Source organism: Pseudopodoces humilis, chromosome 3 (assembly GCF_049639895.1).
Source record: "Pseudopodoces humilis isolate 2021_Gansu_Grassland_sample_001 chromosome 3, ASM4963989v1, whole genome shotgun sequence".
NCBI classification, from domain to species: Eukaryota; Metazoa; Chordata; class Aves; order Passeriformes; family Paridae; genus Pseudopodoces; species Pseudopodoces humilis.
Window position 1 is genome coordinate 23,903,258 of NC_142202.1, and position 72,089 is coordinate 23,975,346.

Genomic DNA, 72,089 nt, shown 5'->3' on the forward strand with positions numbered 1-72,089 from the left:
CTGGGATGCTGTGAAAAGCCTGGGTTATGTGGAGCATTTAGTGAGACTGGCTTCCAGTGAAGCCAAGGATAGTGCTTCCCTCTTGTCTGATCTGCTTTTTCTGTCCTCCAGCAGTATGTATGGAGTGGATCCAACCCACAGAGAGCACAGATGTAGCTGCTCCATAAAAGCTTCTGAAACATCCTGTGTCTGACATAAACAAAAATGACCTTTCGTATCGCTCTCTCTGACTGCCAGTAATGGGCTAGTCGTGTTACAAACCTCCAAGCACACACAGTATGCTTGGCACAAACTTCACCAGTATGGGCAAGATACAACTAATTAGGACACAAAAATACTCAGAAGACAGATATATATGTGTGTGTGTGTTTGTGTACAATGTGTGTGTATATGCAGTATATAAATTATGCAACTATGCAGTGGCATTTGGGGTGATGCAGTATGCAGCGAGGCAACATTTGCACTATTGTAGTGTAGCTGCCTGATTAACACATTGGCATAAATCAGGGCAGCTGCATCTATAATGGCAAAGATGGAAGTAGTGACAAATTGCTTTCAGTGAAGAACTGCCTCTTTTATATCCAAAAAATGGAAGAAATGGTTTTAGACAGCTGAACATTGTCATCCATATTGGAAACAGAAGCCAGACTTGGTTCATTTTCGTTTTAAACTCAAATTCTGATGGCATATGGCAATCTCATTACAGTGCTCAAATACATTTTTCTATCTTGTTTTAAAAGTAATCTGAGCTAGTATGTTTTGGTAGATAAATAATTTAAAAAATTCTCATCCTTTTTTTTGTGAAGGCTCTACTTGGTTTTATTCAGTATTTGCCATTTTCCTCTTGGAGAGAATCATGTCTGACAAGTGGATCTGCCCACCGAATGTTGATTTGCCACTCAATAAAAAAGCACACAAGGTCTGAATCGTGTGCCTTGTTAGTCACCAGTATCAGGAAACAATCAGGAACTGTCAACAATTTTCTCAGGTTGTCATAAATAAAGCTGGTCTATTTATGTTTCAACAATTTGGTGATGACTTTTTCTCTAGTCAAAACGTTGTGTTCGCATTCTTTTTGTAATGTATGCTAAGATGCTGTAGACAGCTCGGGTCACAAATGTGTTCAGGCAAATAATTGCCACTGGAACAATGGCTTTGTAATGACATGTTCTTTTTGCCAGTACTCCTGTTTCATAGAGTAGTATCATCTGTAACTGCATTTGGGGAGTAGGAATTATTGCAGGAACACTGTGGTGCTTCCTGCATGGCTCAGTTGAGCTGTATCAAGTGGGGATGGAAATGCCTCTCACAGCAGACCCTGTGACTGGGGTGTTCCTGCAGGACAGCAAAGATTTGGGTTTGACTTCCTTCTCCTGTGCAGAGGTGGGAGCAGTTCCTGGGGCTTCTGCTGCTTGTGGAACTGTGCTTTTGGGTCCACAAGGTTAGAGATCTCCAGCAGCAATTTGCATGAAGAGGATGAGCTTTGCTTGGCTCTTGGAAAAAGAGCCTTGTGGCTCCTCAGTTAAGGTGGCTTTTTGAGCACCCTGAGAGTAGAGTGTGTATCGGAGTGGCATGTAAACAACCCCCCAGGAATTTCCTTGTGGTTCAGCTGTGGGCAGCTGCATTGTCAGTGCAGTTCTCTGCTCAGCCCAGCAGTTACTGTGGAACCTATTTGGAGGTGCCCAAGTTTCCTTTCTGCATGGAATCCAGATGCTGCCCTGGGGTCTCCTTGGAGGAAGAAGCAGTTAACAAAAAGCTAGGTAAGATGCAATGGCTGCATTTCCATATCAAACCCCTGTGGTATTTGGGAATTGCATATGGAAGCTTTCAAGCTTCAGTTCTACAAACTGGCATGCGTTTAGGTGCTTTACACAACTGAATTGTCAAATTTATTTTCAGACTATAAAGTGTATGGTTTGAAGGTATGGGCAACTTATCATCTAGAAAAGTTTTTCTGCACTGACAGTTTGTAAAGTAGAAACTTTAAAACTCTGTGTGCTTTGGTTTTGCACTCTAAGCAAGATAAGGTTTTTTTTCTTCAAGAAGAAAAGTGTTAAAACATGTTTAAATAATATTTTTACTATAGTTGTACCTATTTTTCTTTGATGTAATAAAGATGCACCCAAATTCCTCACTGACTCTCCAAATGTGCTTATGCTTAGTTTACTTTGTCATAGTCATGACATCTTTCTCTGGGGCTTATGAGATTGTATAATGAAGTGTTTTTAGAACCTAAATAATTATGCTTCAATTTCAGTGTAATTTATATCCAAAACCAGGGACAGAATTTTTTATATAGCACTGTAATGGTCATGTACATGTGCCTATTTAGCAACTCTCAAAATACAAAACAGTATTCAAATCTTTCAGTATGTGGTTCTCAAGCAACTTCTACTGAATTACCAGGCCAAAGATCTTGGAGATATATTTAATCTAGAGCAACAGCAATTTAGAAAGAATTGTTCTATCATTTGTAGGCCTTAAAAAGGGGAGACACCTGCAGAAGGGAATTTCATGTGTGCATTGGGAATGATTTTCCTAACTATTTCACAATTTAATTTAATTTAGGGTCTATTTTGGAATACAAACTGTCTGTGTGTGTAAACACCACCCTAGCTGTCAAGCATCCATCAAAATTCCAGTGACATTAAAAGGAAGAATTTTTATTCACTTCCACGATTTTTGGAAAATCACTGAAAATACTACTGACTGGATCCAGCATAAGATCTTTCTGTACCAGACAGTGCTAAGATCCGTAGGTGAGATAATTACTGCGAGCTGAGGGCTAGATATTAAATTTTTCTTCTTCATTATTACTTTAAAAATTAACAATTTTATTTTGGGTCCAATTAAGTGTTATTCTACATCTTTTGATACTGAAGAGTAGCTCTACAAGTACTTGTGTATTGAATCAGAAACACACCAGGAGGTGATGACCTTCATGAGCCTGAAATGTTCATTCAGGTGCATCTAGGCTATTAACTGAAATTAAACTAAATAAAAACACTCCAAAGCCTTGAAATGTCTCCGTTATGAACACAAGCTGGTTATGTAGGAATTTGTTAAATAGGTTAAGTAATTTTTTTCCTTTACTTATATGCAATGATGGTGGGAGGGTTGCTTTCTCTGCATCTGTTCTATTAGATGTGACTGGAGAGCTGAAATCAGTGAAATTAATGTATTTAACAACAGAATGAAAACATTTGTTATCTTCATGCAGTAAGATAAGATTGGTTTGCAGGTATAAGTGAATACTCTATGGGTCTGAAAAAAAACTTTATTACAACATTCCTGATTTTACCCATTTCCTGATCCACCTAGTCAGCTTTATGCCTCTGGTAGGGTTTGCTACTTCAAATAAACAAGCAAGATCTAAAAGTAGAGCAAGCACAGAGGACGAAAGGTTCCTCTATTGACTTTTAGAAGCTGTTAGTTTATGTATTGCAAGCTCAGATGTAGATAGCATTAGATCATTATCTTGTCCTAATTCTTCTGTGGGGTGTTTTTGGTTTTGTGGTTTTTAATTGGACAATCTTGTGCTCTTCTGTTATCTCAGATGTGTTTACTACATCATGTATGTCACTCTTTTCTCTTGTAGTTCCCTCATAACCATCAACATACATGTTTTGCATGAACTTGCATTTTGTAGGACTTTTTCAAGATTATAGAAAGTATCACTAATCATGCAACATTGTTAATCAACTATTTTTAAGTTTTGGAATATGCGACAAAAATAAGGAGGAATACAGTGAGACATACAAATTTATTTCCATCATTCCTGTAAGTCAGCATAGCTCAAAATACAAACAATAAGTACCCCATGAGGTCAAGCATGTAGCAATAGCCTAGCCTAGTAGCAATAGGAGACATAATTACTTCAAATATTTTGATCTATATTGCTAATTTACTTGAAAGACTGACTGTAAGTTGCTTGCTTAATGTGAAGTACTATAATAATGCTTATATCACTCTATATATTAACTGCTTAAAAATCAGAAATATAATATATCTATAGCTAAAAAGGACTGGTTTAGTTGGTTTTTTTTGGTTTTTTTTTTTACAAAGCTTACCAGTGATCTAATTGTCAAAAGGTACTGTGACTGCTTTATTGCTGCTTTAATCAACAGCTGGCAGGATTGGGGTGCATCACCTTTTCTCACTCAAAGTGAAAGGGGAACTCCTGCTGACTTCTAGGCTAGGTGAGATTCTGCCTTGGAATAACTCTGTGGATGCTTGCAGGTGGGCTCAAACTTCTCTGCGTATGTTTCTTAGCTTTTAGGTCAGCTCAAGCCTATGAATCTGGACAGTGTTGCATGTGTTTAAAGGTAATAATTTACCAAGAATGGTGCAGATATAGCTTTGTATCTGTGTAGGTTTTATTGTAATACTGCTTAGAATATTTATTTGTATGAAGGTTTTACTCTTGAGTCTTGCAGAAGCATCAAACAGCAGATGGTCTGTCTGCGCAATACTGTGCTAATAAGGTTAGCACAATCCTGCCAAAATGTACCAAGTTTACTAAGTATCAGGTGTCCCAATATCTGTCTGATTCAGATAAAAATGAATATCCAAATCAGGTGTACCAGGTATAAAAAGAGCTGTAAAGAAAGGCAGTCATGTATACGTGTAAATCATATAAAGTGCATTGTGTCTAAGGCACATGAGTGCCTGGAGGAAAGAAGGTCTCAGGGAGAACTTATTGTGCTCCCCAAGTGCCTGGAAGGAGGTTGTAGTGAGATGGGGGTCACTCTCTTCTCTCAGACAACCAGTATGAGAGGAAATGGCCTCAAGGTGTTCTAGGGGAGAAGCAGGATGGACATAAGGAAGAATTTCTTCACAGAAAGCCTTGTTAAGCATTGGAATGGATTGTCCAGCGAGGTGGTGGAGCCACCATCGCTAGTGGTGTTAAAGAAATGACTGAATGTGGCACTTAGTGCCATGGTCTAGCTGACAAGCTTCCATCAAAGGTTGGATCTGATGATCTTGGAGGTCTTTCTGAACCTCAGTGATTTTGTAGGACATGGTTTTTCCAGGTGCATTTCATGGAGGTCTTTCTGAACCTCAGTGATTTTGTAGGACATGGTTTTTCCAGGTGCATTTCATGGACATGAATGAACTAGCACAACGTCAAGAGGGGTGCATTGGGGCACTCCGCAAACAACATGCCTAACTAAGCCTTGGCCACTGACCTTTGCCTGAAATCCTTGTTGGAGGCAAGGCTAGCACTGGTCTCCAAACCTTGATCCCAACATCTTTGGTGCTGAAGTATCTGCTGAGCTGACTGCACATACACAGAAAGAACACTTAAGAGCTGAGAGGGTTCCAGGAGCCAGACTTGCATGTGGCCGACTTCCTTGTGAGCAGAGTAGCATGGGTGCATCTAATTATAAATGTACCATTGTTGGGGCAGTTTAGAACAGATACAATACGAAGAGTAAAGCACCTGAAAAAGATTCACTGCTTGTCCAGAAGCCCTCTGTAACTATTTGAAAACCTGGGAAAAGAGAAGTTGCAGGTTTCTTAATCACAGTGGTTAGTCACCTTGGAAGGAATAAATGACAAGTACTCTGTTCTCATTTGTGCTCTGGCCACAAATAATTATTGAACTGATAGAGAGGGGGTAGGAGGGGAAGGGAACTAGACATCAAAACAACAGAAATAATTCTCAAAAGAAAAAAAAAAACTTTTCCCTTGGTACTTGGTATTTAACTGTTTTTATAAATCTCCTGCTGTTTTGATCCTGATTCTTTTCCAAAATTTATGGGCCTTAACACCTCTTACCTAGTAGTTAGAAGACAGAAGCTCATCAACAGAAATGAATTGATGACTTACTAGGTCCTGGTTTCAGATTGTGGGCTGTGGAAAAACTGAGGATGATGGAGCTCTGGTTTAGGGCTCTTGGTCTGGCACCTAGTATGTGACATGGATAGGATTTAGGTGTTCAAGAACAAGTTGTTATAAAAGGCATCACAAGTATAGTTTGAGTGGAGCCTTAATACTATATCACAGGAGGTATCTGATCTGGAGGTTCCTTAATTTTTTTTCTGGAAGTTCCATAGTTTTCAGTGTCTCTGGGTGGATGAAGAGCTACTGGTTATTCTGGATGTTGTTCTACATGTTGCTGTGTTTTACTCACTTATCATTCAGTGTGAAATATGGAAATATTTCTGTAATTACTCTGTAACTGCTGGACTGAAAATAAAACACTTTGTTACCTTAAATCCCTTAATCATAGATGTTCACTTGAGCAGTCAAGTCTGAAGACACATAAACATACCTGGTAATCAGAAAAAATTACTCCCTTGTTCAAAAGGAATGATACAGCTCCTTTTTGTGTGTCACAGCTCACACCTATAACAGCCTTAAGGACTGGGTTCAATTTTTTGAATTGTTATTATTTGAATTGTCCCCCTGTTATTAGGAGGATGTAGCAGAGTTTTGCTCTATGCTTGCCTAGAAAAGCTACTGATGTTAAATATAAGTTATATAGTAAAGCCAAGCCATCTGTCTTTCTCATGAGAAGAATGAACACTTCAATAAAACACATATGACGTCCCAGTTTAATGAGCTTTGTAGGTGATAGATTAAACAATTATTTTTCTGAACTTAATTAGAATTAAAAAAATAAAATCAGGAAATGGTAACTTTTGGTTTCTCAAATATTTAATTGATAATACCTGCAGGTACCTAAGCAACCTGTTTTCTGATGTTGACAATGTGAAGAATAATTAAATAAAAAAAAATCAAAAACTTTTCAGCAGAGTTCTTGGAATAAAAGCAGGAAAACGTAATTTGACATTTATTATTTCTGCAACAAACTATTGTTTGAAAAGAAACAGCAGTTAATAGAAACTGATTATAATATTTTATCTGCTCTCTTATCCCCTAACATACCTCTTAAGGCTAATTTGACTTGAGAGTTCTGCTACACAGGAGCACATCCATGACCCAGGTGCTCCTGTTTAGTCCCATTGCAGTGGTATGTTCAGTGTACTATGCACACAGCATCCAGCATGGCATGTGTGGGGTACTGCTGACCACTGTGATTGGTACTGCTGTGCTGGATCTGGGAAACTGGGAATAACTTGTACCTGTAGCAAGTGGTCTAAGTGATGCCTGGTGTTGTTGCAGGTACAGCTTCCCCCTTTTACTGATACGCCTTCCTCTCTTTCACAAAGCACTGAGATTCTCAAGCAGTGAAGCAGATAAGGCCTTTTAAAAACTGAGCAAACTTTTAGCCAAAGATCTCAGAGGACCTCTGAACTACTGCCAATTAAAGCTTCCCTGCTGGAAGCTGGGCTGGGTAGCTAGGGTCCTACTGGCTTATTACAAATGACAAATCTGATACAAAGAAATAAAAACTGTTACCAAAGTAGTATCATAGTACCTGCTTTTCTACCTCTTCTCCTTTTCTACCTCTTGTGGCCAAGACTTACATTTCAAAAGCCTCTAATTTATTGTAGATAGTATCATGTGTTATTAGATAAGTAATCCTGCTACTTGGATATGTTGTCATTTCCTTTAGATAAAATCAAACAAACCACTACATCTTAAAAAAAAATACTGATTATAAATTTTGCTAAAACTTAACTACTTGGGGGAAAAGCTTTAATTTGGCACAGCACTTGACTGCATTTAATCATTGTGTTAGAGTATACAAATTTCCAGGAATTTTGAGTAAAAGATAATTAAGACTGGTAGGTTAAAACTTGGTTATCCTCAAAGCCAACTGACACAGAAGTTATTTATAAGGCTGCTTGCGTTTTGGATCCTGAGCGATGCAGAGAGCAACACATTCCTCTTCTCTATTCCAGCAGTACCTGGAAGAATGGAAAGAGATGATGCAATGTGTATAGAGGGGAATTGCACACTCAAACCAACAAATGAAACATTGATGATATTGAAAAGGAGGAGTGGGCACTTTATCAGCTTTAGCCATGCTATATCTTCCTTTCCATTCTCTCTAGAGGCTATTTTCCTTTATTTGTATCACATGTGTCAAGGTTATGAAACAGCTGTATGCATCCTACTCCAGGAAGAGAGCTGTGTTCTTAGCCTGAACCCCAAATCTTGCACTGATGTTGATTAAACCTGGTCGGATGCTTCAATCATCTGCTGTGAGTGCCAGTGGGTGGTTTCAGGCCATATTTTTTTTGTCTTTTGCATGTTGTGTTTTCCTGTTAGTGCTTCTCTCCTTCTTTTTTGTTTTTCTTTCTTTTATCATAAGAGGTGAGCTAGAATGAATGTCTGACTTTTTCTCCTGAAAACACTTTTGCCCCAAGAAATAACAGAGGCTATTGCAAATCCTGCATTCACAGATGCTGTGTTTCTGCACCAGTGATGCCCAACATGGTGTGGATTCAATACATAGAATTTATGTTGCTGGAAGCTGGGAAATCAGGCACTGAACCACTGTTCATCTCTACTCACGTAGACTGGGCACGGACAAGCAGGCTGTCACCAGCAGAGAGAGTCAGGGTTTTGCCATCCATGGCAACAGTCGATTTGCCCTCCTGAAGGGAAAGAAGGCTTTTAATTTTTCATGTCCTGTCCCCAGCAGAAAGAAAATGCTGCACATAGGGAAATCTTTCCTACAGAAAGAACACCTCAAACCTGTTCTGTTTCACGAGGTCTAGCTACATATTCAGTTGATCTTGTCTGCTGTTAGCATCAATAAAAATATATTTCATTGTTCATTGTTTCCCATCATAAAGCAGCAACCCATTGCCTGATTCTTGGGCTATACTGCCACCAGCCTAACCTAGCAGCCTACAAGTTGGTACAGCTCCAGAAATTAGAGAGAATCTTCTGGAGTAGTTCAAGCTCCTCTTCTACTTTTCTGCTTCCTCATAGCTCTCTAAGTCTTGTAGAGCAGTTCACAAGTCAGCAGCGGGCTGACTGAAGTTGCTGAGTCCCCCCACATTGGAATAGAGTAGTTATTATCTGGTCAAGCAGGGGAGCCAGGTTCTTGCCAGCCACAAGGTCTTGATTCTACAGGCGATGTAAGCTGCAGTGTAAACAAATGTCTTTCAAGGTTATGAAATCTTTAATTAGTATTCGGTAGTGCCTGTGAATTTCAACAGAAGGGGAACTAATAGCAATATCTGCTTCCCAACTAGCCTGACTCGTGTAAGCAAAAATTAGCTTTTCTTTTTCTTTGGGTGTCAAACATATTCTAGAAGCAAGTTGAATGAAGGACATCTGGATCACCTACAATTCTGATTTAGTATAAACAAGTTTTCAGACTTTTTTATTAGCTTATTCTACTTGATTCCAGTTTGAGTTCAGGATGAGGACAAATGTTTCAAAGCAGAACTAAGAGGTGATTTGCTTTTTCACTTGGAGGCACTCTGATATATTTACAGGATATAGCCTAGGTAGAGTGCATTAAAATTCAAACAAGGATGGATGCCAGTATCACTGTCATCAACATACATGATGAGGAAAATGGGTCTATTTTTACTGTGGCAGCACTTTACAGTTATTTTTCATTACAGTTTAAAGCTGAAAGGTGGTGCCTATTGGTGATCTCTTCTATGAGAAGGAAGGGAATCATTCCAGTTTCTGTTGCTAGAAGGCTTTACTACTGTTCAGTCTGAACTTAAACATGAACTCATCAGTTAACAAGTGTGAATTGCCACATACCAGCTGCCATATCCAGATATCCGAATTCTTTTTACTTTTCTCAGTTGTTCCTGGTCCGTACGCTATAACCTAAGGAAAAAAAAAAAAATAAGAAAAGTAATGGTTTCATCCAAGTGGCCAAAGTGTCCATATTCATCTTCCAACAGCATTTAAAACATTCTATTTTTACAGGAGAATATTCATAGAAGATGACGTTATTTTTACAGACATTAAAATTCACACTATGTTTGGTATTCTCATATTGATTCCTACTGATAAAAAGGGAACTGGTCACACCTGCCACTCCTTATGCTCCTCTGCATCCTCGCTTATCTACTCCTTCTGCCTCCTCCCACTCTCAGTTTTGCATCTATATGCTTCCTGCTTCTGTTCTTGGAACAGGCACTTCCTCCTCATGAACTCTGGGCCCTGTCAAGAGCCTGTTGAAGTAGAAAAGTTTCTTCAATTAACATTAAAAACGCTGCAGACAGGACTTCATCTTTCTCATTTTCTGCCCCCTCTGTGTTCCTCCTGACATTCCCACACTGTCACTTCGCTGTCAACTGTATTGGATTCTTTGGAGTGCGACTCCAAGTAATTCTGGGGAAGAATATGTTTTGTAAACATCACGCGTACAGCACAGATATCAAATGTTGACAGCTTCATTTACACCCAAACTAGACTGTGTTTGACTAAACAGTGAAGTGGAATGTTTTAGGGCAGCCCAGGCTCTCTGGTTGTTGTCCAGTTTTCCTTGTTTCCACTTTATGTAGATGGAGGGGGAGGGAAAAAAAAGTGTGTTTACACACTGAGATTAGACTTGGACCACAAATGCTGCTCAAAGACATAAAGAAGCTGAACATACTTGAGGAGTATTTGGATCATGCTGGTGCTTCTGATTTGGGAAATATGGGGAGAGGGACAGGGGAATGAAGGACCTGTTTTAATCCCAAAGTAAACGAACAGAAATAAAGTTCAGGTTGATTCTGTAAATAGAAGTAATGAGCTAGAAAGTCCCTGCCCCAAGCTAATCCAATCAATGGACCAAAGATAGGTACTTCTGTAAGGGTGCATAACCTGGTCCGCTGACTATATATTGCTCCAAAATTCACTCATTCTGAACAGCAGGCAACAATTATTCATACCTTTAAAAATATATTTTATAAGAAATTATACCCCGTTACCTCTGTTTCAAAGTTATCTCCAAACATACTCAAGGATTTCTTTTGTTTTATTTCACCACGATGATCATTTAACCAGCTTGAGAAGGAAAATGGCTCCATAACAGAAGTGGAATTCAGTGGGAAAGGTGTTTCTTTCAGGAGTTCATCTGTAAGCAAGGCAGAGGGTTATCAGTGGTACTTGCTCCCCTTTGTTTTTGCAAACATTTTAATTGAGGGATCAATTTACAGACATTGTCTAGTCAATAGTCAGTTGTAACAGTAAGAAGTAGTGCTATGGTCATTATCAGGACTTTCTGAGATTTCAAGATGCATGTTATTTATGTGTCTTTATGGAGTGACTTCAAAGATGTTGTCAGAACTGTGTATTCAAACAGTATGCAATACACTACCTAGTTCTTCCTGGCATAGTCCTCATTCTCTTTCAGACTAGCTTTTGCACTGGTAAAATATAATGTATCATCTCTGAGCCTTTGCTCATATCATACCCCTCTAAAAGTGGACTTGGGCATTTAGAATAAGCTTATTCTACATTTTAGAAAAAAAAAAAGCTTTATGTTTTATAGAAAGCTTTTATGCTTCTTCTCCCCTATATGTCCCCTGATTTTAAATACAATAGCCACAGTAAACCAAACAGATTAGTACAGCCTAAAATTTAAGACAATGTAAATTTTGTAGTGTTCTTGGAGCTGTAGTGGGATTTAATTTCCAGTTATTTGTCTTCCTAAATGATTTGATATAAAATAGCTGGAGGACTAATTGCAGTATCAGTATAGCTGGCAAAATTCAAGCTTCATGCTGCATGTTGCTGGTATATGAAATGAGCTTTAGTTACTTACCAGCTCACAGTGAAGTGCAGAGACAGAGCAATTGCCTTGGTGATTCTAAGTTTTTTCTGAGATGCCATGGGGTAACACCCATTGGGTAATTTCAAGCAGTAAGGCCAACCAGTTGCTGGAAAAACTCCCTGGATGGTTTGCTCCCAAATGTATTGTGGTAATAAACTCACAGCCAAATCTTAGTCTTGGTGCTAGTAATAGAACAGCTCCTTTTTAAGTATTAGTATCAGTGTATTCATTATGGAATATTCTTTTGGTTCTGTTCCAATGCTGAATTTCACTGCTCTGCAGTGTTTTGAATGTATCATTTCAGTTTTTCATTAAAGATCATTTTGCACACAGACTTTGAACAATATCTGAGAGGGTCAGTGCATGCAAGGGATAGCATGTACTAAAGATGCTGTTGTCATTCGTGGGATCCCAGTAAGCACTTACACCCATCTCCACATAATCTGAGTGTGATCCTACCCCTTCTGTTGTGGACACAAAATTTTGCTATTCAAATTTCTTCTCCATTGTATTGGGAGGTTTGACCTGATAACCCACTGTGGTCCCTTCCAACCTCACCCATGCTGTGATTTTGAGATATTAAAATAATTATTTTTTTAAAAAGAATTTCTTTTGGCAATGCCTCTTTCAGGAAATTCTGAAAGTAATCTGAAGAAATCTGCAGCAAAACAATATTTTTTTTGTTTGAAAGCTTTTTTCTTCAGCTTTCTTTTTAAAAAAAAACAACTTCCCACTTTTACATTATTTAACTCAAATATTTAAAACCACTTTTACTTAAAAGCAAACTCCTCCAGAGAAACTAAGCAGCACCAAAGGAAAAAAAAAAAAAAAAGTCTTTACATTAGATTTATTTTGTTCTGAACTTGTAAGCATTAACAAGATCTAGTCTGGAACATTCTACATTTTATTGTCTGGTAACACTAAAATGCAGTGTTAAGGTATTTGGTGATTTAGTTTTGATGCTTCATTTTTCTCACTGCAATATGACTTGTTGGGGTTTTTTTCCTTAATTTTCACAGGTTCATCAAACATCCCTTGGAGGTAATTAGAAACACATACACACTTTGTCCTTAAATTATGGATATGTGCAAATGAGGTTGCAGCAGAAAATTGCTTTCTTGACTAGGGACTGATATAAAACAAAGGCCTAAAATACTATTATATGTGTTCACACAAAGCAGAGGAGGAAAAAAAGGAAAATTTATCAGAAATTTTATGAGAAGGTACTCAGTGCAACAGGTGTTCCAAAAGATGTTAAAATATTTTTTTTCTATTAATAGCTGAAATCTTTACCAGTTGTTTTTATGTTTTTTTTCAGAATAAAACTCATCATTTGAAATCAGAAAAGTTTCTTGTAGCTTTAAAACACAAGAAAGTTACCCATTGATAGAGCTTTCTACTAAAATACATGTCCTAGCTGAGAGAGAGATATGGGTTTTTGGTGGTGGGCTGTTTGTTTGTTTGCTTTTAAAAAAACAAAGGCGTATGGAACCTGGTAGGATAAGAGACAAATATTGAGATATCAATACATACTGAAATTCTGTGAGTATTCTGCTCAACTTGGGGAATATTTCTTCTCCACAGTTTAAGAATTCCAGCATCAAGCTGACAAGTTCAGATTTTATATGCTGGAGAATGAATAGAAAAAATCCAAGTCTCAAGGATGGGCACTGTGGTGTTTTAGGCAAGGAGAACTATGAATGTTCCCCATGAGCTGCAAGGAATTTGGGGTAAAAAAGAAAGCCCGAGTACTTGTTTGTATTTTGATCAAGGAGCAACACAAATCTGACAATAAGAGGTCTAAGTTTGTAGTTTAACATCTGTCTCTTATTCTCCCTAATTTTGCTTTTTTCCTCTTTCTGCTGATTTCTGACTCCAGTTGCCCTGATCAACTGGGACAGCACACATGGGACAAAAGCATAGAGTGGCCTGTGCCTACTCAGCCCCAGTGTAAAGTGCAATACATCCTGTATTATAATATTGTAATGCAGTGCATTCACTGTGGTGCACTGTCCCTTCCTGCTTTGATAAACAGCCACTATCTAACAGTTTAATTTACTTTCAAGTAAAGGTGGACTTTTCTTTATTTAGACTTTAAGTTCCTCAGTGTAAGAGTTGTTTTTTTTTTTTTGACACTTGTCTTATCAGCAGGCCTTAGCCTGTGGTGAGGTTTTGGCTTAATATTGCTTTTGATGTTAATGGCACAAGTGCCATTAACATCAGTGGCAGCATAATGGCCTTTGAAAACTGTGCCTGCATGGAATTAACCTTTTAGTGTGACCCAGAATGGCGATTTGATTATCTGTTACTGCAGAATAAATGAGAGAGCACTGTGGTGATGAGGTACATGACAGATGTGTGACATTATCAGTAGACTACTTGACTGAGTCCTTATTTAACCCTGGTGCTGATCCCTTGCATAATGCTAAAAGCTGTAGGTGTCCTAATGCTTGTGAGCTTGAACTAACGAGCTACAATGAAGAGGATCCAATCTCTTGCAGTTCCACACATATTGGCGTTGAAGCCTGGTGCTTCTAAAGGAACAGAGTATTTCTAATCAGGCTAATGGCTTATATTTAGATATTGTTGCATATATTTCTGTTTAATATGTACATTTGCTTTCAACAGTATCTGAGGAAGTGCAAGCCTGTGTTTCTGGAGCTCTGTTCTAGCAATACTGTGAGACAAGGAGACGACATGTTTAATGATGGAAAAGGTAAAAATATGCCAGCAAAATGCAAGAAAATGGCACTTCTAAGCTAGTCAGCTAATAGTCTTGTTTAGGTTTTTCCAAGTAATATAACACTAAGTGGAACATCAAATCTAATATTTTCTTACATTTTCAGACATCCGTTTAAAGGTTCAATACTAATATCCAGTTCTGCAGATCATTACTATTAAAAATTTATATCACAGCAATGTGTTCTTTATGGAATTATAGCTTTTTTCAAGTTTTAATTACAATGTGATGATATCATGTTAAGCTGAAAAATACGGTGTGTTTACTGAATGAGTTTGTAAATATTTAAAAAAGGAAATTACAGGTTTTAGAGGAAGTTGACTTCAGTTAAAAAATACTGAACTGTACTGAGGCTGAGAATATTAAACTGGAGAGAACAGCTTGTGAGAAAAGAGCAAGTTGAATGTACAGATGTTGTTACAGCCTCAACAGAGACCATGTAAAGAAGAATTTGAGCTTGCTGGGAGTACTGTGCTTCTGATGCAATAAAGACAACAGGCAAAGAAGATTGACACTGACCTACCAGGTATATGTGGCTGTATTTGCTTAATCCACATGTTACATGGAAGGCCCACCTTCCCTTCCCTGGTGATGCCCCTAAGCTTTTTTGCCAAGAAATCAAACCATCTCATTCTCTTGAGCCCTACTATCCCCAAGCTATTCCCATAGCTCTTGTTTCTTCAAGATTTGTTCAAAGAAAAAGAGCAATAAAGCACTTGAAATATACCAAAATAAGGTCAACTGATTGCATGTTTGCTTTATGAAAAAGGATGTCTTTCAGTGATGTGTCACCCTTCACTTGGAGACAGCACATTCAAGATGGAACAAGGTTCAAATCTTTAAATCCCCATATACTCTTACTTACTATCCCATCATCCTGAGCTGCTGTGCTGCTTCAGAAACAGTCTGTCCTACATGCTGTGGCCCCATCTCCATGCAAGGATATGACACAGTCCATTACAAATGGTGTCTCCCTCTATAACAGCAGATGACATCATTCAAAGTGGAGTGATTCAATCCTCTTTTTTTTTTTTTTTCATCCTTTAACTGATTGTAAAATGGTCCAGACAAGGGATAAAGAGCTCCTGAATTATTTTTAAATTATTTATTAATTTATTTCTGTACACTTTCTAATCATAATTTCCATGTCTTCAATACTATATCATAATTAATAATTCCAATGATAGAGTTTTGCAGCATTTCAAATTTAATTGCCAATGCTAGCAATAAAACATTCCCTAGGATGTTCTTCCCATATGCGCCTACCTAATTTCAAAGAAAAAGTCTGTTTTATTCTTCAAGTGAACAGAAATAACAGTCAATGAGACTAGTGGGATTTTAATACCTCTGCAAATAAAACTGATAAAATGAAGGATATAATTTCAGGCATCTGTGTTTGAAAGAACAAGTAGTTAGCCCAGTCCATATAAAAATCCAGAGTGAAAGCACTGAGAATGAGCGATTACTTTGAGGGCTGTTGTTTCATTTCCTTATTTTGGAATATAGATGCAAAAGCATTTAGTTGAAAATACAGCACTTACTTTGTGCAATCATTTTTTTTTTTTTTGTAGCATGCCCTGAGAATTGGCATGACTGTTAATTTATGACTTGTCCGTGTAATTATTTCTATGCACATTTTTCTTTGTGTCATTAAATCTCTGCTCGAAACTGAACAACCATTTTTTTTTTCCTAATTGAAACCAAGAAGTTTGATGAGGAAAACTTTGAAAAATATTTTTGCAATTAAATACAGCTTTTTCAAAAGGAGATATCATCAGCCAGAAGGAAAGGGATAAATTAAACCAAAAAAGTCACTATTTAGGGCATAATTATTTTTAAAGGTTTTTCAACACCTAGCTAGCTTATTTTAATTAATAATGAAAAACTGTATTGAGAAATGCAGTGCACTTCTCCAATCCCAAAATAAAGAATCTTAATTCTGTTTCTGAATCTGCCTTTTATAACTTGGGACATTTAATTAATCCTCTTTGTATGTAGCTTCAATTTCCACAGAATAAGAATAGGATATTTCATTATAACAGAAGTTGAGACCCTGCTCTATTGGTGAGACAAGGATTTTTAGAGCATATGTGAGTTACTACCACTAAATAGCCTTAGAAACACTAGTGAAAATGTCAGATGAACTCCATTAGTGAGTTTTCTGTTTCAGATGTTGCTGTCTGGGGAGCATTTAAGAGTGTAAGGAATAAAGAAGCTACTTTATTAGAGAGGACATACCTGCTGTGAAACTGCTGAGCTTTATAACTCTTAAATATTTATTTTTTTTCACAGAAGTCTGAACAGAAAGGAAAACAACTCTATAGGGTATTTCTTCCTAATTCCCTGATAGGTTTATTATGTACATTATGCACTAGGTATATATAGGTCAGTAGTGGCTTGGTTCATATGGTGAAGCATTAGGAGAGCTCCCAGAGCCTACAGTTTGTGTTTTGCCTCTCTATGAGGAGACTCACTTGAGAATACTGTGGGAGAAGCAGATTTCTCCCTGAAGACTTATTGGGAGGTTTTTTTGTGTTGTCTTCAGGAGCTCTGGGAGCCTGAAGAACCTTTTGGCTCCAGAGAATGTGCAGCCTGCAGTCCTGGGTCTTGGATGATACATTGTAGTTTGGAATCAAAAAAACTCTGTGGAAGTTTGCATATGGAAAATTATAGCAGCTCTACTCCAGACGTTGTAATCCTACTTTATTTCTGCATTAAATATTGCTGACTTATGTTGGTCTGCCTGAGTAATTAATTTTCATTATGAGCTCTTTACTCATTAGGGCTTGGTGTAAAGTAGAAAGCATTTAAACATGAGAGGAGGGGAAATGAAACCAGTGAGAGGTAACATGTTTATAAGAACTGAAGGATTATATTATATGGCTCTATCCCTTTCTTCCACCTACATATCCTTTGCAGTTTAGGTGCTGTTTCAGGAGAGATATAAACATGACTTGGAAGTTACTTAAAGGTCCTACATATGACAGGCTAAAGTGGAGTTTATATGGTCATTGTCAGAAGAGAGCAATGAGGATGATACAGAAGATTCATGTTGTTGATAAAAGTTACAGAGATGATGTTGTGGGGAGCTGTACCATTTTGATGGGTCTAGAGAGTTTAAAATTATTAAGTCTCTGTATTGGTTAGTCCTTAATTGGGTAGTCCTTAACAGCTGAATGCTCATATACTGTTGTGGTTTTTTTAAATACAAGTACTCAGAGCAGAAAGAAGTGCCATGTTATAGAAGAGAAGGAATAATCCATTTAGGTGTGTTGGAAGTCCTTCAAGATGAGAGTAAGGAGAATCAAAAAGTCAATTTTCTAAACAGATACATAGCAAATAGAACTTACGTTCAAAATTAGCATTCTTATTTGAAAAGAAACCCACAGAGACAGTATCTTCAGAATTATTTCAATGTCCTTAAAACAGAAAGGCACAAATATTTATAGTTATTTTAAGTTCAAAAGCATGGCCTTGTATTTGCCCTAATGCAAATGCAGACAGAAGATTTTCCTCCATGTTTCTAGTTTTCTGAAGTAGTTTTACTTGAATTAACATTGCTCACTAGCCAGTTAACTGAAAAGAAGAAAAAAATAGAAGAATAAAGATCTGCTTGTTTTTATATATCAGTGAAACAAGACTGAGCAGCAAATACTGTCTATGGAAGTTCACTGGATTAGCTATAGAGGATGACCATACAGAAGCTGATTTTTATAGTGCTGAGCTTATCCTTATAACTTCTTTAATAGCACTGCTGAGACCACAAAACATTTACAAAGCATGCCCTAGGCTCTATGGTAGCCCCTACACCACTGACAGAAGAAATTACCTAATTTTTTGTGCTCATTCAATTCCTTAGGTTTTGTTTGCTCTGAATCACAAACATAAAATTGCACTGTATTCTAACTATGCTAACTATATTCTTAATCTAGACTGTAAATCATCCTAGATACACTGAAAAATCAATGAAAATTTTCCTAGTGAAAGCACTATGGGACTGGATTTTCTATTAAATATCTGTATGTTCACTCACAATAAACCTTGTTTGGGAAATTAAATTTCATTGATAATAAGAAGTAGATTAGTTTGGATAAACAAAAACCTGACATTCTACATACAACATTAATGTTCATGAGGTTCATTTCAAACACACCTAACTAAGGAAAAAACTATTGCAGTTTTTTCCCATCAAATTACTCTTAAAAAAAATCTGGATTATTTCAGGCATGGCAGGAAAAGCTTTTGACCTTCTGGTTACTTCTGCAAAGAATATTTAGCCATCACTGTTTATCAGAACTGAGACTTCTCTGTCTGAACTGTCGCTTGTACTCTTGACTAGAGAAGTGGGATGAAATAGATACACTGGGATAATCTTGCTCTCAGGCTGATTCAGCTGAAGTAGAAAGTGTTGTTTTGATAACTATGATTCCTCGTGTCAAAAAATATGAAAAGTAACCCAAACCAACCCATCTTGAGAGTTTCCTGCATAGCCTGTATTCTAAATACACTTTTTTTGATAAAAAACGAGAGAGTATTCTCAGACTTTATTTCTGCACATGGAAACAAAAGAATCTAGTAATAAAATACAAAACATTTCCAGAAAGGATGCCTCAAGTAAGGATTGTATACAATATGTATTTGTGATTATGCTTTTCCTGGTGGTATTTGAGTCCCTCTTCTGCTGTGTCTTCATATATTCTGATTGCCCTACTTTCAGAGGGACTTTCCCTGCTATTGGCTAAGCCAGAAACCACAAATAAATCAATAAAAGGTCTGGATTTAAGGGTTTTTTTTGTTTGTTTATTTGTAGTTTTGTTGTTGTTGTTGTTTGTTTATTTATGGGGGTTTTTTTGTTTCTTTGGTGGTTTTTTTATGTGGTGTTTTTTCTAAAACCATCGGCACTTGATTGATTCCATTTACAGCCTTCCTCTATGAGTGAGCTGCAATCAAGGATTTCTTTGAAGATGTTTTTCCTCAATTTTATTTCATTTCTCTCTAGGAAGGTAGGGTACTAGTTCAGGCTTATGTAGAGAGGAACCTGAGAGTGCTTCAGCTGGCACTTTTAAATTGAGGTTATTCTGGATTTTCAGAAGTGAAACTGAAAAAAAAAAAGGCTGAAACTCCATCCTCTGCATAAGCCAGCTCAAACAGTGCTGAGGTATGTATTGAGAGAAACATCATGGCAACTGGTGGTAGCTTGTTGTATGTTATAAATGTCATGCTGGTTGTGGAACTCTACTTCTTAAAAGAAAAAAAAAAATAAAAGAAAGAAAAGAGAGCTGCTGAGGGAATAAATCTGAAGCATTATTTTTATATCAGCTGGGTATGCCTTCAGAGTAAACATATTACCAGCTTACTTCTATCTCAGTTAAACTGTTAGGGTTTTTTTTTATCACTGTCAGTCTCACTGACAATTACAGGAGCTATAAACTAAAACTTCTTTAACTAAAAATATGGGGTATCTTCCTCATACATAAGCTATCACTGAGACTTTGGGCTAGCTCCTGTGCACAAAACCTGAAAATTGGAAAAAGGGAGCTGTTCCCCAGGCTGAAAACTTGCCAGGCAAATTACAAGAAAAGAGCTTCTGTACTGGATTTATCAATAACAGTTTCTCAGAATTACTTGTTTAAAAAAAAGGTGTCAGGATATATTGTAGCTTCTGATTGATTGTCAGGTTTGTTCTTTAGCTCTAATTTTCTGCAAAATATTAACAATATAAATTTTTTATGTTATTTTGTTTCTGCCCTGATATTATTAATTTGTTACTGACATTAAAACTCTTAGCCTGGTGAGGGATGCTTATTGGAAACCACTGTACTGAACAAGGATTCTATGTGTGATACGGTATTTTTTTTATTACAGCAACATCTAGAGGCTTCATCTGAAATTTTATTTCCTCTGCTAAACACTGTATGAACACACAGTAAGGCAGTGCCTGTGCTACCTAGCCCTCACACATTCCATGCAAAAAACCCAAACAAACCAAACCACCAACACCCAAACAGGTGACATGCTCAGACTAAAATAGATTTTGATAGTACACAGAAATCAAAGTAAGATCTTGGAGACCACGCCATTTTATTTATAAGAAACATGGAGCCTTTCCCTGAGAATCACATTCCCCAGTCAGACAAAGAACCAATAACTCAAGCTGGTTCAGCAGCATTTTTCAGGCAGAGTTTCTGACTGCTTTACCATTTTCTAATTGCAAGGGCTTTAAGGTTGCTATCCCATACAGAAGACTTTTCTCTTAACTTCACATTGGTGACAATGTTTTAGTTAACTATTTTTAAGAACTTTGATGTTCATGCAAAAAAAAAGTTTAACCCAATTTTAGGATTTGCGTAAGAGCTTTGTTCTGTTATTGACTGAGATGTCAGACAGTGACTTTTTTTTATGGTGACTATCAAAGTGAGAAATGGGATAGATGTAGAAATAATGTTCCACTGGAACTTATGTATCTCTTAGAGTAATTCATAACAATCATCTTAAGATATTTAGGAATAGATGTGGAGATTAAGGACAGCTGGTTCCAAAAACCTTTTAGAGAGGGGAAACTAAAATTTCTCTTGTGGCAAGATCTATGGAATTCAGGTTTTGAGTGTAACTGGGGCATGACATTCAGTTGGTCATAAGGTCAAGAGTAGCAGAGCTGGGTGCAGTGCATCTGAGCCATACATACATTTCTTGGTTGGTGCAGGAAGTCTCTCAGTTGCCAGCACAGATGAGACAGCAGAGAGATTTGAAAGAACAAACCTAGCTGAGCAGTGGGATTGACTGAAAAGGTTGGTGTTTGGCTAACTGGTGTAGGAACTTTCCAGAAAGGAATCTCAGGCTGTCCTGGAGATCACACAGGAAGCTTCTGCTCTTATGATGATTTTCCATGTGTCATTTAAGAACTTGGTAATGTCATGGAGACTTTCCAGGTAGTTCTTGCAGCAGGACTGAACAGGTTGTACCTAAATAAAGCACTTCCAAATAGTCCATGGAGCCTGTTCCTGCAGGTGCAGAAACGGTTGTATAGTGTGGTCTTTTGTACATCATTAAGATGTAAGGGTGGTATTTTGGGCATAGTTTATGTTAATTAATAGTAATGGATCATGCACATGCTGGGTGCTCATGTAAAGCTGTGGGCCAGCAGGACTGTAAGATTTCAGCAAAACAATTTCCCACTGCAGGTGCTGTTGCAATATCCTTGCAATTGAGGCTTTTGTTGCCATGCAGAAGGCAAGCATCATGTTTGAGAGATCTGGATCCTAAAGCAAAAACTAATAATTTTTCTTTCTAGAAGTCACTTTCTCTATTCTATGTCTCTTTACAATAAATTTAAATGGAGTTACTAATGGAGTATCTGTTCCAGTGTGGAATTTGCAATCACCATCCACAACAGAGACAAAATAAAAAATAAGGCAAGACAGCATGGAGATAAAATGTTAAACAGACTCTACAGGAACCAAAATCATCTGGCTTAATCTAGCTTTCCCAAAAGTAGATCACAGAATATAGTTATAAGTAAAGGAGTACAAGTAGGTATAAAATGTATTAATTTTAATTGCAAAAATCTCATTATGGGCTGTCAGAAGTGAAATTTTGTTAGTATAAGACTTGAAAGGCACGGAAGGATAGAGATACTAGTGTTTCAAACCAGTATAGTTACCTGATAGGTGGTTATGATGGCATCACATGACCAAACAAGATGCTGTTGGTAATCAAATATATGGAATTTCCTTGCAGTAATGGAAGGAATTACTTCCCAAAGTAACTTTAATTTACACAACCAGAAGGAAAAACAAATATATATTTTATGTGGTGAGAATCATTGCTCTTCAATCAGAAATTTTTCTAATTCTGAAATTAATTTGCATTACCTGGGTTTGGTTTTCCAGTTTTATATTGCCTTGAATTGAAAAACCTGGAATAATGAACATTTAAACAGAAGTAAAAAAGTTATGTTCTGTAGGTTAACAAAGACTAGGCAGCAATACTGGCCAGTAAGTTTTGTGCTGATAATGGATATGCCAAATCCTCAGCTACTATCACATTTATGCAAGACTATAACTATTTTACGGACAGAGGATTTGTCTGAAAGTCCTACAAGATGAATGTGACTAAACAGTTCCCTTGTTCAACTGCAGTAACCATTTAATAAACTGATTGATTAATGACATTCACATGTTTCCTAGAAAGTAGCTCTCTACCAAATTTGCCACAATCCTAATCATGCATAAATAATATCAATTAAAAGTACTTACATTAAAGCAGGAGTGAAAGAAGCCTTAAAGCAGTTTAGTGCTTTACTTTGATAACCTAATGTTAATCAGTGTTAATTTTCACTTAATTCTTTTTGCACTTAGAAGCAGTGTGCTGCAAAGTTTACTGGTTCGAAGAAGTGTGCTCCAGATGGATGTGTGAAATACTTGATTTCTCATTTTTTTAAAATCTTATTTGATAAATTTGGGGCATGCAAGACATGATTAAAAATTTATAGAGCAGCAATTAACTTTTTAGAAGTCTATGCAAATGCAGCATAATTAGCAAATTAATGACATAAGACACAGATTGACAAAGATCTACAATATGATTTCAATTTTTTTAAAATTTACAAAGGAAAAAGCTTACTCTTGAATTATTGGTATAAGTTGAGTGCCAAGATCTTCACAGTGAAACCATTTTTCAAAGAGGACACTAGTTGATTCTCCAACATAATATCTGATAAAGTAAACACATTAGTCAATCCTTTTATTAACTAACTGATCAGGCAGTTTCAGTCTTTTGAAGAAAACAGCTACTAGATTTGTGTAAGAGCAACTTATTGTCAAGCCTGGTGTACTTCATTCTGAGGAATGGTTATTTGGGTAAGCTCTCTGTTTCCCTGGTTAGGTGACTTGGTGGGTGAGACGTTCAAATTTCTGTGGCGTGACTTGTAGTTCTGTTGATCAACCACAAATAAATCACCAAATTCCTTCAGCAACCTTTCCCAATTTCATCCTGGAAGTGATTGCTGCCATAATCTCTTGGGACCAGTAACTTTCACCTTGAATGTAGTTACTGCAAAAAGACTGGACCCAAATTACCATTTCCAGTAACTGCTTCCCTCCATCTATGATATAAATACCCATATTTGATAGAATCAGCTTGCTTAATGCCCATGCATGGGCTGATAAGAAAACAAGGTGGCTTATGGACTTGTTTGTGAAAAATAGGTGGTTTTCAGCTACACAGATGTGGGAAGTGTTTGAGTCACTCCTCTGAAAAGGAATTTAGTGCTTCACTTGTGTTAATTTTTTGTCTTAATAAATAAATAAACTTTGGTGAGGTCAAGGTTGCTGTATGGAATTAATCTACGGAATGGCAAATACAGAATTTACGCTCAGATTTTTGAAAGACTGCATGGACTGAAAAGGAATGATGCTCCAGTCCTGTCACTCATATTGTCAATGTTTTTAAAAAGGTCCCACATGCCTTTAAGGTTAAAGTTACTGGAAGGTGTACCTGAAGAGGAAAGCAAAACTTATGTAATTATCCTGTGCATATCTGTGTGTTCATGTCTGTCTCATGTATCTATACACATATTTTTCAGAAATTTTCTAAGAGCTCCTCAAGCTTTGCAAAAAGAGGATACATTGAAGAGAGTAACAGTATCTATATCTCCAATATAGGAAAAGTTGGGATGCCAGCACAAATTCTGAACACAGAAAATCTACAGAGAAGGGAGATGCTAAAAATGTATCTTGTTTGGTACAAATAAAGTATCCAACAATATGACTAACATCAAAATTATTTGGTTTCATACTTATTTGCCATAGAATTAAGATTAGCTAGATCATTTTTCTCACAGCACAAGACATGTAATCATTACTTAGACTGGAACACTGGGGCAGGCTACTTATTCTTTGCTTGCGCAGTAATCAGCACACTCGGGGCTCTGATTTATCACTAAGGTTTGTAGACATGATAAATAATGGAACAGTAACACAGTATTAGACCCTGAGTCAGCATACTTCAAAGTGCATTATGATTTCCTCTTGTGAGTCTTTGCTGCAGGTGGCTGGTATTGAAAAAAGTATGAGAACATTAGAGGTTCTAGTTGTAAATTCCTCTCTCTCCCAGGAGCACATAGAGGGAATGTAGGTTCAAAAGCATGACAAGATTGTTCACTTCCAAAACTTCAAGTGTCTTTATTCACCACATCAGTGTGAAAACAAGGTCAATAAAAACCTCTGATTTATTTTCAGGCATCTGATTAGATATTTTGAATTGAGGACGTGCTAATTTCCACTCACAAGCTATAAGGTAGCTTTTAGTTTAGCTTCTCCACATGAGCATGCCTATATTGGAGTGCAAATCTCTAGATCAGCCTGGATCCCCAAAAAAGCATTCAACATTTCCCTCTCATACCATTCACAGACTTCACATGGTAGGTTGTTTTATTTTACTTAAAGTTGACTTTACTTTACTATTTAAGTTTTTTTTTTTGCATTAATAAGAAATATTTTAATCTAAATCACAGGCCAATTTTTTCTAGTTCAAAGTATCTTTTAAATAATTTAAGTCCACACAATCTACAGATCTGCAATGAAAGGATAAAAAGAGACAAGTGCATAGGTAAATAATACTTTAAATGAACTGGACTTGTTTTTAGCTTGGAATTTAATCATGTGGATTTCTTTTCTTGAATGGTCCCTTTCTTAGTTTCTTTCTGTAGCCTTTTTTCTTAGAATGAAAAATTATGTCTTTCTAGCTCTGCATACTTGCAGTCTTCTTGCTGTGACACTACCCATGCAATGGATTATATGAACAACTATAAATTCTGCTTGGTCTGTCACCTCTGGTAAATACCAAGGCAGCGTTTCTAGCTTGGCTAATGTTATACTGGTGTGACTGTTCCTCTTAGACTTGTGAATTCTGTATGGACACAAGACAAAGATAAGTCCTGCTTCCTCTAGAATGCAAAGCAAACTACTCACTTACATGAAGATGTTTTTCTCAGAAGGCAACAAAACCTAGATAGAGGTGTGTACAATGCAGAAGGACTAATGGTGAGAAAATTGACTTTTGTTTCCAGCTTCCCACACACTTGACAAGAAAGCAGCTCTTGATATTTTTGCTTTCAGTGCTTACAGAGGAATTAATAATCTGCCTGCCAGAACTAATAAAAAAAACCTTTCTTCTTTGGGTTGTTAGAGAGCTCTGGGTTCTTTTTTAAAACTTAAGGCAATAACAGTAGGTAGTACATAAGTAGATTGCTGTAACCATAACATGTATTTAATAAATTTCAATATTGTTTAACTAAAGAAAATGCTAAATGACATCTCTGTTTATGTGTGTATAGATAAATAGATGTGTGGATAGAATTAGCACAAAATTGCCAGGATGAATCTGATAAATTATCAGGAAATTAAAACACAGCATTGATATGAGAAATTAGTTTATATTTTGAATTCTAACAGATTAGTCAATAGTTTATACTTCACCTTAGCCCATCAATTTCTGTTTTTAATCTTTCCCTCTCAACCACAAGACCCACAGTGTTTTCATATCGCTGAGGAGAATGAGGTATCCTGGCAGGTAGAAGGAACATCTGTTAAAAAAAATCAGAAAGCATCAGTGTCAGGAAGTCTTTGTTTTTTGCATTATTTTCCTGCCCCTCAATCGGCAAAATCTTCTCCTTGCCCAACTTCTCCCCTACTTTTTGTTGATCCCATGTTGCTCCTCTGCAGCTGCACCCACTGTGGTAGTCGCAGCCTGCAAAGAGTTTCCTGCTTTCTCTGTGGATGATGACATAGTGACTGCAATCAGCACTGCCTTGATGGCAGTCAAGTTCTCTCCTCCTGGTTTGATCATCATTGCTAGACACAACTGAAATGAAAATCTAACCAATTACTCCTCTGAAATTTATAAACTTACTGCAATTTCCGAGTAACTGAAATGGAAATAAAAAACCATTTTTTTGTCAGCTCAATAAAATGCCTGAACTAATCAGCCACATGTATCCTCCCAACACAGTGAGTACTTTTGATTGCACGATGACGAATGCTATTCTCTCCGGAAATAATTAACAAATATGAGGGGCTATTTACTCATGCAAGTGACAAAGTGAAAAGGCAACATCTGCTTAATTGAAGTCTATTTCTGAAGCCTGAGAATAAACCCTTTCCAAGCAGCTACCTGTGTAGCAAGTTGGTAAGCCTATATTCTACACCAGTACAGATGTTTTTGCTAAGGTTGGGTAGTCATTACAGTTTCTCTGTCTACAAAACACAGCTAATGACAGTGCTTCAGCAGTACTAGTGTCAGTCTTTCCACCAAGTACTGTGTGCTGCTTTTCATTAGTGCTTCTCTTACATGCCGAGATCTCAGGTGGGTGTGCTCCTTCAGTATGAAGTGTAATACCAGAACCTCATAGCTAGAAAACGTTGTTGTTTCGTCATTGAAAAAGCTGCAATGCTTTCAAGGACATTAAGCTACTGGGTTTAAGACATCTTCCATTTTAAAGGCTGCCTCCACTAGACCTAATAATCCTTTCAAAGACTCAAGTGCAGCCCAAACTTGTGTCAATAACCACGAGTGGCAGTTGTACATCTTACTCGTACTAACAGCCAGAATCTATTCATGCTCTCAGTAAAAGCACTACAATCTATGCTTTAGCAAGTGTACTACTACAAAGAAAAATTGGATACATTTTATTCATGAACAGCTCTCTTAAAGCTGTCCTACTGTGATAGTTGGAAAGACAAGCTGTGAGGACTAAAGAAGGCTGAATATATATGAATAATTTAAATTCCTCAGTTTAGGCAGTTTACTTTATGGAGTGTGTGTGTGGGAGAGTGGTGTGTACCTGGCAAGGTGTAAATAAAAGACTCATCCAATGGAATTCACATGGCAGATCCCATGCAAGGCACGAGAACAAGAACTCTCTGTAAGGTCTTGACTATCTGAGTAAGTACCCCAGATGTTCTGAGACATTTTTATCTATTATTGAAACAGTCAAATGTTGAACACAGTTTATTGTAGTTTCCTATTATTTACTTGAAATTTTCTATACTCCATTCAAGCTTTTTTTTTAATCAGTCCTGATGCCACCTCTTGCACAAAAGGGATAAATTGGTTTCTAAATAACACATAAAGCATTCATTTAACATACTTATGTACAACTATAACAGAAAAACAATCTTGTTTTACCTCCCCTTCTCGGATGGCAACATCTCTTTGTTTCCCATTTTCAATTATCTTCAAACACATATCCCCTTGAACCTGGTAAAAAAGCTGAAGAAATAAGAAAATAGCATTAAGTCAGGTACTCCAAAACATGCTGTACTTTATATCCTCTATATGAAGAATACATGTATAAATACGTTCAATTTGCTGTTGCAAGTATTTTCAGATTTTTTCTGACAATAACAGGCTTCTAAAATCTGTTGATTTAAAAAGTGTTACAGAATATGTATTATTTCTATTATCTTACTAAGAATTAAAAATCTATCCAAGAGGCCTGTAACTGCATATAGATCTATCCCCTGGACCTCCTGGAATTCCATTGTCCTGGTTTTACCATTGAAATTACTTTTTGGAGGCCTAAACATTACTGTTCAAGCATACATTAATTTCACGATATAGAAAGCTTCATTTCAGATGCAGCAGGGTCTTTAATCAATCAAATTAAATGTCATTTTTCCAAATAAGCTCCAAATATGCACACACAATTTTTCTCCTGTACTTTTTCAATTTTTTAATGGCACTTTCTCATTTGGGAATAATTGCTCATTTGGAAGCTGTTCTGCTTTACTTTTGTGAATACCCTCAAATCCAGCAACAGCTGCTGTTCTTCCCGCTGTGTATGTAAAAGGTTTACATTCAAAGTGTGTGTAAGGACAGAACCACTGAACCCAAAATTCGTCTTTGGTGACCTTTCCATGTCTGTTTTCAGATTCAGATTCAGAAACCAGTTCTGCTTTGTGGGGGCTCTGAGGTGCTCAGGTCTTCATGTTTCATGACAGAACTGTGTTACAATCCGTAAGCAGATCTGTATCTTTGACCTGAAATAATGGGCACATTCCCCCTCATTTTTATGTAGTGCAGAGCAATATTTCCAAAAGTCACTTCTGCCATCCTTTCCGTGTTCTGTTTATCACATCTAGAAACCAGAGTGCTAGTGCAGCTATAGTTTGAAACATGATTCAAAGTTAGAACTATAGTTGAAAAAATCCCTTATTTATAGCAAGTCACTACAATTTCATCAAAATGAAAAATAAATAGGGGAAAGAAGAAACCACTGAAGCATGCAAACCCTGTGAACTGAACTCTTACCAACATTAGAAAAGCTTAATCAAGCTTTAATCAAGCAATAATCAGTATTATTTCTGAAAGAGTTTTGAAATATTAATATATGCCCCCTGGAACTGAAAAAAACACCTCTGTGAACATAAGAAAGAATAAATATGCTGCCAAGGGAACAAAACAATAGGGAAAACTTAAGATACACTGGAAAAAAGCTCATGCTGAGAGCTTTAACATGAGTGAAGAGTTCACCTTGTGCCAAGGACATGACTACAGATAAATTATAACTTTTGTCTACAAGGTCACGGTGCCAGGCTACTAATCCTTGTTGTAGTCCATTTCCCTGTGTTCTTTTGCTCTGACTTCCTTTGGTATTTCCAAAGGGCAGCACACAATGCTACAGCCGACCTCCTTCCATTGGGAGCTCCCTGCATGACAGAGAGTGATCTCAGTGGGGAAATTACTTCTCCTTCAGTTCATAGAAGTTATCTAAGACCATATGATCTAGATGGATTGTCACACCAGCTGTGGGTCATATGGCACTGGTAATGCTGAAAGTATTATGAAACCTAAAGTATTTTGGAAATCTTGAGCTTTGGAGTATTATTTCCCCTGCAGTTACTGGGGCAGCTATTACTGAACACATGCACAGGACAGGTAGATGAGGGAAAGGAAAAGAGAGGCAGAGTTTATCCTGCTTCTGACATGAATCATGCAGCTGAGCAACCTTCCTGGAAATGAAAAGTTTGAGAGTGGATGTCAACTATACAGCTCAGAGGTGAAGCATCACAGTCATAAGGAAAGATTATAAAGAGTAAGTTATGAATTAAACAAATTGTTTTGCACTAGGAGAGGAGGAATGACATACGCAACACATTGTCAATGACAGTGTTTTTCTGACTGAATTTAAATAGTACCTTTCACTGTAAATGATGATCTATTCTTCAAAAGTTTTTTTCTTTTAAATTTCTTGAGTGTTTCAGTCATCCATAAATCATCTGATGTAACTGTGATTAATACAAGTGGCAGCAATTACTGAATTTACTGCTTTGTTTATAATATAACCTGAATTTTCTATCAAGGAAACTGTCAGCTATTTAATATCTCAGTGAGTTACAGTTCACATCCATTTCAGAGACCAGATTGGCAACATAGTACTGTCTTTGGTAACTTATTTTTTCTAAATACTGACTGACTTTTGCCTTTTGGGCAAATCTAACATTTTCCTAAGTCTCTCTGGGAAAAAATATCAAGGCCTGAGTTAGAAAATTTGAGTGTATATGTATGTATATACACAAGTATATACACCTACATATATATATTTATATACATACATATATACATGTGTATGTATGTATGTATGTATATACATATATACACATATGTATATACATATATATACAGATAGCCAATAGAATTCATACCACTTGAAAATATAAGCTTTCCCAGATGTATTATTCTTACTGGAATAATCTAGTATCCATTCTCCCCAGCAGTACTAAAAACTGAGGAAATATGCAACATTTCTGCTCTATTAACATCTTATTAATGACAAGGCCTCTTGTTACGTGAAATGTATATATCTCTTCTTGTAGAAAAGCCTAGATTTGCATATTGCTACTGCATAATGGCTCACAATTGGGCATGAATTTTGTCTTTCTGGGTGAAAAATGTGTCATAAGGAAGAAACAAAGGTTGTTCACCATTCTCATTATCCTTTGTTGCTAAATGTGCTTATTTATTCATTATTGTATCCTCTTTTTTTCTTCTTCTCCTTTTCCAGACTTGAGCATTTTGTTCAGTTTTCTGCTTACTATGTTGTATCTTGTCATTATGATGATACTAAGAACACCTCCTTTACTAATGCTCACCTTACCTCTAGAAGTTATGAGCCACCTAGAAGTGCTTCTTTGTCCCAAGCGTAACATTATTTCATAACACTGCTCAGTATCATCATTAAAACTGCAGATATACCTGCAAAACTCAAATGAAAACACCTTAAGACTGAGAGGGTGTTTTTTATTATTAATTTAATTTTCCTTAAATTTTCTTCGCTGTAGGAGAAATGCATCCTCCTTCCTTAGTCTGCTTCACCCTTTTTGATCATGCTTCAAGCCTCACAGTATTACGCCTGCAGGGGAAGGCAGTGTGGCCAGTGCTGAATCACTATCAAGTCTGTACAGGGATATTTCATTCAATTATGAATACTCACAGAATAAATTATGCTAGCATTTCTGGAGGCAAGAGGAGGAGATGCACAGAGGTAGGAATTCACTGTTGCCATCAGTGGAAGCATTGGTGAAGCTGCTTGTCTTGACAGAAATTTCAACAGGGTAGTAGAACATGTGGATACTACCTTAAAAAGAGCTAAAATCCTCACTATATTAGTGTGGTGAGAGCTGCTCCTTCATCCACCTATATGTATCCTAGCAGAGTAAACAAAGAAGCATCTAGTAGTGGAATACAGGATTTGTAATTGGTCTGTGTTGGCTAACTAAAAAACCCACAAGTCTGTTTTATTTTATGTACAGCAGTGTATGTAATTTAGTTTGGATCCACCTTTGATATCAAATTCTGCCTAGACACAGGAACCCAGAGCTCCATGAGGGCTTTGATAGCTGACAGCTTATTTACAGACCTCTAAAGAGACCTGCAATTAGCAGGATGTTTGAGTTCTGACTGCATCTAAAAGTGGAATTTGGGATTGCTCAACCACTTCTGGGATTATGCTCTGGCTCGGTATATCCTGGCTTGTATCACTTGTCATATGGCTAAGTACTAAATTAATTTGCAGAGCAAATCAAATTCTGATGTGGGAGTAGAACCTGGGTGTTCTCCAGACTTCAGTGGTGACTGATCTATTTGAGCACAGAAAAACAATTTTCTCCCTTTCTCATCACAAGGGTTTTTCAGCCATCAGAAGTCTACAAGACAAATAGATGAGGAAGACAGAGATAACTGTATTAGAGGACTTTTGTGTGGTTTGTTTTTTTTTATTTCCCTCTGCTAATTTACATGTCATTTGTGAAACCTGAATACTAGCCAAAACTCATCCCAACACTCTTATGCAGAAAAAATATTTCAGAAGACACAATCTCCTTCTGATGCAAAAGGATCATCGTCCTTATTACATTTTAATAGGAGCTTTGTTTCTTACTAAAATATTCCAAGAGTCTTTACCAGATAAATGTAGGGGTTTTTAAATGTAAAGAAGCAAAAACGTTTCTTTTGCTTCATTGTGATTCAGGTTCTCACATTTATTTGGGATATAAGCACCACAAAACAACCCATGGGAATTCTCACCTAGCCCCACTTTCCCCTTGTTTTCAGACATCCACTATCCTTATAAAATGCAAAGGACAAGTTGATCTGATAGGGGAGAGTTTCTCAAAAGCATACTGACTGGAGAGCAGCATACACTAGAAGGGGTCAGGCTTTATTTAAGCAGATCATCTGTCAGAAACTGGAGCCAAGTCTTACTTGTGGTGTCTGTGTGAAAGTGAGAGAAACTGAAATCAAAACTCAGCTCAGAAAACTCAGATGAGTTGTGGCAGAGGTAAAAAAACCTGTATCATGTTTCAAACCACAAAGTGATTTGTCAGTAAGACCATGTGAATGTGCTAGAAGAAGCTGAAAAGATTCACCGAGATGACCAAAGGAAGGGGAACTCCTGCTCTGAGAGTTCTCTTTAGGACTGCAGTATGACGGTTTTGGTCTGTGGGGCTGTGCCAATAATTAGGTGGCTCTATCCATAGGAAACAACCTACATACTGAGAGCAGAAACTTAGGGTAAAGTACAGTACAATGAGAAGTGGGACTTCTAAATCCATATGGGGTTTGTGCCAATGCAAATCTGTTGCAGGCGGTAGATGAAAAGCTGATTTTAATTTCTCTGCATGGAACTGCACTGTTTTATATAGACTCAACATCAGAATGTAAAATGTTAAGAAATCAGTCAGCTAAATCAAAGTCAGTTGAGATTCATTGTGTGTAAATGGTGGACTGAGGTGGGCAAAGAGATAGCAACCTAACTACTTTTTTGATCCTAGATTTAGCTGTTAGCATATCTCACTTTTCCCCCAAAGCAGCCCACACGTTGCAGTAAATAAATTCTGAAATCCTTTTACTAGAGCTAGGCTTTGTTATGATTGTGGGGTTTCTCTGTCATTAACTTCCTCCAAAGTATATGGTCCCCTTGAGTTTTCACTTTTTTCTTTGGAAGAAGATTTTGGTTTTTTTCTACCCTCAGGCTTTACAAGTAAGTAAAAATGCAGTGAATACACCATGAAGCCTGTAGGCTATGTTAACACTGAAATTTTCTTGTCACAAATGCTATGGTATGATGAAAATTTCAAGACCAAGATACGTTGAGGACTGTTCCCGGGTACCTGCTACCCCATAGCTGTGAGGGGTTGAGTGCAGGAGGACATAGCCTCAATCTGTGCCAGAGGAGGCTTGGGTTGGACAGCAGAAAGAATCTCTTCGTGGAAGGGGTTGTCAGGCATTGAAATGGCTGCCCAGCGAGGTGGTAGAGTCATCATTCCTGGAGATGTTCAGAAACAACTGGACATGATACTCAGTGCCATGGTCTAGACAAGAAGGCGGTGTTCAAAGGTAGGACTCAATGATCTTGGCAGTGTTTTCCAACACTTACTGATTCTGCAATTCTATGATCATGTCAGGGCTGCCACAGAAACTTTCAGTGGACTCATCAATTTGACTACACAAGAATTGTAGTCACTAGTCCAGGGAACCCAAAAGTCTCTTGACAAATGAAACACATCAGAGTAATGATTCATTTGAAACCCTCAGAACTCATTATGTAGTGCAAACACTTCCTAGTGTTTGAAAGTTCTGTCAGCATTAGCTATACAGGTACATTCTCACAGCACTTTTTTGCCACGTTCCAACAGAAGATGCACTTCCCAAAGCAACTGCTTCATTTTGAATGAGTCTGATTTAGAGGCAGAGAATGTCTGAGTAGATGTTTGCTGACTCTGCCTCTATTCTGATGGAGAAGGCAGCAAAAGGGAACTTTACAAATAAGAATTAATGTGACCTCTTGGTAAATTCCAGCCAAAGACTGTGAATGGTTTATTTCTTGTAAGGTGCAGCTTGACTTTTCTCTTTAAAAAACCTGTTCAATGGAAAGCAATGTCTCGGGTATAAGACTCTTTCTGTGCAGAAAGGTGGCAAAGAAGTAGAAAATTTAAGAAGGCAGTGAAGCACTACATAGAAAATTAGGAAGGAACAAAATGTACGAGTTATTTAGGAAATGCTTGCTTGTTGAGAGGACGAAATTGTGCTAGACTAGCTGTCATTTTAGCCTAAATGGCTATTCAGGAGACAATTCTAAAAGGCTTTGAAGAGAGTTTAAATCAAGCCTCTGTATTTTTTTCTCCTAATTAGTCAGTCAGAACTAATCTTCCTGATACACCTGCACCTTAATGGCATCAGCAGAGAGCAGCTCGGAAGCAGGAGGATGCTCCTCAGCCTTTATCTCTGCATGCCAACCCTTTGCTGCTGTGAACTGCAGGCTTTCAAGTGCAAGCTGTGCCACAGGATGCTCCATAAACTGTGTGATAACAGGCACAAGACAGCAAGTGGACAGATATAAACAATCCTAAATTTAACCGTCTCTCCAAACCAGCCCCACTTTGCTATCGGAATACTCGCAGCAGAACAGCATCAGCTAAATTTGCCTGAAGGATCTGTGGGTTTTTTCATTCGTGATTTGGCCTGCTGACAGTACGTCTATATAGTCTGTCTTCAAATTATCACCCAGAACTATAAATTACCCTTTCTCTGACAAAATAATGAGCTGAACATGGCTTTGAATGGTGTTTTTTTTTAATCCCGAATCTAATTTAGGAATATGCCCTTTTGCTAGGATACTCTCTACCTCACAATTCTTCTCTAATGAGAAACATGATTCTGATTCTAACTTAGGTCACAGGAAGGTACAAATGTGTCTGATAAAAAGCTATAGTAAAATGCAATGTACTTTTATAAAACTGAAGTAAATTGGCCCATATGTTAAACTGGTACATAACTGATAATGCTTCTGATATGTATTGCCAATTTTCCGATGTGGTAGGGTTGTTATGTTTCCATTTTTAGTTTCTGAGTAATTGTGGGAAAGTTACTATGTAAATGAGTATGTACTGATACTTAAACTTGTTTCCACTTGAGTTAGCAATAACATCACTATGCAACAGTGAATTAAAAATTATGCTTTTATAGATATGGCTAACTTTTTATTTTGTTGAGAAGTCATACAAAGAATTTATAAAAGGGTAGGCCAAATTATTTACAAATACAGGAACATCTTGCAAATGAAAATAAAAAAATTTTAAAAAATTTAAAAAAAAGGTTAAATTAAATCAGCCTAACTTTCCTTTAAAAGAAACCCAAGCAGCCTGATGGCCTGGTCCTGGGTGCTGCAGAGCTCTCCCTGCACAGCCCATGAGAAGGGACACAGTGGAGTGTGTTGGTAACCTGGCACGTGATGGATGTGCCTGTGCCCGCAGCCACAGGTGGGCTGGGAGATGGTGGTGACAATCCAACACAGGCAGGAGTCCCCCAGGGATAACTCAGCATCTGCTCCTCCAGAGCTGTGTGTCTGTAAGGACTACACACACCTCCATGGCAGAGCCTGAACAGGAAATCAATGAAGGCTCTTGTGAAATGCCGGGGTGGGTTTGGGGAGAAATGATTCAATGATAAGTAAATGAATTATTCTTTCTCTTTGAAAGGATTTATTGAAACTTGACCCACTTCTGCCTTAAACTATGTAGATGCTTAGGCTGGGGTTTCCAAAGGGACTTAAAATTTGGTTGCCAAATGTAATTGGAATGACATGAAATTAAATTATTCTGCTGGGAAGCAAGGCAAATTGTCTCCATTCTGACACCCTTACTTCCAGGCCTCTAGTAACTACTTTCCTTAGGATTCTTTCAGAACCAGTGGTGGAGAAGTCCCCAGGCCAAGCAAGCAATTCCAAGAAAAAGGCAGTAAATAAAGGTGTAATTTGCTACAATTTTGTTAGGTTTCTACTCTTTCTTCTTCCATGCTGCATTTGGAGCAATGGCTACTCACAACTCAAAGTTGGAATGGCTTTGAGCACAGGAGAATGGTTCGAAAAATATTTAGAGACTATTCTTTAACTTTCCAAATCCAAATGAAAGCTGAAAAGTTGATGATTTTCACAAAGTCCACCAAAAAAAAGTAATATTTTTTATTTTTGAATGTTGAAGTTACTTTTGAATTACATATCAATCTTCTGCAACAAAATATTGCTTTAAAAATCATTACCTTCCTAAAGTTCTGTTCAAAAATGTTGAAATGAGACACTTTGATGTATCAGAACACTTTCTCTAGTTTGCTGTTGTAAATTAATTACATCAAAATAGATCTCATGTGCTTGTTTCAAACAAAACGCACAGATGATGTGTGTTTCTGGTGAATGCTTCTGTTAAAGACTATGAATATATCTAATAAATACAACATCATTGAGCATGACATTGCTAATCTGTAGCTTCAAAAGTAGCTGCATTTAATCATGATTTATAAATAAATCAGAATAATATAAACAACCTATAGGTTACCTCTTCTCCTTCTTCAATATGATAATCCTTCCTTTCATTTGGCCCTCCAACAAACATCACATTTAATTGATAGCGATGCCTAGAAAAGAAAGTGACATTTTGAAGCTACCTCTACTCATTATGCTCTCTATTTAATTTATTTTTTTAAATTCTTTTAGGACAGTGAGTCAATGAAACAATGTTGAGTGAAAAGCAGCATCCAGTACAAGAAGTCACAAGACCTTGGATGCACTGCTCTGCTCTGGCACTATCCTGTTGGGTGACCTGAGGCCAACTACCTCCCTCCTGGTGTTTCAATGCCTCCAGCTATGAAAAGAGGACAACAATAGCTGCCTGCTGTGAAAAGAGCATTGAACTGAAAAGATAAAGAATGTTACCTAAGAGACAGGAACTAGAGAAAAGGCTTTTCTGACATGATACTGACATGAGTATGTAAAGATAAAACTCTTAAAAGTTAATAAAGGTAAAAACATACTATTTTTTTCCCTCACATTGGTAGAATTACCAGAGATACTGATGGTAGGAACTGCCAGCTAATTTCTGTTCTGCTTATAGTTCCAGTTTTGCTAAGGTGGAACAACATTACAATGGTCTCATTGTGGTTGTGGCTATTGCAGAAAAGGAGGCCATTTCTAAACTCTACCCCTCTTAAGAGCCCCAGTGAGCATTCCTATCAGCTATCACAAGGAATGGCTATCACCTCAATTACCTATCAGTCCATTCACACTAATAAAAAGGTAAGGTAGCAGATTTTCCTTTGCTAAAGGAACTCTCAGAATCAGGCCTGTTAGCTGTGAACCAAAATTTGTTGTTCTGCTGTTTGACAAGTGAGCTGAGGTGTGTTAACCTCTGCTTTGCAATGAGGAGGTTCTGGGCAGTAAAATGGAACCAACTGGGCCATGATCCCCTTAAACACAGGGAACAACAACGTGTCCTTTTCCTACAGCACCTTGTAAACCTTAACTGAGAGATGCTGTTCTGAGTGGTTGCACATACATATTCAATCTACTACTGTTATCACTTTTTCTGTGAAGAGTGCTTAAATCATAATGACCACCACAGTAGGGACTAGTAAAGCAGACAAAACAAGTAACAGTGACAAATTAGTTGGTCAAATAAAACTAAAGAATTAGAATTTACTGTTCTCTCCATAGGAAGCTATATATTTTACAGCATTGGGCTTTATATCTGTATCATAAAGTAAGGAACTGAAATCCAAATTGTTTGTACCATGCAGATTTAATATTCATTTTCAACAACACACTGCAATGCTTCTGCATTAATGAACACTTCTACTAAAGAAGGGCAGGATGACCCAAACAGTAGCAATACAGATAATAATTAATGAAATAAATGAAAATCAACCCTGAAGAATAAAATAAGAGAAAGGCAATCTGTGGGTATCTTGTAGTCTATTGTTAAGATGGGTTAAATTTTTTTATAAACATTCAGTTTCATTATTAGTTCACGAAGTAAAAGTGAAAATATTGCTTTAAAACAATTACTGCTTAACTTATTAATTTGGCAAATCTATGATAAAATCTGTTATCCCACAGATTTACCTGGGCTTTATTTAATAAACAGGTTAATCATTCAATCATTAACAAATATATACTGACATCATCAAAAGATTCCAGCTATGAAATATGAGCAGGAACTCCAATTGGTAAGTTTGTCCATCTTGCTAAATAAAGTTACCTGGTTAATATAGTTGCTTTAAGTTAAGAAGAAATATCATAATAAAGAAAAGCAGTTTCAGTTAAGACTGCCAAAATACATTTAGGAGTATTGTAAAGGTTTCAGGAATGAGAAAATTACTTGACTGTACTACTATTAGAATGAAGATCAAACTAATGGACTATTAAGTTTTCCATACTCTTACATTTCTATTCTTATTCACATAAAGAAAATTATACTAGCAGGTAACCCTTTAAAAACATTATAAGTCTACAAAGAATCAAATGGTCCATGACCACACTTAGTTGTCCTTTTGGTAAGCATCATATTCTAAACTCAGAAGAAGAGCTTTAGAAGTACCTGTGAAAATCATCTGTGTCAAGGGGTTTGATTTTGCGCTAATTGCTCATTGTTGAGGTTAAAAAGCATTTAAACTTGCAAGATAGTGTCAATAAAATACAATGTCAGGGCTACAATTTAATTAGATGCATCATTTTATTGACTTTGGTAAAACTATAAATAGAAAGTAATTCAGGAATTGAGGTTTTGTGTTGCAATCCCAAATAGGTATTTAAAAATTATGATCCTTTCAAATGTATGGAACAAAATGTCATAAAAGCCTGAAAGCTGTAGTAACTTTAGATACCAAAAGCCCTACTGATTTGATGTGAGACCTAGTTTTAACTGTTAGCTCTCCCTTGAAACAAAGAGTTTTAGTTAAATTTTGAGGTGGCTACCTTCCAATGAGGCAGTAGGACACAGTGAGAAGATTGCCTTATACATCTCTACTCAGCACATAAAGGATCACGCCTTTGAAAAAAATGTTGGAAATCTATTAGTTGTTACTTTGAAAATCACCTAAAACCTTCTGGAAAATCCAGTTGTATGTACACCATACATATTCTCTGTGTCAAAGCTTGTGAACAAATTCCAATGTAAATTATCCAATGTGTGTCAAAATATGGAGGATTTATTTTGTCAGTGAAGCTGACATGACAAAATATTTTGTCTAAAACTCCGTATACAGAAAGCTTTCATTAGAAAGTAGTCTCTCTAAGGAGTAATATAAACCCAGGTTTTATAAAGAAATTAAAAAACATTTTCTTAACTTTAATTTAAAAACACTTCCTTTACAATTTTAATCATTAAAAATAATAAAAATATGACTCTTGCCCTACCCTTAAGCGCTATCTCTAATGAAAAGCTGAATGAGCAGTAATGTATCAGAGATATTAATTTCCATTCACAGGTGCAAGGGTTATTTTTCAAAGCAATGGTTATAAGACAAAGAAAAGGTAAAGAGTACATCTTTACTGCCATGTCTGTGTTGAAACTACAGCTGTATGTAGAACTGAAAAATTCTGAAACTTTAATCACTACTAGTGTTCCCATTTCCTTCATTTTCAAAATGGATTTAAGAAGCATTTTCTGAAGCATATTAATTTCTGATGCTTACCAATGATAATGGGAAAATTTTAGTATTTTACATATAGGGAATATTCATGTCTTTCTTTCCTTATCAGTACAATGAACCTTACTAATAGTTCTGTGTAAACCTTGACTAAATCTGGAATGTGACATCTATTATAGATCTTTGCCCGTAAACATTTTAAGATGTTACAGTGAAACAAGAAACATTTTTTGTGATAAAAATTGCATAGTATAAAAAAAAATCTGTTTTTCCAACATGGCTTTAGCCTATGTAGAGGGAGAGTAAAACCATCTACTGCATGGATGCTGAGTCTACCACCACCTGTACCTGGTGCTACTTAACCTGGGTCTGTATCACTCCTTAGAGAAAGTATTTTCTAATGAAAGCTTTCTGCATACAGAATTTTAGACAAAATATTTTCTCCTCAGCTTCACTGACAAAAGAAATCCTCATTGATATTTTGACACAGATTAGATAATTTACATTGGAATTTGTTCACAAACTTTGACACAGAGAATATGCATGGTGTACACAAAACTGCATAAGGCCTACACTTTTTTCCTTATACTAGCTGTCTCATTCAGAATACTGTAAACAGCTGTAAACTGCCCCTTCAGGCTCCATACCCTTCTGCCTTGACAGATCTGGAAATCTGATCCTCTGATACTGCTGCCCTTCCATTTTCCTTGTTTTTCAGTGATATATCCTTCTGATTTTGATTACTCCTGCATCTTTGGCTCCTCTGGGATGTTGAAATGATTCTCAGCAGCTCTCGCTACTTCAGGTTGTAATTTGGTTCTGGATGTGATGCCATCCCCTCCAGTTTCTAAGAATTTGTTGTCACAGAGCCTGACACAACTTCTCTTAAGTCAGACTCCCTGCCTACAAGTGACTTTGAGTTGAGACAAATACCTTGTATTCAAGGTCATCCTTGCAGCTTCTGCTGAGTTATAGAAAATCAGATTTTACTCACTTTCTGTTCTTTGTAACAGCACCCTGGCTTCAGCCTAAGAGGAATTATGGTTCCTTATTAATCTTTACCATGTGTGCATTGTTGCAGCTTCCTCTTGTAGCTAAGAATATTTATGTATCTAATAAGTTGGTAAAAGAAATTAGAAATCTTCATTTACTTACATAAGCTTATTGCAAACAGGTGGCAAAAAGGCGGTTTTGTTTTCTTCTATCCATTTTCTTACGTTCACAAGAAGCTCCATGGTCCTAAGAAACTTCTGCCTGAGATACTAGAACATGAAGAGTGCTTTTTCTGTGAGCAGACTGCCCGTGATTCCAACCCCAGTGGCTAGGGGATTGGCTGGTAGGAGAGGTGTCTTCAGGCTTCACTGTCAAAGGGGACAGGTCCATCAGCCAAAGGTTACTTCATAGAGAGTACTAATGCTCCAGCAGCTTGGCTAATAATTGACTACTGTTTTTAAAATATATATTTTTATTGGAGACTGGGTTTTGCTCACAGGGGGTTTCTTAATTCTCTTTACTGCATCAGCTGGAGTGTGTACATTACCTCTCTACAAAAATGACCTTGCTACACAGTCAGAAAAAACAGGTGAGGATGGGGCATTCACTCCTTTCAAGTCTAATATAGAAACCTCTCTTCAACATTCTAAAGATGAAGTTTGTGGTATGTGTATTTGTTTGAAAATACTGGGATCTTCTTTTGCCAAGTAGCCAAAATACAGATGTCTCCTGTATTTGTAAGACCAAGAGCAGCTGTCCATAAATGCTCATTTTAATTTCATCCACTCTGCCAACATTATAGCAGGGCTTGTGGAGAGCTGACCCTGTTGCCCTTTGGGAAAGTGCGGCATATTGCCATCAAACTGTCAGGCAAACAAGAAACTGAGAAGAACCAGACTTTACAGATCTTTAGTAGTCTTTATTCCCTCACAAGTCTCTTTTCCAGTTCTACACAGTTGCCATAGGACTGCTCACTCTGTTCCCTGCCACCCCCAATTTTTTTTTTTTAATAATGAAATCTGTAAACATTTTTTCAGACTCCAAACACACGAAATGAGTGGGTAAACAAAAAAACCCCAAGACATTACAGTATCTTAGCACTTTGCTATTGATGTATCTCAGACTTCCACTTTTATCTATACTGTGCTTAGTAGGTGAATGTGTATGGGTATGAGGTGATAAAAATGATCTGGTTAAAAGTGAGTAGTACATTCTCCATGGCTTGTACATATCAGTGGTGCAGCTACAGGCCCGAAAATTCAGCATGATGAGCAGTACAAAACTGGGAGTTAACTCATACTGTTGCAATTTTTCACCTGAAGAAAGCAATGTAGTGTGACTTTGAACCAATACTGTGCTTTTATCAAGTATTTGTAAGAGAGACTCTGTTTTACCTTCATCTCTATAACTTCTTTGCAGTTTAAACTCATGTAATTTATAAAACAGGAAAAAAATCCATTCATTTTGGGATAAAAAAATCCAGACGTGGATTACAGTTCCACCGTATTAATACAATCACAATGGGACGAGCCATAATTTCCTCTGAAATAAGCCCAAAGTGGTTATTATTTCATTCAATTACAAAACACCAGCACCACACCATTTATTTAGCACATGAAATTTCTACCAAGAGAACAGCTGTGGTGAGACCCCACCACACAGCAAACTCATAAGGCCTGTTTTTCAACTTACAGATAGGTACATTTTGGTACTTTTTGTTCTGTAAACTGCTGGCAGCTCTGTTCTTAGCTGTGAAGGAAAGAGAGCTTCTATTTAAAATGCACTTTCACTTAGGGGATTATGACCCAGATTGGCAGGACTGGAGAAGTGCAGACACTCTAGTTAATGATCATGGTTTTGTAAAGCTCTGCCTCACCATTTTTACTTTTATTGCAGAGCAGGACTCCATTTGTTGGGCATGAAAGCCAAGAAAATCTCCAGTCACAGTAGGAAAAAACACAGATCCTGGAATTGATTGAGCCTATCCTTGTTCGTCACAGTATTAAAGTACCAGTTTTAACTGCAGGGCTCTTGTCCACAACCACTGCTCTAATCCCTAGTCTGCACTTTTTCCCACCAGGCAGAAAACAAGGTACTATTACCTGCAGAGAAAACTTTCTCAGTTGTAGGCTCATAAATCCATTTTGTGTCTGGTAGGAGGTATGAAAGCCTGACAATTAAACCAACTCAGGGAGGAAACAAAGTTCACTTACAAAATTCACCATTAATATAAGTCTGAGGCTATTATCACAGGGCAGCATTTTCTGCAACCTTCTGAAAATCAGTAGGTTTTGAAAAATGAAGTTAATTGCCACTTCATACATATAATAGTGAGGCCAAGAAATGCAAATAACTGCATAGTGTAAAAGGCTATGAAACTCTATTTCTGTGAAGTGTATCGGAGATGCAAAGAAAAGAACCAGTTTTGCAGTCTCTGTGACACCCAAGTAAATAAGTTCATCTCACACACCTCAGGAACTGATTGGGGCCTGGATTTTACTTGCTAGTCTACTTCACGATGACTCTTCACATCCATTAAAGCCTGTTCCAGTACCTGGGTTTTCTGTTCTCCCCTCTGGTCCTGATCCCTCTTTTTATGCAAAGGTAGGGACTCAATGTGTGACCTTTTGCTGCCAGAGAACTGTAAAAGTACTGAAGCACAAAACTGCTACATAAAAATAATTAATTTTTTGCATTGAGGGTACAGGAAAAAAGGGTTACTGGAAAAAGCTGCATTTCAAACAACACTTACTTTATTTTTCTATTTTCCTCAATCACCAGACCAATTAGAAACTTAAATTTACAAGCTTGCGTCTGGCGAGAAAGATATGTTAACAAAAAAATACAAGCTAAATATTGACACTGGGTCATACACTTTTTAAACTACAGTCTCCATGCTACCTTCCCCCCCCCCCCCCCAGCAATCTTTGTGTGGTGTAGACTATTTTGTTACCATAATGATGTTAAGGGTAATGAAGGCTGTTGCCGTTTTCTGGTATGCCACAGGTATACCTATGTGATGGAAAATTTCTCTCAAGAAACGAACTGCCAGTTCTCCATGCCAGACACCTTCACCAAGGATCACATATAGCAATTGCATGCTGCTTCACCTGTCAATGGTGAATACCACTGAAATGTATTTTAGGTAATGCCTAGATAATAATACCAACAGGAGAGAAATTTTCTTGGCTAGCAAGAAGCACCTCTTCTCTGTTCAAGAAGTGTCAGCTCCTTTACCATCATGGTGTAGCAGCGTGAAAACGTGTGGGGTAAGAGAGGTTGTAGAGTCACATCTGGGTTTAAGCATCTGCTGATGACAATTATGTTTACCAGCTTTTTGCCACATAAGGTGGGACAGATCTGACCACAGAATAAATCCATGTTGGAGCTATACTTTAAGAAAGCACACATAGTGTTGAACAAACACTTGTTTTGAGCTTTCCTGGCACCCCTTGTGTCGCACACAGTAGCGATGCTACAGATACGAACATTTAGTTCCCCGGCAGTACGTGGTCATTTTTGGCAGCGGCCTGGTCCTCAGCGTGACCGAGGGTGCACCACCACCGCACGGCTTCCCGTGAGCGTGAGGCTGAACTTCGCCGACCCAGCGGCCAATGCCTTTCACCGAAGGCCGTCAGGAGGCTGGGTCGCGCAGGGCCCTGGGCCGGGCTCCGTCTGTCTCGTCCCCGGAGAAGGGAGCTGCGGTGCACCCCAGCCGCCGGCGGCGGTCAGGCCTCGCCGCTGCCTCCCGTCACCTGCCGCTGCGGCCCCGCCCCGGCCGCAGCGCCGCCCGCCCGCCGGCGGAGAGGGCCGGGCTCTCCCGCCGTCCCCACGGCCGCCTGCCCGTCCGCCCAGCGGGGAGGCCGGGGCGGCAGGGCATTGTCCGGGCCCCGCCGCCGCTCGCCTCTCTGCCTTGCTCGCGGGCGCCGCCGTCCCCGAGCGGTGCAATGTCCGCCAGCTCCCTCATGCCTTCCCTGCTAATGCGAACGGGGAGCGCGGCCCGGGCAGGGAACCGGGGCGGCCGCGGGCCGCCGCTCAGCGCGGGGTGCGGGCGGGAGTCCGCCACCCTTCCCCCGCCGGGGCCGGGCGAGCCTTGATAAGGCGTTCGGGAGGAGATGGTGTCAGGGCTCCAGTGGCGCAATCGGTTAGCGCGCGGTACTTATACAGCAGTACAAAGCCGAGCAATGCCGAGGTTGTGAGTTCGAGCCTCACCTGGAGCACACAGCTTTTTGGGAGAGAGAACGGGCTTTTTTTGGGACGCGGCGGCGCTCTGGAGGGAGGACAAAAGTGCGGGGAAAAATTATGCAGCCTTGGCGGTAGCGTGGGCCCGCTGAGAGGAGCTCACGGCACCGGGGAAGTGTCTGCGGCGGAGCGCAGCGGGAGTGCCAGTGCCGCTTGTGCACGTGTGTCCGTGTGTCTGTGTCCGTGTGTCTGTGTGTGTGCGCTTGTCCCCGCTGAGGGGGGCGGGAGTCACGGCTGCACATTAACAAACGTGTTCATCATCCTCAGAGCTGCTTGTGGGTGAGAGCTTGCAGGAAATAAAGGTTATTTTATATCGTGTTGTTTCATACGGAATGCAAGTAAACTCTCGACTGGTGTGATCGCTGCAACTCAACGGTGACAACATCTCTCCGTTTTGCCTCCTTTGGTGGTAACAGTCTTTGTAACTGCTCATTGCCTGGGTAATGCTTAACAAATGCACACGCTGTAGCAGGAAGGAAAATACTTCAAATAACTCCTGATTTCACCACTCAAGAAAGGCAGCAGGGGCATGGGAAAAGGGCAGCTCCGTAATGGAGAAGGTTGCAGGACACTTCCTGGATATTTAGGCCCAGATCTTGTGAATTCCTACCTATGTTAACATCTACTCTGCTGCTTTCACAGTGCAGCTTATGCCAAAAAGTTCAAACAGGCTTCAAGATCATGCAGCCAGAGGTGTCTCTATTGCCCGTATCAGCCCTTCATCTGTACTGCAGACATTAACTCCCTGAAGTGCCGCTTTAAGGCTTTTAATTTTCCCTTATTCTGTCTTTTGGTTACCACTTGGTCCCCTCTGAATTTTGCATTAACTTCACTGCTTTCAGTGGTGGTGTGGTCATCTCTGAAGCAGGTGCCACAGTGGTATAAGGAAGTGTAAGTGAACAAGAGACATCTGTAATGTATCTAAGGATGAATAAAATTAATCTTTTGCTTGCAGTAAGTTTCATGTTTTCTTTATGCCAGGATATCCATGTCCCAGTGCTGAGGAGTACAGACTATAGAGGAGTGTTTGCACAAGTATTGGGAATACCAAAAAATGAAAATGTTGTTTTTGCGTAACTGGGGAAAAATAACCCAAACGACAAATCATTAGAAAGGGAGAGGGACTCCATTCCTTGGACAGAGACCTCTTAAGAAACTGAATGGGGACAGCGCTACTTCCTTTCCCTCTTCCCTGGTGGGTCTCCAGGAACAGGCAGCAGCTCCTGCACCCTCCTGCCAAGGAAGAACTGCTAGTTTGACATTTGGTGTCTTGCTCTGGCTGGCTGGATGAGTGATTATTCAGTTTTTTGCCACATTCAGGGTGCGTGGAGCAGATGTTGTTCATTGCCTCCACAGCTGTTTTGTGACATGCCTCCGTGGTGCTGGAGAGCAGCCAGGACATGCAGTGGGAGCATACGGTGCTATGACCTTCTCCTTAGGATCTCCTTCATACCCTTAGTCTTTACCTCAGCTTTGACTGATTTTTGTCATGACTCTGGAAAAAAAAAAGGAAAAAGAAACAATCTCTACAAGAGGTGACGCTTGCATTTCTGCTCTTCTTGATGGGCCTGACACCTGAAGGGCAACATGTTCCAAGATGGGCATTTCACACTGAAAACCATGCGAAATCAGGACAATTCATGTGGATTTACTGGAAATCACAGGGAAATGAGAATGTTATAAATAATAATAAAATATAAATGTTATAATAATAAAATAGTAAGTGTTACTTATCTGATGGCTGTTTCTGACATAAAGTGAACGGCTGCTAGAGCACGAGGCCTTCCTGCGGGAGGCAAGGCTGTGAGATGAGGTGAGCCCTGGTGCTGCTGGCTATGGGGGTCTCTTCCCTCCCAGCCCCATGGCACTGCTGCAGTGGGGCTGGTGCCAGGGAGATCCTGGGCGGGAAGGGTGCTGTGCTGGGGTGAGCTCCACGATTCCGCCTCATTGCCCAGGGGCTGCTGAGGGGATGTGGGGAGGTGAGCTGTGTGCCCCTAGGAGGGGATGAGAGTGGGAGCTGGGCAGGGTTTCTCCATGGTGTGAGCAGTCTCCTGTTGTGTGGTGCTGAGCTGGGCTCCAGCATGGCCGCAGCTGCTCTCTTGAGGTGAAAGGAGGAGGGCCCTGGTCTGTTGCTTATACTTGCCACTTTTTCTGCAAAATTAGGTGTCTTACAGGCAGGCTTATGAAAAGAAAGTATGTTTTTATTATGCTAAGCTGTTTTCTTTGTTAGGCATTTTGGTCCTGATTTGTTGCACTAGAGCACTGATTTGCTCTAGTGCTGCTTGGCAGCAGCTTATGTATAAAAACACGTATGTAGTTATATGTAGCAGTACACATGGGCATAAAGACACCTTCTCACCATTATGGGTGAGTTCCCAATGTCTGTGTATTAGCACTAGCATATTTTCTAAATCTTCAGTATAGCCACATGATAAATTTGGAAAACACCTGTGTGTGAGGGATGCAAAGTGCCAGCTGCACTGTGATCTAGGGAGGGGAAATCGTGCTGTCCCTCTTCCTCCTCTTTCCCCAGACAGTTACGTGGTTCACCTATGCCTCATTTTCCTTTTGAAAGCCAGGTGCTTCTTTCTTGTGCCATGCCCAGTGTTCATCACTCCCCTCGAGGTGGTAGCCAGGGGAGTCCTGGTCTCAGCCTGCTGTCACCTAGTGAGGGACTGTCATGGCCCCTGGATGCTTCTGGAAGTGCGTTCAGGAAGAAATACTTCCCTATGGTGAGTCTTCCATGCTGCCTGGCTTATCTAGGGACCTGCCTTTTTCAGCCTCTGCCTCTCTGTTTCTCTGTTTAATTGCCTAGTGTGGATGGCATACCTGCAGGCCTGGATCTCCCAAACTCCTCTGGAATTCTTCCAGAATCCTTTTTAAAAAGGTCCCTCTTAAAATTTGTCTTGCTCTTTGTTTAATCTTGAATGTGGACTATGAGTGCTCTACAGGCTTATTCTGCTGCTCTGAGTTGCCAGTGACTGTAGAAAGCAAGAAGGCCTGATGTAGGAAAGCTCAATGTGAGCCTCTTATTGATGGAAGGAGAATTTTCAAAGATGTATCTCTTGCCTAATCTTGGAAGATTAATAACGATCAGGTTAGGGAGCAGGATTTGTATCTATCCCTGTATGATGCTCAAACATCAAGAGGCCCATTGCAATGGCAGACGTAGGATTAAGAAAAAAGGCTTATGCATGGTAGACCTTCCTGATGTTTATTTTTAAGAGTAGCAACTCTTGTCTCTGGCATGTTAGTACAGTTGTAATTGTGAGGTTCTGAAGTGTTTGCTTAAGTTAAATGTAAAAGTCTGGAATTTTCCATAATATGAGGTTTGCACACCCTAACAAATGCCTATAAAAGCCTATGGTAAGGACTTAGCCTACTTAATTGTTATGAAATCAAAGTTTTTATTTGCAAATAAAAAGTTTATAAATAAATATGAATAAATAAAGTAAAAATATTTTGCAAACATAAAGAACTTTTTGCAGATAATAAACAGCCAATGTCTGCTCTTTATAGCTTTTCCAATAGATGGCACTGTGTTCCTACTGAGTGAAAAAGACAAAGCAAAACATTCCCAGACGTCCTAAAAATAGAAACCACTTGCTGAATGCTCTGTTGTGCGCTGTAGAGAACAATAGGCCAAAATTTCAAAGGTTGCTTTGAAAACAAAGTCCGCTGGAGGTATAGGTGCATTTTGGTTTTGTTTTGGTTCCGCCACCACCTTTGTCCTTTGTGTGTAACATCTTGAGGAGCTTTCTGAAATTAAAGTCTATTGATCCGTTGTGTTTGGAGTAACAGAGGTGAACCGGGTGTATCATGTTTTTTTAAGTCTCTATGAATTGAGTCCTGTGTCCAAGTTCCAGTGTAGCAGGCCTGACTTAGATTCTCTTAAGCAAATTATTTGCGGAATAGCTGGTGCTAGAGGTTTTCATGCAGGGCTGCCTGAAGTCTGGGTGGCTGCTTCCCACTGCGGAGGGGAGGCTGTGGAGGTATTGGGATTGGAAACAGCAGCTGGGAGGACAGGAATGAAGTGTAGGGGTTTCAAACTGTGTGGAAGAACTCTTAAACCAAATAGAAATACTCTTGTTGAGGAAAAATAAGGTAAGGGTGGTGAGAAAAGGGAAAAAAATTAATGTGGAAGGCTCCTTGGGGAAGAGAAGTGCTGAGAGATTAGGGGACAGTGGAACTGATGTCAGGTTGATAGAAAGTGGAGAAGTGAGAACTTGTAAGAGGAGTAGAAAAGCAAGCTCACAAAGAAAAAGACCTTATGCATTGCTCTCTGAAACTGGTGAGGGGGATGCTACAAGGAGGGAACTAGAAGGAAAGAGGGTATGGGCACAAAGAAGGAGAAAACAGAGGGGAGTCATATAGAAGAACATAGGTAAGGAAGTTCTTAAGAATTTTTAAAAAATCCTGTCTGGCTATAGCTACGTGAGTGTGCTGCCTAGGGCAGTGAAAAACAAATGAGTAAGTGTTAGCTAGTCAAGCCAAGCTAAGATGGAGTTGCTGTAGAAAGCAAATTGGCCTGTCCGTTTTGCTTGAGCAAACAGAGAACTCAAGAGGCAGGTTTTTCTTCTCTGTGTGCTTTGAGTGGTTACTTTAGTGTGGCAATATAAGAGATCCTTTGGTCTCTCTAGGGTTTGAAGCTGGTGTTGGGAGGGTTAGAGAGCTCAGCTTTCTGGTTTGGAAAAGGAAGGAAATGGACAATCAATCCTGGAATTTGGTGCCCATTTAATTTTCTAGCTTATGCTGAGTTTGCTGTGTTAGGCTCTGCTTTTAAGGTGGAAAAAGACTCTTGGTTTCTTCAAATAGTTTTGGTGCAGCCTAAATATTTGAAACCTTGGAGAAGTCTCAAAATACCGCAAAACAAACTAAACCAAACCCAGGGGAAGAACAAGCTGTGGAAATGGCTGAAATGGAAGAGGGTAGTCAGAGAGTCTGTAATTACAAATTTTGGGAAGGGATGCTCCCTTGATGCAGGCCTTTGAGCCTATACAGACTGCTTTAGTTCAGAGATCTTTAAACATGGCAGTGTGAAGAAATACTTCTGGAAATTTAACTATATATAATAAAATATGCATAGGAAGATTGTGCAAGATGATAAAGCAATAATTTTAAAATCTATCTTTTGGAAATATGGTGGAAAATTCTTAAGAAGCAATTGTGCTGGAAGTCATGTGGCTGCATGGTGTAACTTAGATGGCTTACCAGTTTTGTGAAGAGAAGCTGTCAGTCAATAAACACAAGCATTCAAAATCAGTTGTGAGGTCTCAGAGTCAGTTGACTTCACTACTTGCATTTATTTATCATTTACCCTACCCACTGAGATGGGGATGAGAATTGATTAACTATATATCTTAATTTTAGGCACTATTTATATGGTTTTATGTAAAAAATACATCTGTCTTTAAGGAAAGACACATCATATGTGTGCTAGCACATTTAAAAACTACTTCATTTTGAAAAGCTGTTAACAATGCAAGTTTATGTAGTTTTGTAAGTAAGCTGCCTCACTTTTTTATTTATTTATTTTTTTTTTTTACATTGTTGTGTTACTTGGAAGTGAAAATATATCTGTCTCAGGGCTTAGGGGAATTGTGTAGGAAAATGATGCTGGATTTGGGGGTGCTTTTGAGGGTGTCTGTACTTACTAAGTGCCTGGATCCAGGTTTGGGAAGTTAATATCTTTCATGCTCTGGACCAGTCTGCCCCTCTTGCTGTCCTAACCTTGCTTCTGCACCACCTTCCTCCTCATGGGAGGGACGCAGTCTCAAAAGCCTTGAAGCTGGCATTGGTTTAGGGAGAGTGAGAAACATCCCTTCAGATGCTTCTGTCCCCACCTGCATTTCCCCATACTCCCAAGTGCCTCCTGAGGGGTTCAGCTCATCTCCCGCTTCGGTCAAGTGCTCTCAGGGGTTTCCACTGCCACAGGAAGTCCACACCTGTTGCTTTGTCTCAATACAACTGTGACTGTGCTCCTGTAAATCCCTGGTGACTGGCAGGAAGTGCTGCACTTCGTGGGGTGGCTCAGGTGGCTCCAGGTGGCTGCAGCTTGGGCCAGCTCAGTGGCCTTGGGCCAAAGTCCTTTGTTGCCCTGACATCTCAGTGCTTGTTCCTGCTTGAGACTTTCATAGTCCATTAGACTTGGTCTTGTTGAGATCAGTGCCAGTAAAAAATGCTTACATTCTGACCTGTTGAGATTTGTAGGATCTTGTATATGTATCATATGTATTTAATGCTCAATAGCTTTTAAAGTTTTGACTAGCTCAGTAGCTTTGAACTGTTTGCATGTAAGGCCTAAAGTTGCCTTCATATGTTCAAAATACTTCTGTGGCAGATAGATGTATCTGATTGTGTCTGTCATTCTTACTGAGCTGTTCTGCACTTTCAGTGTAACCTAGCCAAAAAAATACTGGTTTTTATTATGATAAAGGAAGTGCTTGGTTATGCTATGATTTCTCAATACCTTAACACATAGCACATGGTATATTTGAATTTATTTTTTTTTAATTGGAGACTGTTGCATTGTGGGTACTGGGAGTGCTATTGTGTATCTTTGTGTTTTAGGGCAAATATTTTTAATAGAAAAATAGGGTAATTGTCTGTAGGCTCCTAATAATTGTAGCCCTTTGACAGAATTCTTGTAACACTTGGAAAAATTTTTAGAGTGGTTTAGGGATGCCTGCCTGATGTTAGTGCTTGTTTGCCTGATTCTAAGCATCTGGGTGTTGTAAAAGATATCTAGCAAACAGACCTCTTATTGTAAATGTAATGCATTTGAAGTGTTCTTGAAGGAATAGCTTCTGTCATCTGAATACTTCCAAAAGTAGAAGCCAACCTGTCAATGAATCAAGACTGAAGTGACAGTTTTTTAAATGTGGTATTAATGTATAGTACTAGTGGGTGCATTTTCACTGAGTTCTGTGAATTTGCTTCATGTTCCATAAGAGAATAAAGTTTGGCCTAGAGTAATGGGAAGCTTATGTCTGGCCGCAAGGAAACGAGGAAATTTATGGGACTTTAAAGTATGACCTACTGCAATATTCAGTATGTGTGATTTTTGGCATGATTCAGCAGTAAATACTAGTTGAAAACAGAAGCACAAATTATAGGGTAAATAATTCAGACAAAAAAAGAGGCCTGCTTATGCATACATGGTAAAGGAAATGGAAATACAACCACAAAATACAATTGCTGGGAAGAACACCAGCAGTTTGGAATGGTCACTGTTAAAACTGTGGAAATGATCTTCCTGGATGACACCTGAAATAGAGGAGCATAATGATCTCCTTTGTATGTGTTTAAGTACACTGACCAGTAAATCGTGTGAGGCTGCTGCATTTGGCAGTTGTCGTTTTGGAGAGGACTTTCTGTTCCGTGGCCGCTGGGTGGGAGGATATAATGGGCACAATGCTCCTTCGGTTCTTCATCTAATAAATGTCTGTGACTTGACTTTAAAAAGATTTTTTCTTGACTTTTTGTTTTGTTTTGTTTTTTGGGGTTTTTTTTGTATTTTTTTGTCAGTGGTGGAGGCATCATGCACTGGAAGAAGAGAACTTTGTGCTAAATTGTTTTTCTGAGCTTTCCCTTTGCATTTTATTTAATATCAAAATAGTTTTGGCTGCTGATACAAAACAATGCTTGGTTCCTGCTCTAAACATTGAGAGCCACCCAAGCAATATTCCTATGTGCCATTTGATAACATTTTTACCTTCTGGTGAAAAAAATGAGTAGCCAAAGTAGTCTTAACAGATGTGTTTTTCTGGCACTGTGGCAGAGTGATTTGGCTTCTATTTGTTTCATTTGGAATGAGGAGTACCATGTCCCTTCCACAAGTGAGATGAAAATGAAGGCAAATAGCAGAATGAACCATTAGCACAGTAAATTCCTTGCTTGGACATTTTTTAATTGTTCTTAGAGCACAGATTGCCTTGGCTTGTTGTAAACCAGGCTTTTCAGAGCTGGGAATGGGGTGTTACTGGTGTGTGACCTGTAGAGCCAGGAGCTAAAGAAAACAGCCAGCAGCACTCATGAGATGTGACCCATGGTAAGCTGTTGCTTCAAGATTGCTTCCTTGTGTAGTGTTGTAATTGGAAAACTGCAGTTCCTTGATGTCTCAAGTGAATGCTGGTTTGAAACACGCGTTGGACTGTAATTTAATTTTTATATGGAATATTTCTGCTAATTAGGTTGTTTGTTTTCTCAGGAAGCTCATCCATGGGATAATGGGGTGAAAATTCCTGTAACTTACTCCATTAAATGACTGCTGGACAATATCAGAAATTGGGGTTTAAGGGTCAGTTCAGTAAGTAACTTAGAGCAGAAGTTTCCAATAACAATTGTGGCTTGGACACAGTTGAAATAAGAACACAGCCAAATTCAATTGTACTTGCATTGGCCAAGTAATAATCTCAGAGAAGATGTGAACAATAGGCATTGGGAACTAACAAGTCATATCCTGAAAGAAAATTATAACTGATACGGACAAAGTGGGGAAAAAACTGGTAGTGATTACTAACTATGAAAGTGCTGGTGTTAGCTGCCTCACTCAATAAATAATCCTTCAGGGGTATTAGCAGCATTAGTAGTAGCAGCATTTGGTCACCTGGCTTGGCTTCCATGGGTGGTTTAAAAAAATAAAATAAAATACCACTGCTGGTGGAACTGCATTCATTGAAATCATAGGAGAACTTGGCTCTGCCTTTTCCTGTTCCCATTCATTGTGTGCTGTTCATCCTGTGCTTGGATCTTGTGATCATTTGATTCTGCAGATATTTTCTTGCTGTTCATGGACCACACCAATGGTCTGTGAAGTCCTAGCTGGTGGTCAGTTCAAGTTACCATGCATCAGTAGAACTATGCTGGTGGTTTGTAGGAAACCTTGAGGCAAATTCAGAACTACGAACCTTTGTCCTGTAGTATTGGTGTCTGCAGCTTTGAGCTTTCCCATTTTGCCATGCACAAAAAAAAAAAAAAAAAAAAAAGCAAAAAGCGCTGTTTCTGCCTCTTGTGCAATCAAATCAACTGACCTTACTGTTCCTCGGTCATTGTAATTCTTTGGAATTGTAAACATGAGCACTGATGTGGCAAAAATGCTTCTTTCTCATTCTTTACTGAGTGGGTATTTAAGAGCTACTCTGACTAAATGAGTCTTTGCTGTAGCTCAGTGTCCCTGTGACTGTTTCCCATGCGTGCTGTTTGTGTCGTTTTACTGATAAGCTCTTCACATCTCGTGTCTGTGTTAAACAATGTAAACATTCACAAGTCATCAACTAAAGTGCAAAATGCCAGTTTACTATATCTCATCTTTTTGACTGACATTTTTTTCTTAAAAATTCATTTTCTTCATTGTGTAAGAAAATGAAGCTGAGTATGAATGTTTAAATCTCTGAGCAAAGCTTTTTTTGTCTCTTCTTAGTGCTACTGCTAGAACTAAAACTGTCTTGAAATATGTGGTTGAAAGTATTCCTTGGTATGTGATTTGTACCATAATCAAACTGACAGACATCAGTGGACCACTTACAAGTTTATGCTTGGAATTAAGTCCAGTAAAATGCTTCTGGAATCTCCTGGTAATTTCCTTTTATCAATGTAAGTGATGCAGTATGAATCCTTTATAATTACTGTGGAGCTGCACCAAATTAGATAGTATGATTGAAGCTTGAATTTTTCCAGTGGATGTTTTGAAGAAATGAGAGATGGTAACAAAGAGGGAGGCTGTGTAGCATTCATCATTTGATGAATTTGTTTTCCTTCTGTACACAGAAGAGACCTATTTCTTCTCTACAGTGAAGTAGAGAGTTCAGTGTTCCCCATTTGATTGCTTACAATCTGTTCAAAGTGATTATCAACTACTATTGTCATTGAGTAGTGATATGTTATAATTTTATTCTTGCTACATTGAGAGGCGTGGACAAATCAGGCTTGTACTGTTAAGCATCTGTATCTGGTAAAGCCACGGGTGACTGAACTCGGTGCAGTGGCTCACACACTTGGTTTGTTTACACTGAGAGAAACTGAGGTCCATGTCCACTCAGCTAAGTAGAGTTATTTCAGATTTATACTGGTGAAACGGAAACAAAAATATCTGGCATGCCCTTTAAAGAGTTTATCCTGGTGCAACACTTTATCTCATTTATCTGAGAAGTGCTAATCAAACAGCAGAACACAGGGCATGAATGTCAGACTGCTTCATGGGCTGTGCATGGCAGCCTGGGCCATGGGAGAGCTCTGCATGCCTGCATAAATTTAGTTACCACGGTTAATATAATATAATATAATATAATATAGGTCACAGTGAAAATGACATTGTGGTAGTTTCACACCAATTCTTCTGAGGTATTATTTTTTCCTCTTCAGTGGCTTTTGCTATATGAAAAACTTTGGTGTGGTCCACATGTGAAAAATCTTGTCTCTTGGCAAATGAGATGAATTTGTGCAGTTACAGCAAGGCCATATCCATCCTTTGGAAAAGACAAATTTTTATTCCATTACTAGATTGGAAAAATTAAAAAAAAAAGAAAAAAAACAAAAATATGGACTTGGAGTTTCCTAAAATGTCAGCCACCTCTTGAGTGCTGTCCTTGAATACCAGCCCAAACTACTAGAAGGAAAAGTGACCACCCTGATGTGCAACTTTGTCTTGTGCATAGCCAGGAAAACCTGCAAGCTCGGATGTCCTATTCCAGATTTGTCACTAGGCATGAAACATTACTTTTGGGGCCTTCTGTTTACAGAGAACCTTCTGCAAGGCTGTGGTGCAGCTCTGCAGGCAACAAATGGAAACAGTGATTATTAACAAGAGTTGGGTGGCCATCCCATTCGAAGGAAATTCAGATTCTGTACTTGAATACAGTTGACCTTGTATCTGTAGCACAAATCCAGAAATACTGGTTACTCATTCTCAAATTTTTCAGATTAAACATGTTTCAGTAACTGCTCAAAATGCTCAAAAGCCTGCAACTCAATTAAACAGTTAAGACAGACAACTTTCAGCAGATGGCAGCATTGCACTCTGTAACTTAACTTTTCTTTCGGTGGTTTTGCAACTCATGACTACTTGGGCTGGTTGGAGACTGCTGGCTAAGCAGCAATCCAAACTCACTTCTAAATTTTTTTGAAATACAGGTCTTAGTAGATTATGATAATTGGGTATTGTTTCAGACTCGTGAGTTTCATATCAAAAATACCTCCGTGATTCATAAGAAAATGTACTATAAAACAAAGAGAGTACACCTAAATCTCTTCTGATAACTCTCTTAGTAACTGCTTTGAGACAGAGGAAAGCTGTTTGATAAAAGTGTTCTTCTTGGAAAAAATACTAATAAAACCCTTAAAGATGTTGAGTTCAAAGTGGAACAATGAGCGGAGAGCTTGTAAATTACTTCCTGCATATAGTCCTTAAAACTACAACAGGCTCCCATACTTTATTTAGAAAAAAGAATGCTGACTTTCCTATGCTTTTTGTACTATACCTTTTAAACACCATGCAGCCTGATACCAGAGCCCATACCTAGGCAGACATACAAGTGAACATATCCTTGTTAGAAGTTATCAGCTCTGACTGTGTTCAAAGGTTCAGATGCAATAGTTACTTTCTGTTTGTGATTACTCAGTTAAGAATATTTCTTTGTATACAAAGTGCATGTTTGATTGTACGTTCAATCTGGTTGATTGGAGAGGTTCTTCCCACCTCTCCCACCTTCACTGTTTATTCATCAAAATTCCAGGGAGACTGTGGAGGAAATTAAAGCTGTTCCTGCTATGAAAGAAAAGGGCTATGTATAGAGTCTTCTTCAGAAAAAAACTCCTTCTACTTCCAAATAGTTATCTGTGATGTACTAATCTATACATAATCCTAAAGTGTATAAAAGATTTTTTTTGTGTGTGTATTCTCTTAGGGAGAATATAATGCTATTCTTAGGTTTGGCACAAGATGCAGTGTGAGTGCTGCACTGCAACCAGCTAGCACCGATGTAAATGGCATCATGCAAACACAAAGCTATAGTAAATAGAAATTAGGTCAGCCATTGCAGCCCTTCAGAAAGAGATTAAAAAACACTCTTCTCTTGCCTTACAAACTTGCAGTTTGTTGAGTGGAAGCAAGTATGTTGATATCAATGAAGTTAGTGGTCTCTTTGGGAAACTTTATGCACCTACTTCAGAGTTTGGCTCCAGAGTAAATGAAGGAACCTTAAGACTTTCTCTCGCCTTTCTTTTTTTCCCCCTGTGGAACAAAATAATACTATAGGTAAGCAAAAGTTCAAACTGATTAATTTGGGTTACACTCCAATATTCTGCCTTTTGTCATACAAGTGAACCACAATGGAAATTTTGACTTACTCTGGGTTTTTTTTACTTAAAGTAGAATACTGCAGGTACCAGAGTAGTTTACCAAGATGAATGGTTTCTTTGCTAGATGCTGTCTGTATGTGACTAGCTTAGTATTCTGGAAGAAATTAAGTATATGTAAATCTCACTTTTATGGGAAAATTTCAGGAACATCAGCATCATGGGAACTGGTGTTTTGAAGTTAGAGGGGTCCTCATTCCAGTCACATCCTCAAAAGATGATCTGGTGGTCAGTCAGTCTAATGCACACTTGCTTTTCCCCTCAAACAGCATGGAGGCATTAGTGAACACAGCTTGTGTGTTGTGGAGTAAGAATGTGTGGCAGTGGACTTTTTTACCTAGCTGAATTCCTGTTGCAACTTGAGCATAGTAAGACTTGGAACTAGTTTTCTGTCTTCATTGTTGGTTAAACAGAGTTTGCATAAGCCTGTTTAAAACAAAAAGCAAAACAAAACAAAAAGTGAAACAAACAAACAAACAAAGTTGGCTAATATTGCAGGAGGGAGTATTTTGAAAATATTAATAAATGTAATATTTTATCCTTAAGGGTGCATTGAAGGACTGGGACTCTGCCATCTGTGCATATACTGTGAAAGGGTATCGTTGGGTGCCTTTCATCTTGGTCACATTTTAAGTCACATAATCTTGGTGTGGAGACTTGGGATACTTTGAGTCATGCATTACTTTCTTATCCCTACAGTTCAAGATGTAGGTTTGTTGTGTTCTCATACAAGGGAGCAAAGCGTTCTTTGTAAAAAGCAGTCAGGATTGAATCTCTGCTGTGGTAACATCCCCCTCACCCAGAACAGGGATGGAAGAGAAGCTCTCCACGGCCCTTCAAAAGGTCTAAGCCAAATAAATGTCAGGAGATTTTTTGTTTTGGAATTAAATCAGACCATCCATCTCTCTTGTCTCTTTGGGTATTAAATTTTTGAGGTAAGTTACTCTTTCTAAGACAGCCTGCACAGGTCACTTCAGAGTGTTGCATAATTTTTCGTCTGGCTTTTTTTTTTTTCTTTTTCTTTTTAAATGAAACACAAGGTTTCTTAAAAAAAAAACAAAACAAAAACAAACAAAATGGGAAACCTGTCTAGCCACAGAAGTGAGGTCTCACTTTGGCAGATGTGTCCTTCCAGCTGCATGTACTGTCTTCCTTCAAGCAGTTCTGGGGAAGGCATCTACTTTGGGTGGCTTCTGCTCCTGCAGTTTTATCTGTGAGAATGTCTTTCACTGTGTGTTTCTCTGGTCTTTCAGACTGTTTATATCAGTAAGAGTTGCACCACAACAAGAGTAGCTTTAATGGTATATTAATTTTTGGTGTCATTTCAGTAACACTCCAGAGTGTATCCTGAATTTGAGATAAAAGCTCAAATATGAAAATAGTTATCTTCATCTGTAATATGTTCTTACCTCTGCTTTTTCAGCACTGAATGATCATATTTTCATATTTTAAGGAAATACTGGATTTTCTGACTCTGGCCTTACAGAGTTTATTATAAACAGCTTAAATGATCTTGTTTATCTTTGAGATACTGAGCAACACTTTGTAAATGGATAGAGTGTGTGAATATGTTGAAGTTAACATGGCTGATGTAGTAATCAGGGACTGCTCCAGGTGATTTAGAGATTACTTACCATACCATGGTGAAAATTCTGGATGTGTAACTGAATATGGAACATGAATTCTGTGTGGAACACTCATCATTCAGGGTTTACATACTGGTAGTATGTAAGGAGATGCCATCAGTTCCCTCCTTAATACTCCTAATGAATTAATTTGTGGTTTTGATGAGCTTTTTAATAGCAAATAAGCTTACAGTTTTTTAGGTAAAGAATTTTATCTTTGTTTGCCAAATGCTTTATTTCTTAGTTGATTACATCATTCTTGTCTACATTTTCTCTATACAAAGTAAGCATTGCTCACTTACATGTTCAAGAAAACGGAACAAAAGATGTTTTTTCATGTGTTACAGCTCTGTGATAGTTATTTGCATATTGTGTGGAGTCTAGAAGCAACCTATTCAAATAGCTATGTAAACCATTCAGAAAGGGTCTTTTAGGCTCTGCTTGCTTTTATAGTGCAGATAATTTAGGAATCATTTCTTTTTAAAGGATTAACATCTTTAAGAACTAGCTTTCTAAAGAATTGCTTTTGTTTTCAAAGTGGGACAAAGTCAACTGGCAGACAGGCTGTCAAAGCATCTCAGTTCTTCTGTACTTTGGAACTTGCCTAAAGAAATGACTTCCTGACCTGTAAGCCAACATTTCTTCAAAATAAGACTTTTCATAGCCTCTTAGGGAAACTCTGCAGTGTTTGGGAAAAGGAGAGAGCTTTATATCTGCTAAAACAGACAACTGGGCCGGTAACTTTAAAAATTATTAACATGTTGAAATTGGACAAATAACTTCACAAAACTCTAAATGTGTTTATCTTTCCAGAAAAAGTAAATTATGGCATTCTGGGACTTTCTGTTGTATATTTGTATGCTGGTTTTGGCTGGGGTAGAGTTAATTTTCCCCACAATGGCTGGTATAGGGCTATGCCATGTTTTGGAAAAAAATACCATTTTAATTAATTTAACAACAACAACAAAATGTTTTGGAAAAATAAAACAGATTTTTTTTTGCAAAAAGTGTTTAATGCCATGAGGAGGAAAGACAAGGTGTGTGGACAAAGGTTATGCCTCACTAGTTGGATTGGTAGAGCTGCTAAGAGCAGCCGGGCTTTGAGGAGCATGACGCTGAGTGCTCGGATGTGTGCGGGAAGTGTTGGGCTGCTGAGCTAAAGGGGAAGGTGATCTCTGTGAGAGGGGCTGTCTCCTGCCTCTGGAGCAGAAATGACCCTTGAGACAGAGTGGGGCTACTGAGGAGGGAGCTCTTCTGGTGGGGGAAGGGGTTCTAACACATGGAAAGGTGTGCAGCTTCTGTTTGTGGCTGGGGGGAATGGCTGGAAGGCTGGGGAGATGTTGCTGCACCTTTTTCGAGTGGGTTGTATAGTATCCAGTCCAGCTGAGGCTTTCACTTTCCAGGATTACTGCTTAGTGGAAAAGCATGAAGTTGTGATGTAAGATATTATATGAATCAGTGTTACTTATATATTACAGAATGAGGAAATCTAAAGGTTTTTAGAAACACATTCCACTCAGGTTTGATGGAATCAAAAGAAATTACTTATCCTGTTTCATCAGCCACAAGAAAACAGTAATATTCACTGATGGAAGGGTCTGGTTGGGACTCTGGCACTGTGTACAGGAATGATTTCTGTTTCACCCTCAATGAAAGATGAAGTATAGGAGTGTTTCATTTTTCAAATAGGATAAATTATAACCACATGGAGAGGATCAACCTTCAAGTGTTAACTTTCAGCTAAAGCTGTAGGTCAAGCTTTTTTTCTGTGGTCCTTCTTACCTGCAGACATTTTCTGCTTGTTGACTGTTCTAGATCTCTGCTGTAACCTCCCACAAATATTTCACAGATATAGCTTATAGCACCCCTTCAAAATAAAGACATAATATTCCCTTCTTGCTGATGGGAAAGGGACAAAAAGCAAAGAGATCTTTGTGTTTTTTTAGAGTCAGGTATTTGGCATATTAAACTCTTATATGAAGAACAGAGCAAGAATAAAACAGTATTTACTGTAATGATTTTTTTTTCTAACTACAGTTCAAAACCCCTTCAGTTTTGTTATACTGCTGCCTGCAGTTACATGTAAATGTTGCAGTGGGAGTAAGAATAAAAAAAGTAATACTTATTATTCTAGAAACATAGGTTTTTAAAGTTGTTCTTGGACAACTGCTTGCATCTTCTGGAAGATTCTGGTTACCAACAGGAAAGCATCTTTATGGCAAAGACTCAGCTTCTAAATGAGAAAGTGGAGCACTCCGTTATCTCAGTTGTGTAGTATGAAAGTGGGAAGTGTGTATTTAAAGTAAATTGCTCTGGAATTTGCATAGGCCTGTACTTTTAAATGGTATTTTTTAGACTATTTGTTTTAAAATCTTAATAAAGCCACATGTCTCATATCTAAATTCAGGCAAACTGGAACTCATTTCATTAGGACTCTAGAAATATAAAGTGGTGCTCGTTATCCTTGCAAAATATGGGAAATTAAAAACTTAACTGAAATTGTAAACTAGGATAGTGAATTTGTAATATTAGATAATACTGTGTGGCTGATTTTTCTGTTTCTTCTTTCCCTCCATTCTGGAGTTATATCAGAGTAAATAATAGTATATGAAACCTTTTTATTACTGTACCGCTTTCAACCCTGATTGCAATTCAAACCTGTATTCCTTTCACATTGAAGTTTAAGCTGTGGCCATCTGATTCTGGGCTGGGACCAATTTTACCCTTCCTTTCAGCTGGAATCAACAAAACCCCTCTATAAACCTGAAGGAATATTTCCCCTGACAAACAAAAGAGCATTATGCCATCCCTATGCCTGTCTTACTTAACTCTGACATTTAATTCAGAAAGGAACCAAGGGGAACTGCTACTGTGGAAAGCTATGCAGATCCAAAGACCCAACAAATCTTGTGGCTGCACACATCTACAGAGCCAAGGGTTTCTCAGAAATAAGAGGAGAGACTGTCTTCTGTTTATTAGACCTGGCAGATTCAGCTGACCTCCAGAGAAGCTGTGGATCTGTTCTGTTCAGTATTTCACTCCCTTGCCTGCAGTTAGAAATCAAAGTAGACACAATTGCTGTGTAATTCCTGCATTTTCCACAGGCCTCTGTGCAGATAAGCATATATGGGAGATAGCCTGCTTTTTCACTTTAACATATGGCTTCAGGAAGAAAATTTGATTTTCATATTTGACTGGTATTGTTATTTTTCCTTTTCCCCTCAACAGAATTAAAGCAATGTCCCAAGATTCAGTCATTCAATTCACAGTTCACATTCAGTTTACAGTTGTTTTTCCCTTCCTCTAGTAGAGAAAATAAAACAACAGTGAGCTCTTTTTATACTGTCAGTACAGCTGCTGGGTGTGTTAAGCCATGTGCCCTGCTACCTGGTGCACTCTGGTTTTAAGCCATGCACTTTCTCAGTGCTTGCTTTGGTTTTGGGTTTTGTTCTCTTTGTCATCCAGTTCAGGTATACTGATACATAGTTTGAAAATTCAGAAAGATTCTTAATTTCTATCATACTGTTTAAATCTAGTCTAAATCAGTGGGGTGGCAATGCATATTTAAATTCATATAGATTTTTTTGTGTATGCGTGAGTCATGCTAGCAAATAGCAGAATCCAACTGAGAAGCGGAAGTTGCCATTACACAGGTTAATAATTCTCAGTGATCCATAATAAAGCTTTGGTAAATCTAATAGCTGCTCATCTATTCTTTGGGCAGTGGTTTTAATTGCAAGACTTACTGCTCTGCAATATTTAGTTTTACATTGTAATTTCCTCAGTGTAGAAAGCTCTTAAATAGCTAATAAATCATGATTTCAGGTAATGGTCCAACCAAAAGATTAGAAGCTAAATTCTCTGAGAACTGATAACCATTTATTTGACACCATCTTGTACACACTAGAAGATAATCTTTCAAAGGTCAGTTATCCCCTGGCAGAGGAGTTTTTTAAGGTATTAAAATAGGCTAACATAAGCCAGAGCTGGCAGTGATTTAGACTTGTGGTAGGTAATATTTATGAGAGTTCACAAATGTCTAAGCAACCTTGCCAATTTATTACTTATCCTTTCAGTCTCTACAAAATTAAAGTTTTTTCTTCAATATGCTGGCATTTGTAGTAAATACTGAAATGTTCATTTCTGTTTATTTTTACAGAAAGCAATTTCTCTGGCTTCTATGAGAGAGTGATCACGATGCGATTAGTTCCTTTTCCAAATTGTTTTCTTTCCCCAATGCTCCAGTTACAATTACAGGATGTCCTGATTTTCAGTCCTTTGGTTCTCCCCCTCTTCCCCTTCCCTCATATGACTCCAACAAAAACTTATTTTTGCACTTCTGTTTCATGGTAATACCAGCACTATACTGTCTTTTCTGGCTAGTGTATCTTCAGTAATGAGCCTAGTGATGTCTAAACCCAAATTCATGGAAAATTCTGCTGGAAAGTCTGAGAAAGGTCATGTTTCTGGTTTCTGCATCCATTGGAGGTATTCTGTGGAAAGCTCGGCAGACCATCTAAGCAACTGCTTTACTGAGAAGGAGTAGAGGCAGTAGTATGTTGACCTTGCTAATAACAGTGTTTTCTTTATTTCCCTAAGCTATTAATTTGGATTTTCTAAATGCTCCAACTTAATGGTTCTGTGTTGAAGGCCTAAGGGTTGGCAAGAACTTCCACATACTGGCTTTGTGCCTCAATCCTGTTTTCCTACAAAACTGATTTCCTCGTATTTTCTGTTTCAGCAGCAAAGTGTAACACACCGAGGCTGTGCTGGTGGGTCAGAGACCTGCCGGGCAGATCCTCTTGAGAGAGACCCAGCAGCAGGACTGAATGTATCTGGTGACATTCTCAGCACCAGCTGAGCAAATGCTGTGCCTCGGGCTGTGCTCCCCCTTGGTGCCTGGGGCTGTGCCCTGGTCAAAGGGCAGTGACGCTCCTGGTGCAAGTCACATCCACGCACATGAGGCGCTTGCAAGGGAAGGTGCTTCTCCAATACAAATGCTGAAATCTCAACATTTAGTTGAGGGGTGTTCTGAGCAGTCAACAGTATCTACATCTGAAAATTTTCAGTACCAGTTGGAATCTCTGGCACTTCTGTAGTAGTTGTCAATACCTGTCTGCTCTAAGTGCTCTGGACATGGATAGGCAGGTGGCTTAAGAAAGGAAACAAGAAGGAAGAAAAAATTTGAGACCATTGTGCAGAGAATGGTCTGATACTGTGTTTTGATACACTAAGGTAGTAACACCTCTGTATTTACTAAATACCAAAGTGTATTTGTAGAAGAATAAAAGAGATAATGATATGAGCAGGAAAGATCTTTCTGGCTTGGAGTGTTTCTTGCCATGCTGTCTGTGTGTTGGATTCAGTTTCCAGTACTGCTGTACTGTATGTTTCTAGAGCTGGGGGGAAATGGAAGTGATGCTCTCTACAGACAACTTGGTCTAACTAAAGCAGAACAAGCTGGTTTAGATTTGAATTTTACTTATCTTCTTTGAGGGCATCATGTTTTTGTGGAAACATCCATATTTGTGAAAAACTGGTGCTCTTTCTCTGGCAAAACCCCAATGACTGTAATGCAGCTGTCCAGGAGAAATTATGGATGATACAGACTCTTTAACTCAGTCAGACTTACTACTAATCTTGATGGAAAACAGAAGGACAGATAATAAGTTCTTTCTTGGCCTGCAATATTATTTTTCTTATCCATTTCAGCATAAAGAACTCTTCATTGGAGGGACTAGCTTTGCTATGAGTCAGACAAATTTACAGTTTTATCTCTGTTTTATATTAGAAAGTGTTGAAACGAAAGATTTGCATTAATTTATGTTACAAGCACCATGTTAGTTTCTTCTGTAATATTTCTGTATATTGGATGCAGACCATAAGAGGAAGAAAAGTACAGACCAAATATTTTAGTAATTTAGACACAGGATTTTTGCAGGGAAGAGATTGGCTTAAGGTAGCTGGGGGAAGAAACAAAAAGTGACCTCCTGTCAAAACTGAATGCTCAGATTAAGTCAATGTCTGTTCTGATGAAACTGAACAGAAATGAAATAATACAGGTATTTCTTAATGTCTTAGGTAAAGGGAGAAAAACCAGAAAGTGTTATTGGATTCTTCATTTACAGTCAATACACATGCAAATGTGTCCTTACATTTATTTCTTCTATGCAGGAGAGTCATGAGTGGCACTTGAGCTGGATAGGAAACAGTTTTTCCACTTCATGAAATTTTGAATTGGTAAATATTTAAATGTCTTGGTCTACCTCTCTTACTCCTAAGTTCTATTTCAGTTACTGATTATATCACTTAGATTTTTAAACTTAAAAGTTGTGTAAATGAAGATTTATTTGAAGATAAGTTCAAGTTTTTCCAATTTGATAAGTGAAATTTTTCACATGCAGACACACTGGATGAAAACTATTCTATCCTGTTTTTTTTTTTTTATCAACAGTTTGGAGAAGCAGAGAAAGAACCTTGTATTCATCTGAAACTATTAGATCTAATTTGGGTAGCAGAGAACAGTATTTACCAGTCCTATGAATTACAGGTTTCATTAAGTTCCCCCTTTTTTTTTTCTTTCTTGCTCCTTGGCTGTGAAGTTGTAATGACAAACGCTGTTATTTCCTGTCTTGGCATATGCCACGTGCTGCTGGAAAATCTGCAACAAAATGTAATGTTAACATTTTCCTGACACTTCTGAAATTAAACACGACCTTCAGGGAAAGGAAGCTTCATGTTAATTTATGTATTCCTGACTTTCAGGTGAGGGAATGAAGGTGGACACCACTCATAGCTACTTCTTCAGCCAAAGTTATTTTTATTTTACAGGTACAAAATAAAATCTGATGAGCAGGAGGCTTGAACAGTGATTTTTAAAATGTGGTGAACATGCATTTGTCTCCATGTATTGATTGTCTTCTCCAGAATTCTTTATTTTTACTGTAATAAGCCTCTCAAATTTGTGTTTTAAACTAAAAAGTCTTAATGGTTTGACTACTCATAAACCCTCTGTTATATTTCACTATGAGAAATAATGCTGCTGTCTCACTCCTTTGTACCAACTCCTACTTAAGTGTATTGATTTCAAATGAAATTTCATGTTTTAATGTGCCTTTTACACTAGATGAAGACAGACCAGTGCATAAGCAAATGTACCTGCTGTGTCAGAACGCTGTTAATGAATGTTTCTTCGTGATCTCTTCCATTGTGAAGATCACCTTTTCTTGTGGTTCAAGCAGTGATGTGGTGGAGGTGGCAAGATTTTCTGAGGAATTTGTACTTCTCCCTAGAACAGAACAAATATACCTTCTCCCTCCCTTCCAGTAGCATATAGCAGCAAGAAACTAGGCTGTCTTAAGGATGGATAAAGTATCCCCTGGAATAACAGGCTAGTCACCATGGAAGAGCACAGGAATTTATGGACTTTGAGCAGCCCAGTTTTCTGAAATACATCCAGATTATACTTCTGTGAAATCTCCTGTGAGCCTAAATGTTCTGCATAAGGAAAAAACTCTATGTTGCATACACTGAGAGCTTGGCAAAAAATTCCTCTGTGTATGCTACTATTATGTGCAGTAACATGACATTTGCATTCCCATTCTCTGATTTCCCCTTTCCTATGTGGATTTTTTTTGTTTGTTTTTGCTTTGATTATGTTTTTTTTGTGGTTGTTTTTAAATATATACTAAATGAAGGTAAGGCCTAAAACATTTTTTAATTTCTCCTGGCCAAACCCATTTAAAAGTTTGTTCAAGTCTGCAGAGAAAAAGAAGGAGATTTGTGTCACAAGTACTATTCCTCTTTCATCTTTTAATTCAGAATAAATCTGGTTTAGGCTGGATGTGTGTTTTGCTTACTATCCTTTAGGAGTTGATTTCTTTGAATACATAGCTACCAGATTTTGGGTATTCTTTGTGTAGCAGTCATACCTTGTTGATTAGACGTTTAAATCTTCTGTGTTCACAGTGCACAAAGGGAAGGTTTTGCTTGCAAGGTATGTAATCTAATGGTACATTTTGTGTTCTTAATTTAAGTTTTTCAGTGAAGACTCACAAGTTAATGAAGAAGCTAGAAAATAGTCAAGAATCATAAATTATCTCAGAGGAATCACTGAGCACCATGGTCATCTAACCAATTTTCAGTCAACTGTCTTTTTGTATAAGTAATAATGGGTGTTTCCTCTCTGTCATACTTTGATCAAAATTTAGGGATATATTCTGTCATTGGCATATGTGGAATTTTTTCATTAAATTTCTGTTAATATTAACAGGTGTCATGTGGGGACCAGTAATTCCATGGCACAACTATATCACAAAAATAGATCACTTCAGTTTCCTTACTTGGATGTTGGATTTTAGCAGTAGTCACTGCACTCTGTGTCAACTGGTTTCAGTTCCAGTTCCACAGGTTTTCAGCTAGACAGGTAGCTTTGAAAGAGATCTTCCTTAAGTTCAAAGTTTCAGAAATGTTAACAACTTTCCAGGCAAATTTTACAGTAATGGCAACATTCCACTGTGTCTCCTGCATCATTTTCTACTTACCCAAATGAAAGATGAAGAGGGGTGACATGAAGACAGCCACAGTCCCACAGCAGCCCACAGAGCATCAATACACAGCCTTCCCATAGAGAGTGAGAATTTGTGCCTCTGGTCTGGTATGAAGGGATGTGGCAGTCAACCTCAGGGGGAGATTTTTCCTGCCAGAACTTTGTGTCTTGTGGGCTGCCAGGGAAGAAAGCCTCTTGGGAATGGTTGCTGGCTCATGGAATGGCACAATGCTCCTGTGCCTCAAGGGTCAGGTGTTCCAGGCAGACATGGTGAATGTCTGCCTGGCCTGCTGAACTTATGGTAGTGATACATGACAGTCCAGATGCAGAGGTACTTGCATTTGGGAAAATCTGGGCTTGTAATGAAACATATGTTTAATGTATTTTGGCAATTGCCTAACATAAATGCCCTGCTTTCAGCTGCTCCATATCTCAGTAGCATCCATGCATTTTCTCTGTGTCCAGACTAGCAGTGCTGATAAGGCTGTAAGGGCTCACCAAGTGTTGTCACTGAATAAAACCACCAGAACTACATGTACTTATGAAAAGGGACTTTCTGTTCTGTTTGTGAAAGCCAGGCTCCTCCTGCCTGTGCTGCGTTAATGGAAACCCTTGAAGACAAGAATTAGGACATGAATTCTAGAGAAGATCAGGGAGACAGTAGACAATGACTAAACTAACATGTGCCTGAGGGCTGTAAGAGATAGCATGTGGAAAATCTGCCCATCAACTTCACAAGAGCAAGCATAATTAAAAGGAGAGTGTTTGGTACATTGCCCAAGCTTGAAACAAAATTTTGGAAGAGGCTGCTAGTAAATAGAGTGGATATAGCAGTTAAATCTATATGTAGTAATAATTTTTAACATATAATTCAGTAATCTACGTGCATGGGTTTTCAGTGTATTCAATTAAATGGGGAAGAAGAGGGTTAGTAGAACCAAATGAAGGGTAAGAGCTGTGAAATTGCTTTTGCAAAGCATGTGAATAGCTTAAAAAATGAAACACCAATCATGACGAAACATCTTCAGAATGTAGCCAATGTATTTTAAAGTCCTGGCACAAATACAAGATTCATACCTGTAAATCAGCATAAATTCTACTTTTTAAGTGTTTTACAGCATGTCTGCTGCTCTAATTATTAACTTCAGTGTGAAATTAGTTTGTTTTTAATGCTATACCAAGGTCTATAATGCTAGACTGGGTCTTATATCCGGACACAACAAATACTGTGGAGATCTTGATAAAATGAACCTTCCAAGTTACTCAGATATTGTAATATTCATTTATGTCTGCAAATGAAAACTGAGTTTGGGTTGTGTAAGATTTGCTGCAGGCTTGCTTGTTGGCACTCACTTGGTCCATTAACATAAATATGTTTGCTACAGCATTTTCAGGGTAAGGCCATGGTTGCACAAATTATTTACAGACTCTGTGTCTATTGAAGGTGGTGTGAATATGAAAGCCAGCAGTTGGCAGTTTTACTGGTCTTGCTCACAAGGCCTCATGTTATCTAGAGTGGGATTTAATGGGGCTTCTACTGCAACAATGTGGAATAACATTAGAGTTCAAAATCATTATTTTCACTTGAAAAGATATATCATGAGCTTGATCATACTTGCATGCAAAGTAATGATGAGGTTTCTGGTTTGTGTATATGAACAATGCTGAGATTTCAGGAACTGCTTTGAGTTTTAAAATCTGTTAAAATTTAAATTAAATATAGACCATGAAGGGAAGAATGACCTCTTATTAATGTAAATTTACTAACTTTAGATCAATCTCTCTAAATTCAGCTATTCCTGCTGAAGTAATTAGAATATTGTTGGATACATTTTTTTGTTTCATATAAACCTATTAATAATTCCCCTTGCTTTCTCTACCAGCTGAAAACAAAGCACAATTCAGACTGTAAGGCACACAGTGAGCATCTGAAGATTTCTTTTACAAGTTCAATCCAACTGTGCTTTTCAGTCTTATTTTTTGCCAGTGTGCACGTGAGACTAGGACTTGACCAAAAAAGTCATTCTACAAGGAGACTTGAAATGAATCTGTTTGACTGCTGAAAGCAAAGTTGTATTTAGAGAATGTTAGTGAGAGGAATCCTGAAGAAATGTTCTGCTACTAGGAGACAAAAACTTGGTGCAACAAAGAAATCCTAGATGCATTCTTCAGCAGCTTCAACTGGGAAGTAGCACAAACAACGAATCTGAGCATTCAGGAAACCTGAAGGTATCCAGTGCTCACAGAATAGCTTCCCACCTCTCCTTTTCCAATTCTAAGCTGTTTTTAATTTTGTAGAAAGAAATGTTCAAATGAGAACACAAGGAATATTTTCATGTCTTATGAGGAACAGCTGAGGGATCTGGGTTAGTTTAATCTAAATAAGGGTAGGCTCAAGGGTGACTTCATCGCTCTACCTGAAAGGAGGCTTTAGTGAGGTGCAGGCTCATCTCTTCTGCCATAACCAGAGTGAGAGGAAAAAAGGAAATGGCCTTAAGCTGAGATAGAAGATTCAGATTAGATATTAAAAAAAAAAAAATTAAATTTCACTGTTAGGGTGGTCAAACATTGGAATAGATTGCCCAGGGAGCTGGTGGAGTCACCAGTCCTGGAGTATTCAAGAGACATCTGGATGATGTGGTTTGGTGGTTACTGTGGTATTGACAGATGGGCAGCTGGACTGGATGATCATGTAGGTCTCTTCCAACCATGACAATTCTATAATTTTTTAGATCTTTACGTGGAACTGGAATGGATATTTCTTTCCCAGCATGTTTGATCCTTCTGAGAAGAAGAATAGTTTTGGGGCAATTATAAAATAGCACTCTTTAAATGCAGGAAGAAATTATTTTGTTTTTTGTTCTCTGTATGGTTAAGTGGGCATTCATTTGGTTTCTGATATGAGCAGCACCTGGATTGTATTGGGCATGTCCTTAGACCTAAGAGAAAAACCTGTATTTACTTGAGAGATTTGTGTTCAGAAGGGCATATTTGCCACACCTGATTTCTTTTTCCTAGAGGGCGAACCAAGTACACAGATGGCCAAATCTTGATACTTAGGGGGGACCTGTAACATTATCTGCATCTTCCACTTAACAGTGAAAAGAGGTGAATGTGAAAGTGTATGGACATACCATGATTACAAGTAGGTTTAAGATTGAACTTAGTGGAAGATGTGCAAATACATAAATGTATGTTAGATTTACTTTTTTGTGTAAAAAGAAAAAAAAAATGAACTTACTGCTGTGTATTTAAACTAAGGTTTTATAGGATTTGTAAAGGTACTTAACACTTGAAAATCAGGAGCCTTTATATTTAGGGTCCTTAAACTTGTTTTATAAGCATCTTAGAATGAAGTTATTAATTCCTTTAGTTAATCTTCAATAGCATGAAATCTTTTCATGCCTGAAGCCATCCATCACCATACTAGAAGAAAAATGAAGTCTTTTGTGAAATGTCTGACAAATCACTGCATTTTGAAGTGATGGAGAAGAATAGATTTCAGGATTTGCATTCTGTGTTGTGTGTGATCTAAATCCCTAGGTATGGTTAGAATGGGAACAAACCTAGCTTTATACCTCTTCTACTGGAAATATTTACAAACAACACATTCTTATGCTATAAACTCATGAGTTTAAAAGCAAGCCTACTTATCATAGCAGTCTGAGTCATGTAGTAGTTGCAGATTATTTGGTTACACTGATAACTTTTTAAAAGGAAAAACATTAAAAACATCCACCACCTTTGTCAGACTTCAACTCCTTTGTGATGCTGCCCTTGTATAAACCTTCCACTGATTGCAGATCAGTATATGAAAGTTTTGCTTTCTTGGTAAGAAATTACTTGCAACTGTTTGTCTTGTATCAGTTCTTTGAGAGCAGAACTATTTTAAGGGTTCCTTTAATAGCTGTGTTTCACTTTGGATTTTGTCCTAATGTCACAAACCTTCAAATCTAAACATAAGAAAAACTAAAATAGAAACAGATGTCTCTACCTTTATACCTCAGCTGTTGGAAATGTTTGAGATACTCCCCCTGCCTTTTTTCTTTTTCCCCCTCATTGGCTGGTGTGAGTCATGGCTCTTGCTCCTCACTTTAATTCTTGTAACAAGGGAGATATAGTGCAGAAATGATATAATAGAGTAGGGAATTGATGCAAGTTCCTTTCTTGAAAAAAAGTTTGGAAAAAGTATTCTTGCTAATTCATTGTGTTGCAACTGGTAAACAGAGATGATATCTCTTGTTGTTTCCCTCTCTATCCTGATGAATGAGTTCAGAGTTCTTTGCTTGTGTCTAACTCTATTCCCAAGTTCATCTAATGGATCCTTTCCAACATGGATGCAGAACATCTAAAGTTTTGTTTCTTAAGTAGAGTCCCAATAAATAGCATTGATAGAACCACTAGAGGAAAGGCAGACATGCTGAGGAAGGAGTGTTGGACATGTGCTGGACTGCTCAGCAGGGAGTTCCTTTGCTGGAAAGACACTGTGCCCCATCAAATGCACCACACGTGCCACTGAGGCTTGGTTTGCACAGTGACATCTGTCTGAAGCCTGGCCAGAAGGATTGTATGGTAGGTGCTCCCTGGCTGGCACGTTGTCTGGGACCTCTGTCTGGTCAAGTGTTTTATTTGGAGGAAAGCTCTTTGGCTTTTTCTTTCTCTCCTCTTTCACTGTGCCCCTGAATTGGTTAATTATCCACTGAGAGGAAACAAACTAAACAACTGAGATAAGAAAGGATTCCAGGGAGTACCCTCCAACAGATACCACATGCCCTCCTCTCCTAATCTGCAGAATATGCAAAACCATTTCTGGCTTTCTCACAATGGCCAACAACTTGATCTTGCCTGATTTAAAGTTCTCGTTAGGAAATCAGACTCTCAAGAATTTCCTGAAATTTGTTAGAATGGGCAAAGAGACTCTGGCTGTCATTTCTTAATGGTGACATAGGATGAATCAAA

The 72,089-nt window shown here is 38.3% G+C and overlaps 1 protein-coding gene and 1 non-coding gene across 3 annotated transcripts; one reads left to right on the forward strand and one right to left on the reverse strand.

The window, feature by feature from the left end:
• Positions 1-3,744: 3,744 nt before the first annotated feature.
• Positions 3,745-40,732, reverse strand: HAAO (3-hydroxyanthranilate 3,4-dioxygenase). 2 transcript variants are annotated; one of them, XM_005523434.3, is made up of 10 exons: positions 40,524-40,732; positions 36,281-36,359; positions 27,579-27,662; positions 25,871-25,977; positions 23,016-23,105; positions 22,265-22,308; positions 10,809-10,954; positions 9,646-9,714; positions 8,431-8,513; positions 3,745-7,820 (listed from the first exon to the last, which is right to left on the reverse strand). In XM_005523434.3, exons 1-10 carry the CDS (start codon positions 40,601-40,603, stop codon positions 7,742-7,744), a joined length of 861 nt encoding a protein of 286 aa, XP_005523491.1. In that variant the 5' UTR covers positions 40,604-40,732; the 3' UTR covers positions 3,745-7,741. The 2 variants fall into 2 exon arrangements, with proteins under 2 accessions (XP_005523491.1, XP_087909771.1); XM_088053645.1 differs by lacking the exon at positions 23,016-23,105.
• A 3,755-nt stretch (positions 40,733-44,487) lies between these two features.
• On the forward strand, positions 44,488-44,581 carry TRNAI-UAU (transfer RNA isoleucine (anticodon UAU)). Its single transcript has 2 exons — positions 44,488-44,525; positions 44,546-44,581. It is a non-coding gene; the product is annotated as a tRNA-Ile (tRNA).
• The last annotated feature ends 27,508 nt before the right edge of the window (positions 44,582-72,089 follow it).

Bases quoted from the DNA above. Each gene is read 5' to 3' on its own strand.
- HAAO (XM_005523434.3), bottom strand. From the start codon at position 40,603: ATGGAGCTTCTTGTGAACGTAAGAAAATGGATAGAAGAAAACAAAACC. The intron at 22,309-23,015 runs GTAAGCTTTTTC...TCATTATTCCAG, and splicing joins CTTATACCAATAATTCAAGA to GTTTTTCAATTCAAGGCAAT. The intron at 9,715-10,808 runs GTAACGGGGTAT...TTTTTTCCTTAG, and splicing joins GAGATAACTTTGAAACAGAG to GTTATAGCGTACGGACCAGG.